At 44.9% G+C, this 72,089-nt stretch overlaps 1 long non-coding RNA gene across 1 annotated transcript; it reads right to left on the bottom strand.

Moving 5' to 3' along the window:
* Positions 1-47,069: 47,069 nt before the first annotated feature.
* LOC142813925 (uncharacterized) lies at positions 47,070-65,897 on the bottom strand. The gene is made up of 3 exons (XR_012894737.1): positions 65,613-65,897; positions 49,369-49,484; positions 47,070-48,591 (listed from the first exon to the last, which is right to left on the bottom strand). It is a non-coding gene; the product is annotated as an uncharacterized LOC142813925 (long non-coding RNA).
* Positions 65,898-72,089: the final 6,192 nt, after the last annotated feature.

Here is a 72,089-nt window from a genome sequence, read left to right as displayed (position 1 = left end):
GTCTCTATATAGTCCCAGCACGCTGAAACCACGACTTCCCAATAGCTTGTCGACAAAACTGTAGACGATGGTTAAGTTAATATGGCTGTACCCTTTAGATTGGGCGGTGGCTAACGCCACCTAGCCGTAATACTTATAGAACAAAAAGTAGATTTACCTTTTTTTTTTCCTTTAACTAGTGAAGTTGAAGACTGGTACTTTGCAGTGAAGGGTTTAATTTTTACTCGTGCCTTGACTTTAGCCACTAATCAGATAACCTCCTTCTAGTTAATTCTACCCGCTTAAAGTCTATTTTGCCCTTCCTGTCCCTAAACCACACTGCTTTGAAAAGTTCTGTGCCATCATCCTAAACTATAGGGTGAAACCTTTTACAGAACATTATCAAGTGTTCGGCAGTTTCTTCCTCCTCTCCACACGCACAGCATACCTGACGACCCGTGTCTACCACGTAGTATGTGGCCCGATATGTCTTGGTTCGCAATACTCCCGCCCTGGCCTAAAAAAGTAGAGAACTACTCCGAGTAGTATCACAGATCCTTTCCTTGGCAATTTCCTCCTTAAAAGTTCGATAGATATTTGGTGCGGACTTCTTAATTATACCAATGCTCCACGTATCCGTCTAAGCTTCCTTCACTTTATTCCTAACCGATAATTCTTTTTGGTTTGGCCCCCTGTTGTTTTCTAAGTATTTACCAGTCAATTTTCTGGTTCGCTTCCTCTATTTTGTATCGACATTCTTCATATACAAGTAGCTGAATACCTTCCTAGCCCAACGCTCCACCCCATTTCTCTCAATCGCTTCTCAAATTTTATCTTGCTGCTAGCTTCCCTGCCTTCAAATGATGTCCATCCCATATCACCTTGTACTCCCTGATTTGGTGTGTTCCCGTGAGCTCCTATAAGGCAAGCCTACCTATTCCACGTTGCGTAATTTCTAATCTTGCTGGAACTTCTGATCTCATGCACAAGACCACATTGCAGAACGTCAGACCAGGAACCATGACCTCTTTCCATATTCCTCTCACATCATACCTATTGTGATTCCACAGTGCGCTGTTTTTCATAACTGCTGCATTCCTGTTACCTTTAGTCATCACGTATATTTCGTGTTCCCTTAGGTACTCGGTCCCATTGCTTATCCATACGCCTAAATATTGGTATTTATTTGTTATCTCTGGCGTGACCTCCTGTACCACATGCTCACTACCTTCATTATCATTAAAAGTCATGACTGCTGATTTTTCTTTACTGAATATGAAATCTAACAAATCTCCATATTACCGCAGATGTCCATCACTCTCTGCAAATCTCTGCAGACCCTTTTAAAAAAGGGCGCCCCAAGTACCGTGGGCGCGAACCACTGTCTGCCGCCATTGTGCAGGCACCGCAGCAGACGACGCAGGCTGTGTGTCCCAGTAACGTTGGTGCGTGTTTCTTGCAGCGCACAGAGACACCTCATGCGTTCCTGCAGGACACGGGCCGCGTCGGGAGGGCATGCTGATGACTGTCCCTTTTAGGACAGATCCATGCATTTCCAGTCATAACAAGCCAAACTGCTCGTCCAATCCGTTGAAGGGTACAAAATATTGCTCATTGTTCAGCGAAACAGCTCATCAAGCTCATCGGACAGTACTAGGAGCTCGTTCAAGATAGAATGTGGTGCGATCGCAGTGGATGATACGGAGAACTAGCCGCAAACACAAACATCACAGCACTCACGCATTTAATGGCTCCCTTTTCATGCCCTCATGATGGCGCTAGCTATCCCACGCTCCTTTGCTAAGCGAAGCTCACAAAAAGCTCCCCGTCAGGTGGCGTAGTTATGAAAAGGGTCTATGGGCAACAACAACACTTATTAAAAGCCTAAAGGGTTTAACAATGAATGAGACTGCGCTTTTAACATTCGTAATCATGTTTATACTATTATTTTACTTCACATTCGCTTACGCATGCGCAATACTGGAATTGTGAAAGTTTGGCCTGGTGCCGTTCGCAAATGCTCATCGCTGAACATCGATACATGTGCGCAGCTGTCTTAAGAGACTAATAAGATAGACAGACACTAATCGAATCCAGGTACCAAGTGCAGGTGCCTGGGAAAACAATTTATAGGCCGTTCCTCTCAGCTCTTTCGGATCAATATGCTGCGACATGGATTCGGTAAACTAGCACATGAATGAGAGGTGGAGATTCTCTAAATATTTAAAACCAACAACAAATCACAGAAACTCTGAAGCAGCAGAACCTTTGAAACTGAAAGTAGCTCTAAACGTAGGAAAAAAAAACACGCCCCTATGCCAAATACTGCAAAATATAGCCGTTTAGAGATTCTCCTCATAACATGCTACTAAGTTGAATCAGTATACTGTGTTATTTGTGGCTTAACTGCATGGTCGCAGAACAATGGGCATTTATGTACATGAAGATAACACAAAACGTTTCAGACATTAAGTTGCCAGCATGACGCACGCAAATAATATTCAACCTCTATTGACACAGAAATTTTGCGTTCTATAGTGCGTAACTGGTACCCGCAGGATCCTTGTTTACAGAGTGTCACTACTGCGGAATCAAGTAGATTCGGAGTGTTCGAAAGAGCTTTCATGGCAGTGGCACGTGAAACAATGGTGCATTCAATTGTGAAGAAATAACAGAAGATGCCCGCATATTTAACTACACAGTCTGCCCTTAGCAAATTATGAAGGTTTTATAAAGGTATGTTGTACTTTACCTGTCCTGTGCAGAGAATGGCTTAATTATGCTATGCAAAAGTAGCTTATGACATTTTTTCAAAACAAAACTTATTAATCGCACTGATGGCGTCTTCTACGCGAAAAGCAGTGTACTTGTGTCTGTACGGGAAAAAGGCCCTCGAATTTCTACCGGTTCCTTGCGTCGTTTTCTAGTTATATATTTTACTATGATCGCGGCCTTGTCGGTGATCATCAGTTTCCAACACAGCAATCAAGCCTTTTATAGAAATGATTGAAAATTTTACAATGCCACATTTCATTGTCTCCTGGGCATGAAGGCAGGGCCGCAGTCGTGGCCCGCAGCAAATGATGTTTCGAGCTGCTATACATACGAGTGAAAGCCCTTTTGCCGGCATGAAAGAAGGAGCAGTTAGGAAGGAGCATTGCGGAACGCAAGAAAACGAAAGAAAGAAAGAAAGAAAGAAAGAAAGAAGAAAAGAAAGAAAAAAAAGAAAGAAAGAAAGAAAGAAAGAAAGAAGGAAAGAAAGGAAGAAATGAAGAAAGGAAAATTAGGAGGCACACTTACTTCATGCTAATTATCTTAGCCTCACTTTCCCTACACGACAAATAAACCCGAGTTTCTTTCATTTTTTTATCATGACCAAGGGTTGCCAATCGTAAGGTAATTACCCTACTTGTAGGGTATTTTGGAAATTTCTCGATCATCATAGTCTAGTAGATAGGTGATGTCGGGTGATTTCAACCTTTCACACGTTATTGATCAGTGAAAAATGTAGAAGGTCCTCGCGACATATTCAAAGTTTACAGTTTTGGAGGAATTCGAATTGTCATTGTCTTAATTCGAATGCTACTAGCACAAAAGACGAAAGATATTACGTCAACCATCCTTGTGCTAGGCTTGTTGTTGTGTTTCCCGGGGACGTTTTCTTTTTTTCTTTCCTCTCTGTCGTCTCCCATCTGTTCCCTGCCACGAAGGGCCCTTTGCGATGGTGCGATGGCTCCAGTTAATAAGCAGAAAGCTTTCGATGAATCATCGTACACAAAAAAAAAGATGATCGGCGTCAACGCGATTGTTGCAAAGCGTTTTCATGATATAACGACTGACGCTAACTCACCAAGTCCTTGTAACGTCCCTATGGCATCACAATGTGGAGCCAAATGATGATGACGTCATCAGATGTCGTCACATGGTCCAGGGTGGGTGGATCCCGGAGGCTCCCCATAGGTCTGAACGTCGTTGAGTGTAGGTTATGCGTACGCTATCATAGTAACATGGCGCTATTTCGAAGTGTAGGGTAAAAAGCAAAGTAATAAAAACTGGCAGATCCCACGTACAGTGGGAATCGATGATATGCGAAGCATGAATGACAAATGTTGATATGTCACAATAAAATCAGCACAACGTTACAAGATGGAGGTAAATGATGCCGTACATGGCTTCCATGTCATAATTATCATGTTTGGATGTGTCGTTTACCTTCGTCATCTATTCACGTTACGTGATACCAAATTTAGTATATGTGGAGCTAGCGAAACGGCCGCGAGCACGTTATGAACGTGGTATGTTGTCATATTCTTACATGGCACGCGTGTGAGGATCATTACGTTTGCGCCACTCATAGATTTCGTCATCGATTGATGTCACGTAACACCAAATTTGTTATATGTGGAGCTAGCAAAACAGCCGCCAGTGCATCATGAAGGGCCCATTATACTCCAATGTAGCGATGACGCGCGCGAACGCTGGGCACAGTGACACTACGTTATCAAAACGCGAGCAGTCTATAGGCTAACGCCAGGCGCGACCAGCGTTCGTCGGCGCGGCCTGACGGCAAACGGCGTGAGACGCGACATGCTGCATTTCACACCGATGCCATAGAGTAACATTACTCTATGCCGATGCGTTACCCAGACAACACCGCGTTTCCATTTTTTCGTGACGGAGGGAAACCGGACGCGCTGAAACACGCACGCATCAAAGCGAAGCAGCGCGGCGCGCGCCTGCGACTATATGGCAGGACCGACGCCTGGCGTGGCAACGCCGGCGTGACTCGAAGAAATGAACGCCGGCGAGCACGCGCACCGCGTTACATCGAAATGTACTGGCGCCTTGACTGTGGCATATGGTCGTGTTCTCTCATGACACGCATCTCATGATTATCATGTTTGCACCAGTCACATACCTTCGGTATCCACTGGCGTCACGTATTACCAAATTTCGCATATATAAAGCTATCGAAACGGCCACGAGCGCATCATGAGTGTGGCATGTATTCATGTAGTCACATGACACGCGTGTCGTGATTATCATCTTTGGATGTGTAATTTACCTATGTCGCCCATTGGCGTTACGTACAACCGAGTTTGGTACATGTGAAGCTAGCGAAATGGCCGCGAGTGCATCATGAGCATAGCATGTAATCAAGTTGTTGCATGACACGCATATAATGTTTATCATGTTTACAGCAGTATTATACCTTCGTCATCCATTCACGTCCCGTAATACGAAATTTGGTATAAGTGAAGCAAGCGAAACGGCCGCCAGAACATCACGAGCGTGGCATGTAGTCATGTTGTTACATGACACGAATCTCATAATTATCATGTTTGCACCAGTCACATACTTTTGTCATTCATTCAAGTACTGTAATACCAAATTTGGTATATATGATGCAAGCGAAACGGCCGCGAGCGCATCATGAGCGTGGCATGTTGTCATGTTGTTACATGACACGCATGTCACAATTTTCATGTTAGAGTCTATCGTTTGTGTTCGCTATGCAATTAAGTCACACCATACCAGTTTTGCAACATGCCATGTGAACGAAACCACCGCCAGAACTGCAGGACTTTGAAATGTAATCATGACAATCATGACTTATAAGTCTTGATTTTCATGTTATGACTAGTCAATTATGTTTTTCATACAGTCATGTTATGCCATACCAAGTTTGGTATTGATACCATTATCGAAATGGCCAGGAGAGCTAAAAGTCGTAGGCGGCTGGATGGATGGATGGATGGATGGATGGATGGATGGATGGATGGATGGATGGATGGATGGATGGATGGATGGATGGATGGATGGATGGATGGATGGATGGATGGATGGATGGATGGATGGATGGATGGTTGGGTGGGTGGGTGGGTCGATGGATGGATGGATGGATGGATGGATGGATGGATGGATGGATGGATGGATGGATGGATGGAGGGACGGACGGACCGACGGACACAGATACGCTCAAAGTCGCCGAAGTTCGCTAAGAAATGCTTCGCATTTAAAAAACGTTGAGTAGGGTAAAGAAGGCTAATTTTGATCTTGGCAAAGGGTATTTTCCGAAAATTGGTTAGCCGCATTGACACCCACTCAAGGGTACGCCTGCCAGGATAAGGTGCAATTCAAAATGTCATTTATATGTTACAGTCTTAAGACGCCAGTGATAGTGAGGTCCCGATTGCGTTGTATGAGTGATGAGTATAAATTAAATAGTGAAAGCCAACTTTCTGCGCAATAAGTGGAGTTTTTAATATGAACGAACTGGTTTACACCGAAATATTGCTGCTATAAATAATACGTCGCACAATTTGAAATTGGAACATTTTCTCACTTTACCGGAGAGGTGCTAAAGAAGCAGCTCTCGTGTATCTGCCATAATCTACGCGAGTTCTTAGACGCATTGTTAAGTATTTAGAGAGTTGCCTGCTTTTCACCATAACACAAAACTTTTAATGCCACAAGGTTCCGAACAGCGTTGAAGAACCACCATAACCACCACTGATTTTGAGTTCTGCAAGCGTTTTGGACATTTCTCTTTTTGCTATATTATTCTGAAAAAACGCTGCTAATGTTAACGTTAAAACTTGTAATGTCGATTTTACTTTCAGCTTGTAAAATTAGACTCATAATACTCGAAATATTTTTCTATCAAGCATAGATTATTTCTATGTTTCTTCCGCGTAAAGAAACGCATAGCAACAGTGCTGCACATGCAGTTAAAAAGCTGAGCTCTTCGCTTGGAATTTCGACAGCCTGCATAAATTTGACCTCAAGTGTGCAAGCAATAGCGTCCTGCTTTTACTCAACCTCCTGCATCTGAATCAGTCTGCATATCTCGGAGTGGTTAAACTAAAGGCCGCGATGCGCAAACAATGCTTCATGCCACTCAGCTCGACGTCACGGCAGTAACTGCTCTTCCGCGAAAGTATCTTGTTTCATGAATATAAACTGACGTGGGATGAGCGAAGCTATGCATGATTTAGACAGAATCTTTACTTATACTCCCAGTTCAGGTTAAGAAGTTTGAAAGAGCTAGAGACGGCATTTGCAAAAAAAAAATGCCGGATTAGCTCAGGCCCATTACATTTACGCTGTGTCGAAAACAGGCACTTCTCGTCGGTTCGTGTGATGGTCATCAGTGCGTTTTTCACTAGCTAAAGTTCTGTTGCCCATGACAATAAGCAATATTGTATTGCAAAATAATGAAATAAACTATGTGATGCTTTAAAGGCATTTGTTTCGCAACAGCACGAGTATGCGTCTTTCTCTCGCGTGTAAATTTGTAGCCTCCAGGTGTCAGTAGACTGGGTTGCAACGCATCATAACACTGAAATCAGCTGCCAGAACTAAGAGTGAACTAGTACGATGCGGAGGCAGTTTTCCGCAGCCTAACTTCACAGGCAACCTCATGGCACATTTTCGCAACACAAGCGCTTCCCCTTATATTGCCTTTATTGAAAATTGTATTATCTTATTGGTTTTTTTTTGATAAATTCTGAATGGCTGCGTCACGGTGGTCAAATGGCTGAGGTACTCGGCTGCTGACCTTCAGGTCACGAGATCGAATCCCGGCTACGGTGACTGCATTTCCGATGGAGGCGGAAAGGCTGTAGGTCCATGTGCCTGGATTTGAGTGGACGTCAAAGAACCCCGGGTGCCAAAATTTACGGAGCCATTCACTACGGCGTCGCTCATAACCATATGGTGTTTTTGGGACGTTAAACCCCACATGTCCATCAGTAAATCTTGACTGTCTTATTGTAAGAAGCTATTGTAAGTAGCTCCCGCAAGGTGGAGGAAACGTTTTTCGGTAGCTATAAGAAGTGTTTTTTTTGTTGTTTTCACAGGCATTTCCTAGGGGCTTCATGTTTTCAAAGAGGGTTGTCGATTTCATTTAATAAATTTTACAAGTCATTCCATGGTAAAAGACGCCTACAATATATATATATATATATATATATATATATATATATATATATATATATATATATATAAGAAACAATAGTGCCAAGGAAAGTATAGGGGAAGTTATTAGACCGATTTTTATTATAAATGTGAAGCAACAAAAGGGGGAGGGGGAGGATAACTTGCCGTGGGCAAGAACCAAACCCCACTTTTACCCCCTTTTCTTTCTTCACATTTACAATAAAATTCGGCCTAATAACTTCCCCTATACTTTCCTTCACATTATTGTATGTTAGATCTCACTAACATTCTGTAAAAACACAGAAAAACGAGCCCAAAGGTTTAGACCTCTTTCCCTTTATATATATATAGTCTAGTAGATCCTCCGTGAGCGGTTCGGCCTAGAGTCAGGCCTTCAACAGGATGAAGGCCAGACTCTAGGCCGAAACGTCGAAATAAACCACGTTTGTGACCGCTCACGGAGGATCCACTAGACTATATGCAACTGGTTGTATATATATATATATATATATATATATATATATATATATATATATATACTACACTACAATATATACACTACAATATATATATATATATATATATATATATATATATATATATATATATATATATATATATATATATTGTAGTGGCAAAAATACGGGCTTGCTAGAGACGACGAAGAAGACGTTTGTTGCGGCAGAGGCTCGTGCTGCTGCAGCTGCTGCTAAAACCGCTGGCTGCTGTCTCGCTGCTGTTCGGCCTATTAAACGGTCGCATCACCCCGGCGTGGCGTCTAACAGTATTCTTACATTTGGTGGAGAGTGCTGGTTGTCTCAAACTGGAACTCCATTCCCGGACTCTACCTCAACCCCCCGCTTCACCAATGCCTGACGACATGGCTCAGCCACCTGCAGTCATAATCCCATTCATCACCTGTTCCGGAATGCCACGACAGCGAGATCCAGTAATTTTCAACGCAACCGACGACCAAGACGCCGAAGACTGGCTGTCCCAGTATGAAGCGGTAAGCACCCACAATAAGTGGGATGACACCGACAAGCTCGCTTACCTTCATTTCTATCTGGCGGGTGTGGCAGAACTGTGGTTTAACAACCACAAAATGGAAATACGCTCTTGGTAAACCTTCAAGACGCGCTTTGCAGAAGTTTTTGGCCGACCCGCTGTTCGCAAGCTCCGCGCCGAACAGCGCTTGCATGGCCGCGCACAGCGCTCTGGCGAGACCTTTACCTCGTATATTGAGGATATTCTGGACCTCTGCCATCGTATCGATTCCCACATGTCTGAAACTGACAAAATACGGCACATCATGAAAGGTATCGAGGACGATGCCTTCCACATGCTTGTTGCAAAAAACCCGCAGACCGTCACCCAGCTTATTCAACACTGTCAGAGTTTCGACGAGCTGCGGAGAGAGTGCATGTCTACTCGACGTCCAAACCTCGACACGAGCTCTACATCTGCGTTAACCATTGGCGCTGTTTCATCAGAACAAAGCACCTTAATGCAGCAAATTCAGCAGTTCGTCCGAGAAGAAGTGGCGCGCCAACTGTCTCTTGTGCCGCACGTTCCGGCCACGCTGACCCGAACGCTCCGCAAGACAATAGAAGAGCAAATTTCTGATGCCCTGTCTCCTACATACCATCCTTCGCCTGTCTCCGCCCCTCTCACTTACGCTGAGGCCACCAGACGATCGCCGCCGTCGCTACCAAACGCCACGGATCTTGCTAGACAGCCCCGTCCCATCTACGCTGCAAGTCCCCCTGTCCGTCCCCACCCACCTCCTGTTCGCCACCCCGCGCTACCATCAACTAACCCTTGGCGCACTCCGGACAACAGGCCGATTTGCTACTTCTGCCATCTTCCCGGTCATGTAGCACGCTACTGCCGCCGTCGGGATTATAACCCAACTGCTGGTGAGGCGACTTACGGCTATCGTCCAGAGCCACCACCGTCGTCTTCGTTCCCCCTCACGTCGGAACAGTCACCGCTACGTCGCCGCGGCTTCGACAGGGATCGGTCATCCTCACCACGGCGCCATTCGATTTCTCCTATGCTTCCTCGAGCAGCACTCACCAAAACGAAAAACTGATCATCGCAGTTCCCGAGACAACAGCTGCGCACATATCGAAACTTTCAAGGCCTCCGTTTCTACCTGCTAATGAAATAACTGTGCATATTGAAGGTGTACCGGTGCAAGCGCTCGTTGATACTGGTGCTGCCGTGTCTGTGCTAAGTGGTGAACTGTGCCGCAAGTTGAAGAAGCTTACACTGCCACTTTCCGATGTCTCTCTCTGCATGGCGACTGCGCATCACATCCAACCTTCCGCGGCGTGCACAGCTCGACTGGTCATCCAAAATATTTTGTATGTAGTCGAATTCGTTGTGTTTTCCCCATGTTCGCATGATATCATCTTAGGCTGGGACTTCCTCTGCGCTCATCATGCCGTCGTTCACTGTGCGCGTGCTGAACTAGAGTTGTCGACGATGTCTGAATTGCCCCTGTGTGAAGTGCCGACGTCTGAAAGACCTTTTAAGCCGCTATCTTCCCGATTCACCGTGGCCGCGTACACTCACATCCCTCCTCTATCCTGTGTTCTTATGCCACTCTTCTGCGACGACGCGCGCTCATTCACCGCCCTCTTTTACCCCTCCGACGCCTTTGGCTCTCGCAAAAGCTTCCTTCTCCCGTTCGCAGTTGTCGCCGTAGAAAACTCACGTGGCTCCATTTATATAACGAACTCGCTTCCTTCCCCAGCCATATTATTGCGTGGCGAAGTTCTTGGTCACCTTGAGGAAATTAATTCTGTTTCGTCTAGTCACCTACCTGACGACTTGCCATTATCTCACTTAAGCACCATTGCCTCTGATACCACTCCCACTTCATCTCCGGAGGTTTCCTTCCCATCGATTGACCCTAAACTTCCCGCTGCTCAGCGCACCGAACTCCTGCCTCTGCTAGATCGCTTCAAGATGTCATTTGACCATAGCCAACCTTCTTTGGGTCGCACATCTGCAATCGTTCACCAAATCGACACCGGTAGCCATGCACCTTTGCACCAGCGCCCATATCGAGTTTCTCACGCTGAACGCCCTGCCATTGATGATCAGGTGAACGATATGCTTCGACGTGGCGTAAAGAGCAAACCTCATAACCGCGAAAATGCACGCGACAGCGACGAGCGACGCTATGAGCGACGAAACAGGGCGTCCGCCCGACGTGTTGCGTGCTCGTTTTCGCGCCATCACTCGGTTCTCCAGATTTGGAAACCGTCGCTCATCACCCGGAAGTGCTGGGCTCTCGCAGCCAATAGCGAAAAACCGGAAAAGACAAAGGCTACATAAATGCACGTGACCCTGCCCGAGTCACGTGTGCGCAACAAGAAATAACGCAATGTTTATTACGCATGTGCATATTGAAAAGTGCTGCAAGGCAATAATAAACACTTTCCGTTCCATTACACAACAGTATATCTTATTTTTAAATTGCATACCCCTCGCTACGCGGTTTTCTTGGTGCGAGTAGACGGCCTCATGCCAGCAACAGTGGAATTCGCTCGCCGAAGCCTTCGCGTGAATGAGGTTTGCCTGCGCTAGCGACTGATCGCACGAAGACGATCTACGTCACAGCGCTCGTCGCTGTCGCGTGCATTTTCGCGCTTTTGAGGTTTGGCCCTAATACAACCTTCAAACAGCCCTTGGGCCTCTCCGGTTGTACTGGTAAAAAATAAAGATGGTAGCATCAGAGTTTGCGTTGATTACAGGCGTCTTAATAAGATCACGAGAAAACATGTTTATCCGCTCCCAAGAATCGATGATGCCCTCGATTGCCTACAAGGAGCAGAGTTCTTTTCTTCTTTAGACCTTCGATCGAGCTACTGGCAGGTTCCTATGAATGAAGCAGACCACCCCAAGACTGTGTTTGTAACGCCTGACGGATTGTATGAATTTAACGTGATGCCATTCGGCCTCTGTAATGCACCTGCCACCTTCGAGCGTGTCATGGACAACATCCTTAGAGGCTTTAAATGGAACACATGCCTGTGCTATTTGGATGACGTCGTCGTTTTTTCGAAGGACTACGACTCCCACCTCAGCCGCCTCGCAAGCGTCCTGACTTGTCTTTCGGACGCTGGACTGCAGCTGAATTTGAAGAAATGCCACTTCGCTGCCCGCCAGCTTACCACATTAGGGCATGTTGTTAGCAAGCATGGTGTTTGTCCTGATCTAGCCAAGCTTAGCGCTGTCACAGACTTTCCCAGGGCAGCTACACTAAAAGAACTCCGCAGCTTCATCGGCCTCTGCTCATACTTTCGCCGTTTCGTGCGCAATTTCGCCACCATAATCGAACCCCTGACGCAGTTACTTGCCGACAACCAAGACATCTCGGCGTGGTCCCCAGCATGCGATGAAGCATTGGCCTCGTTACGGCATCTTCTGACATCCCCACCTTGAAACTGTGCACGTCGACCGTATAAAACTTCACTACGACCCAGCAGTCGTGTCTGTGCCATAGGTCGCCAAGATGGCTCCTTTTGCACCGGGGAGTCAATGTAGTGACAAAAATACGGGCTTGCTAGAGACGACGAAAAAGACGTTTGTTGTGGCAGAGGCTCGTGCTGCTGCAGCTGCTGCTGAAACCGCTGGCTGCTGTCTCGCTGCTGTTCAGCCTATTAAATGGTCGCATCACCCCAGCGTGGCGTCTAACAGTATTCTTACAATACATATATATATATATATATATATATATATATATATATATATATATATATATATATATATATATATATATATATTATTTATATATGTATAAGGGAAAGAAGTGTATACCTAAGGGCTCGTTTTCCGTGATTTAACACAATAATAATGAGATCTAACAGACAGTAATGCCAAGGAATGTACAGGGGAAGTTATTAGAACCAATGGAATGTAAATATGAAGAAAGAAGAAAGAAAAGGGAATGAGATAATAACCAGCCGTTCCCGCTCATAATAACCGCTCATAATAACCCGCTCATAATAAGTTCACGTGCTACGTGACGCCAAACATGCAAATGAGAGTGTTTTCACACTCGTCGCTCGGCTTATAGATGGCGCTGACTGTCACTCCTACTTCTAAATTCACATATAAACCCCAAAAAAGTGGATGGAGGGAAGGCCGCTGTGATAGCTCAGTGGTTAGAACATCGAACGCGTTATTCGAAGGTCATAGGTTCGATTCCTGCTCACGGCTGGTTATTTTTTCATCCACTTTTCTTTCTTCTTTCTTCATATTCACATTCACATTCATATTCACATTCACATTCATATTCACATTCCTATATATATATATATATATATATATATATATATATATATATATATATATATATATATATATATATATATATATATATAGGGAGAGAGAGAGCGTTATCTGGCAGCCTAGGCGCGCGAAAAATTGTAAAGAAACGTGTGCAACCCCTCTCATTACCCAATTCACAAAGAAAGGAGCTGTGCCAGCGGCGTACATGGCGACTGCCAACTGTGCTAATGTGGGACTCGCAATGAAGACAGTGCGGAAGAAATGACCAGAAATTATTTCTTTGTCTCCGGTGCTCTTTCTTTTCTCCCCACTTTCACGGGCAGCTGCGTGTACGGCACAATTTAGTCAGCAGAGAAAGGGTCAATGCCATTCAGGAAGCGGAGGAGATCCCTTTGGAAAATGCCTAGGCCGAGGCAGCCACCACTTGATGTGCGCAACTCGTCTTTCCGCCGCAGCGCCGACGGCTTCAGTTTTATCTGCGTGGAACGACCGGGGCACGATGCAAAGGTCTCCAGGGAGCAAAGGCTCGTGGAACTCTGAGGCCTTCAAAAAACACAGGGCTGGCGCAGAAGGCAAGGATATAAAGATAGGGCGAAGCAAAGTGAGTGAAGGGAATTAGATGGATGAAGACAGGAACGACTACTGCACCTTCTCACCTCCAATTAAAGTAGCCTCCCTCTAACTACATCCCCATGGTTTCTCACCGTCAGTCGCAAATCCTTGTTTCCCAGTGGTTCTCGCATCACGAAGATTAAACGCGTGAACCTACCAAGTAGTGCGCCATTGAGATGAAACCAAATAGCGACTGACAGCACGCATGTGTGAGTGGACAGAGAACAGAGCACCACGCGCAACTGAGAAATTCCAAACGAAAAAAGACGCAGTGAGTTCCTGTTTTCAAGGCAGGAGCAATGACCGCGCAAATCGTTTATCCACAGCACGTAGGATCACAGGAAGATCTATAACTTTGTTTCAAATATAGTGTGGGTAAGGGCTTACCAGGCAGTTTATTTTTATTGATATGTAGTGACGTCGACAACAGAACAAGCAACCGGCTACAATTGAACTTCTGAAGGAATCGAGAAAACAACACACGCGCTTTCCCAATAATACAAAAGAAGAACAAAACATGACGAGTAATAAAGCTGTGTCGTTGACAAATGGGGACAATTTCTTTTGCAGGTTGAGGGAAAATACTGGGTGGGGTAGGTAAGGATATTCGGTATGACAAGTGTTTATTGTACGCTGCCTGCTGCGTGCCTACTCTTTTCGATCTATATTGCTCTGTCTTCTAATTCCCACCGTCTACGGAAGCCTGCACTCACATTTAAAAACTTCTCATTATTACAGCTGCGTGAATAGCAGGATTTTAAGTGGGAAGCGAATTAAAATATTCAACTGTGAGTGCAAAACATATAAAATATCTTACGAGTGTTTCTCGAATATACTTGTCGTACATTTATAGAATACTTTGAAGCACAAATGCTAGACAGAAATGTTGAAGACAAATTCTAAGCATTTTCTTATGGGATAGCAACAGGATAGTGTTTCTTTTCGCTAGGTTGATGAGTCATTGGCGGGGTCACGTTTCATAGCTGTCTTATGAAGAATGAGGTAATGCAAATGTCGAATTTTCTTCATGTGCGTAAATTAGTGCGAATAAAGTTCTATCGACAACACTTTGCACATAAAAGGCAGACGTGCTATTTCCTAAACCTCACCTCCTCTTTCCACCTCTGAGCAAGCACAACTGATGTGGCGAAAAAGGGTGTGCTCCCTTCCAGTCCGGAGTTCCAATGGTGACTTGTACACACCCATATACTTTAACATTTGAAATGTTTGATGCTAGCTTTGCCTTTCAGAGTAGATCGCGATAGCTCAATCAGCCCTCTTGCGCATCACCTTCTGAACTGCTAGCCTGCTTGCAGGCCTCAACAACATCTTAACTAAACGAACGACTGTGCACGTAACATTTGCCGTTTCGAAGTAGCGTTGAATGTCTATTGCAAACACACTGGTTAAATTTCCACAACGCCTTAATCATTCCTTTTGCGAATCAGCGAAGGGTCCACCACGCATCTACAGGGCAGCACGCGAACCTACGCGGCTGTTCACATTGTTGGTGGTTCGGCTGCTGATGATTATTAAGTATTCGAAATCTCGAATATTGGCACACCCCTAGAAATAATCCTTCCGCATTTATTTATGGCCAAATGAACACGCTGTCTGTAAATGGGGCAACGCTCGTTAATTCTCACGAGACAAGAATATGGCGCCATCACATCAGCCACCACCATGCATGACGCAAACACCTATCCCTCTGCTTGGCTAAATCCCTCTGCTTGGCTAAATCCCTCTGCTTGGCTTTCTTTTTAATATATTTGTGCTTGACTTGCGACCTCCTGCCAATACGTCCATGTGTACAGCTCTTGATGAAATGCAATCGCTCTAAGTAACAACATTTAGAATTCACACATATATATTAGAGGAAATGTTGGCAGTTTCACCAATTTGCATCAGCTACTGCATGCTGTTCACGCTACAAGACAAATAAAAGCATAATTAAGATACAAAAGGATCTGACTGTCCTGATCAACTCACTCCTGTAAGATCCAATCATCTGTTCTTCACAAACCACGGCGTAACGTAATACAGTCACTCCAGCGAGCGAAGACGTTTTCATGCTGTGTGCCCGTCAACACTTACAAAGGAAGGAGCCGTCTGCTGACCACTGAGTACAGCTAGCTTGCTCGAAGGTGCCCTTTTGATCGAAGTTCGCCATTGTTACCCTGTAAGTCTCCTTACGAAATTTGACGATAAATATAAGGCCAGCTATTTCACAAATGTTGATATGAAAACCAACCGCCATCGCAAGAAATACCGCATATTTAAACTAAACCTTTAAGTACCATGACTTTCTGTTGCAACGTAATGATGTACAAACAAATTTAAGTATTTTAATAAATAATTTACTCATTCTTGGTCAAGTAATTTCCTAAACGTATTGAAATAAGCTTGCTGGTGGTTCAATGAAACCGTACGGGTAGGGCTGTTATTTGGTTGTGCTCAGAGGAGATACAGTTTTCGCAGAGTATTTTGTTTTTGTTTCACCAGATATAATCACAAATTCATGAAGGTTGGCAACACAATAATCTGGGAAGGATAAATTAATACAGCTTGCTAATGCTACATGGCACTCTAAATTTAAACACAATATATGTCTTATTTTCTTAAGACAAGTTACGTCACTGGTAGAACACTGCATAGACATTCGCTTTCTGAGATATTTACCTCATTATTCCAGCTTAATACGGTTATGCAATCATTCTGACTCTGTGTTAGCATTATCAAAAAATAACACATTGAAAGAATATAAACAATCATAAAATGTGCGCGTGAGCCTGTACAAATATTTATAACTATAGAATGCTAGGTTAGTTGAGTCTTTTCTATATGAAATAGCCAGCCATTTACCTTTTTCAAATAGGCTAATTTCTCACAGGTTTTAATCCTCGCCCCAATCACTGTACAGACTGGCATGCCAGTAGTTGTGCAGACACCAGTATGGTGCCTGACGTCAATGATCGGGTCTAAATTACATCAATATAAAGTGAACTGTAGACGCCGGAAAGTACGAGCATTTCGTGGCCCTAAGTTTTCTCGATTCAATCCGCCTGTACAGTACGACTTGTCGCGTTTGTCCGAACGCAGGTAAAGGTGTGGATCAGTGTTGAGGAGCGTAAACTCTTCAGTTCCTCGAAACGTTGAAGGTTTTGCGTGACACTTACATATGAAAGCTCATACATTAGTTTTCGAAAGCCTCCAGATCTCACTGCCAAAAACAAAAATAAATAATTGTGCAGCGTGGTAGAAGTCGTTACTGCTTTGCTGAACTTTTCATACTTTTAAAAGACATGCGTATTTACTAATATTTTAGCATAGCATCGCTTTTAATATTTTCAAACTAAACACAAGTGGTGCAGATAGCAACCAAATAGATATAATAAATAAAATGAGCTCGCAGTTTAATGTCGTGTACAGAAACTCACAACGTTATTGCCCGCAACGTTCCAATAGCGTTCCACATCTTTCGAGAACCCCATCATCGCAAACCACGTTATAGCAAAATTTGCACGCTGAATAGTGCCACCCACGTTTCTTATTTTCCCTTTTCTCTCATTCGGGTTTCGCTCACAAAGCCTGTCAGGAATGCTCAGAGCAAACTGCGCCTGATTGTTTGAGAATTATCGCGGTTATTGAAGATCGTTCTTTTGAGATTGCGTGCAAGACGCGACCACACGAAATTATCCCAGAGCTTGCGCGACGACCACTGATGAGGCTGAAATATTTCACGGCACATGCATAAATGCTCATGCTCTGTTCGCTGCTACCAATGCCACTGCGTATCACTTTCTGACTTCCCGTTTACCGACCACAAGTTTGGCCAAATAAACAGTTTCACTTTTATACAAGCCATTTTTGCCTTCGTTGCCGTCACAAAGAACCCCTGACAACATGGAATACGATACAATTTAACAGCCCGCTAAGCGAAATAAGGTAACTTTGAACAGAGAACAAATACGTACCTTGCATTGAAAAATCTTAAGGAAAAATACAAGTACTCTAACTCATGCATGATGACCATTATAAATAAGAGCATCATTAGCACAGTATACAACTGTAAGCTTTAGAGGAATGATTCTTTCATGGTAATGGTCCGACGTGTCTGAGGCTTGCAAATATGCTGTTTTTTTTATTCGAATAGTTAAAGTGATTGATCGCAGACGGAATTGACTGCCGCACGTATTTCACACCAGCACTACTTCCCTTCCTATACTTTCTTCGTTGTCATTTATGCATATCGTTCCTCTGCGTAGGGCAGTAAACAATACGTGCATATGACCAACCATCCTTGCTTATTCTTTCTTTCCTCCATTTTACCTTCCTTTTTTGACAAAAACGAAGCCATCTTTTCAATATTGAGCCACAACACGTATCAGTTGTATTGAAAGGAAAGTAGGCATCAAAAAGAAAGAAACAAAGGTACCGAAAAAACAGAGATCTCTAGCCATGACGTGTGATTGATTCGGTCACGTCAATGCCAACTTCGCCATAAAAATGACCGCAAATCAACCTTGCGAGTCATCTCAAACCCACGGACTACAACGAGCATTTTCATCGTCCCGATGTGGCTGTCACATCGCATCACCTCATATAGATTGAAAACTGGAAGACCCACGTGCCACCCTCATGATTTGCGAGTCATATTTGTGCTATTTACATTTTCACTGCTTTGATACATATTGGGTAAGGGAGGTGAGATTATGTGACAGGAATTTCTGGGGGATGCTGTACAATGGCGTGCTTTCGTGTGAAATCCGAATTGATGGTTCTCAGGGCAATGGCGAAAGAAGTATTAAAGCAATGATCCCAGATCATAAATCAAACTGGTTGATACGATGGACGTGACGCACGCATCCACAAGGTCTAGTATTGCTCAAACTCTGTTGTTCCCGTTACTTTCGAGTTTAGAAAACCTTATGTTAAAGGTTGCAACAGAGGTTGCATGAACGAAGATAGGACAACCCAAGGCTTTCCGAAGTTTTGATGAGTGGACCTTTTTTCGCCAAAATCCCTGGGCCTAACAAATGTCGTCCTAGCTAAACTTCCACACGTGGAACAGGCAAATTTTTTCTGGTTGGTCATTTTCTAGCCCGCTCTATTCTCTGGAGCTCTGTTCAAGCCATCGCTTGCCTTACTGTGTGCCAGTATGTATCAAAACGATCCTGTCAGCACGGCTACTATCTCTGCTACACTAACTTATCTTCACAAGCCATGCCTTCTCTTATAGTAAACACGCGTACTAATATCTGTCAGACAATAACTGAATGTTTTCCGAGTTTCCCACAACTCTCCATTTGAAGAACACTACAATCAAGCTGAACTCGGCACGATTATGCAACATAATTTTAGCACAAATATTCACTTAAAAACAAACGCAGGGAATTCAAGGAGACAAACAAGAATACTGAAGGCAGCAGAAATACAAGAACCGTGCAACCTTAATACTTCAGAATTGTTATATACGCTCCATTACTTGTGAAATGCTTGACCGTGAAGATGAACATAGAAAAGTGCGTGTCCTTTCTGGCGCAAAATACTGCAGTTCACCTCCTGCAAGAACAGCGCAAAGTCAGTGAAAGTTTGGCCTCATCTATCATCGAAGCACAACAGCCAAACTCGAAATGCTTTCCCAGCGTTTCCCGAGTATCTGCTTCGATGACGCTGCCCCGTCATAAAATATCCCAAAGGAAATTTCAGTCTTCGAAGCGGAAAACAGAAAAAATTGAAAGTGGCACACGACCCATCTTTCCGGTTGGCACAAACCAGTATCATTGCAAGTGCCCTAAAGACACATTGTGACGGCGGAGAGGAATATGGCTCAAATAGAAAAAAAGTTAGGCTGACACCACGTTACGCACACCTGCAGCTTGCGTATAGCCAAATAAGAGTTTGCCAGGCATAACACATGAAATTCTCTGCGTGATATTGTCACAGGGTCATGACGTGAACAAAAGGAGCCGACTTCGGTTTGAAGAAGAAACTGTTTGTTCGGGCCGAACTTGTGGCCACGAAAAAGGAAAGTGAGACACTGGCACTGATAACGGCGAACAGAGCATCGGCCGTCGATCAACTGGCAAGCAGCGAATCGTGTCGGCATTTATACCCTCGCTATCTAATATTCTAGCGTTATCGCTAGCGGCGACGTAGGTTCCCGAATAATCTGTGACGTTCCCGAAGTGGGCGTAATCTTAACAAAACAATCTACTAAAGCCTCGAAGCTTCTCGAACATCGTAGGCGTGGTTTGCGCTGAACGTAGTGTAACGGAGTGATAACAAAACTTGAAGAAATGAACGTGGATTTGCCCCCATCTGAAAAAGGCATCGTCCTGATTCTTCAACAAAAGAAGAAGGTACAATAAGAAAGACAATAAACAATGAATACAGCAACAACAAAGCGCAGTACTCAGGTTCGTGGATGAAATGGCTTGAGGCGTATGACATGGATGATTTCAGGTCGAGCACGGCGCCATTGAGAGTTCGTAATGCCGTCGGGAACGACGTCGTAGTCAAGTAGACGAGACGTCCAACTACTCTGTATGGTCCGAAGTACCATCACAAAAGTTTCTCACTGAGCCCACGTCGGCGTATCGGCATCCATACCTAGACACGGTCCCCAGGCTAGTACTCAACGAAGCTTCGTCGAAGATTGTAACGGCGGCTGTCAGTCGCCTGCTGATTCTTGATGCGCAGGCGGGCGAGTTGACGAGCTTCTTCCGCGCGCTGAAATTAAGTGGTGACGTTGAGGTTCTCGTCGTCAGCGACGCTTGGAAGCATAGCGTCAAGGGTCGTTGCCAGGCTCCTGCCATAGACCAACTTGTACGGCGTCATCCACGTCGCTTCTTGGACGGCTGTATTGTACACGTAGGTCACGTACGGAAGCATGGCGTCCCACGTCTAGTGTTCGACGTCGACGTACATGGCCATCATGTCGGCGATTGTCTTCTTTAGCCGCTCGGTAAGACCATTTGTCTGTGAGTGGTAGGCGGTGGCACGGTGGTGGCTCGTCTGACTGTGTCTCAAGATCGCCTGAGTCAACTCAGCAGTAAAAGTAGTACCTCTGGGGTGCCATGGCGATGTTCTCAATGAAGTGTTTGGCTACCTCTTCGGCGCTACCTTTGTGTAGGGCCTTTGTTGCGGCGTAGCGGGTGAGGTAGTCAATAGCTACGATGATCTATTTGTTTCCCGAATTTGACGCTGGAAATGGCTTTGGTAGGTACATCCCGATTTGTTGGAATGATTTGATTGATTTATATGTGGGGTTTAACGTCCCGAAACCACCATATGATTGTGAGAGACGCCGTAGCGGAGGGCTCCGGAAATGTCGACCACCTGGGGTTCTTTAACGTGCACCCAAATCTGAGTACACGGGCCTACAACATTTCCGCCTCCATCGGAAATGCAGCCGCCGCAGCCGGGATTCAAACCCGCGACGTGCGGGCCAGCAGCCGAGTACCTTAGCCACTAGACCACCACGGCGGGGCTTTGTTTGAATGGTCGGCGAGGTGGTTTGATCGGCTGAAAAAAGCCTGCTGGCCTTGTCGGCAGTGTTTTGCGTCGCTCACATATCGGCATGTCCTCACGTAACGAGCGACGTCAGCGGTAAGGCGCGGCCAGTAGTACCTTTCTTGTATTCTTGTGAGCGTGCGTGAAATACCAAGGTGTACTGCCGTTGGATCATCCTGCAGGGCCTTGAGGAGATCTGGTTGCAGAGCTGAAGCACCACAAGAAGGTACTTGGCTCGAAGCGGTGAGAAGTTCTTTTGCAGAAGGCCGCTTCGCAGTGAAAATGACGTGCCCGTTTGAATACATTCGGAACAACGGAGGTACTGCCTTCAAGTTATCGATTAGGCCCCTAAGTTCCGGGTCAGCCCACTGGCGTTCAGCGAAGTCGTCGGCAGTGATCGTTCCCAAGAAGCAGTCGTCATTCAGATCTTCGGGCGACGGTGGGTCAACGGGGGCTCACGACAGGCAGTCGGCGTCAGAATGTTTTCTGCCAGACTTGTAAATAACGGTGATGTCGTATTATTGAAGACTTAAGCTCCATCGTGCAAGGTGACCTGAAGGGTCCTTCAAGTTAGCTAGCCAACACAAGGCGTGGTGGTCGCTCACAACTTTGAAGGGCCTGCCATAGAGGTAAAGACGAAACTGTGACGTCGCCCAGATGATGGCAAGGCACTCCTTTTCTGTTGTGGAATAATTGCTTTCAGCCTTGGATAGTGACCGGCTAGCGTAACCAATAAACCTTTCCAGTCCGTCAGTTTTCTTTACAAGAACGGCGCCGAGTCCTACGCTGCTTGCATCAGTGTGCACTTCTGTTTCGGCATTTTCGTCGAAATGCGCGAGTAACGAAGGCGTCTGTAAGCGTCGTTTCAGTACCCCAATGCTTCCTCCTGTGGGGTTTCCCACTTGAACTCGACGTCAGTCCTCGCAAGGTTAGTGAGTGGCTCAGCGATGCGGGCCACGTTTTTGATGAAGCGCCTGTAATAGGCGCACAGGCCGAGAAATCGACGCACGGCCTTTCTGTCGGCGGGCGGTGGAACTGCAGTGATGGCGACTGTCTTGTTAGATTGGGTCTTACCCCGGACTTGCGTATCACGTAGCCCAAGAACAAAAGTTCTTCGTAAGCAAAGCGGCATTTTTCTGGCTTCAGGGTGAGTGCAGAAGTCTTGGTGACTTGAAGTACAGTTTCAAGGCGCCGAATATGCTGGTCAAAGCTCGAGGAAAACACTACAACGTCGTCTAAGTGAACGAGACAAGTCTGCCACTTCAATCTTGCCAGCACTGTGTCCATGATGCGTTGAAAAGTTGCAGCTGCCGAGCAAAGACCGAAGGGCATAACCTTGAACTCGAAAAGACCGTATGGTGTTATAAACACCGTTTTTTCTCGGTCTCTCTTCTCAAATTTGATTTGCCAGTAGCCAGTCTTGAGCTCCTTCGACAAACGTGCTTCGTGTTGTGGAGTCGATCCACGGCGTCGTCTATCCGTGGGAAAGGATAAACTTTTTTGTGTGTGTGATTTCAATGAGGCGGTGATAATCGACGCAGAAACATAGGTTGCCGTCCTTCTATTTTCATTAACACCACGGGCGACGCCCACCGACTCTTGCGTGGTTGGATGATGTCGCTGCGTAGCATTTCGTCGACTTGTCTTTCAACGGCCTCACGTTCTCGCGTCGAAACTATGTAGGTACTCTGCCGTAGTGGTCTGGCGTTTTTGTCTGGTATAATGCGAAGTTTGGCGACTGCAGTCTGGCGAATTTCCGATGAAATGAAAAGCAGTCTTTGTATTGCAGGAGCAAGGCCTTGCGCTGTTCTTGCTTATGCTTCGGTAGGCTTGGATTGACGTCGAAAGCTGGGTGCGAAGCTTCGTTCTACGGAGTAGGTTCTTTAGAATAGGCGAGGGCGAAAGCATTGGTGACTTCTATATTGTGGTTGAAAAATGTGTTGATTGCCTTCAACGACGCCTTCGAAGGCTGGTTTTGGGGTGCCGACAGAATTGATGACGCTTGAGTGAGGAGGGACGGTGACTTCTTCTAGCACATTCAGGGCACGGCTTCTTGATGGCGTGCGTGGCGGTAGTGCTTTTTCTGTGGATAGTGTTATCGACTTTGCTCTCAGGTTGATGACCGCACCATGAAAGTTCAGGATATCCATTCTAAGAATAAGATCCCTCGAACAATGCTGCAGAACGACGAAGCTTGCAGGATGAATGCGACTGGTAATGGTCACTGGCTGCGCAGATTCCCGCTCTTGTTGCTATGTGACCTCCAGCTGTGCGGATTTCCGGGCCTTCCCAATCAGTGCTAACTTTCTTCAACTCCGCTGCGAAAGTCCCACTGGTGACGGAATAGTCGGCTCCAGTGTCGAAGAGAGCTGTAACGCTGTGCCCGGCGATGAGAATGTCGAGGTCGCCAGTTCGTCGCCTGGCGTTGCTGTTGGGTCGCGGCATCGGATCACGTCTACGACGGTATGCTCCGCTACTTCAACGTTCAGTCCTGACGTCTTCTGCAGGCTGTGTGTTTAACTTCAAGACCCTTTTTGTCTTGCGGCGGGTACTTTCGAATTTGTGGAGGCGTCGACGTCGTCGGCAGTGGAGGATCTTCGGTAGTCCATGGTAGAGCAACCGCACATCCATCGGTTGCTGCTCTTAATTTTCCGAGTAAGGGCTCGGAGATCAGCCCCGAACAGAGATAGTATTCTGCCCGCGGTGCGGTGAAGCGTAGCCGCCTGGAGACGGCGAGCAATAAGGTCGTTGGGGTGTCGACTGTGCTCCCGCTAGATAGTCGGCGATGTCATGTGAACGTTCACCCTTTTGTGGGCACGGCACGTTGTTGTCGAAGCCCCGTAGGCCCACCTGTCGGTACTGGCAATGGCGGCCCGGCCTTTCCGCCTTGGTAGCAGAGCGGGCGGTTGTCAGGTGCCCGCCGAACGTCGGTTTTCCTCGGTGCGCTGCGCTGGCCCGCTAGCGAATGGTAGGACGTCTGTAGTGGTGGTGGCGTCTGGTGACGGAAGTGCAACGGGGCGGTGTTTTGGCTTGGGCATGGAGGAGGAGCGTGACGGCGGGCTGCAGCCGCATAGTTCACGGCTTGTGGCTTAGGCTGCGCTGGTTCGAGTGTTCGGAAAGATAGCTGAACTACCTGGCGGACAATGTCGGTGATCGAGTCGACGGGATCCCGTGAGGCCGGCAACAAATTAGGCAGCTCTTCCCGTGTGATCGCTCGGATCGTTTCCCGTATGTCGTCGGAGCCGAGGGCGTAAATAGCTGTGCTGGCTTGAATCGATCAGCAATTGCACTGGCGGGTACACATTTCTAAAGTCTTATCAATTGTCGGGGCCCCTGAAACGAACTCTTCAACGGTTTTTGGTGGGTACCGCACCAGCCCACAGAAGAGGCCTTGCTTTACCCCTCACATGAGCAAACGTACTTTCTTCTCCTCGGACATGTCGGGGTCAGAGTGGCGGAAGAGGCGGGTCATTTCTTTCGTGAGAATGGTGATATTTTCATTATCAGCGGCCTTCTCTTTGCGAGTGCGGGAACATTTGCTGGAATACACCACAGAAAAGATCCCACGTTTGAAGGGCAGACTCCCAATTCTCGAACCAGGCCCTTGCCGCGTCTTCCACATAAAAGTGGACGCGTCGGAGCTCCTCTTCCGCGTCCCAGTGGTTGAGGGCAGCCATTTGGTTGTAGGTCTCCAGCCAGGTCTCCGGGACTTCAAACGATGACCCATGGAAAATAGGTGGTTTCCTTGGCTGCTGCATCACGATCGCAGGCTGTGTCGCAGCAGTTATCATCGTTGCCGTGCTCGAGGTCATGGCCTTCGTCTTTCGAGCTTTGTCTTGCAGAGGCCCGTACTCCGGAAATAAACCCTGCGGCTTGCTCGGTGCTCGTGGCTACCGTTGGTGTATTCTTCGCGACGTGCGCTAGGTTCACGGCATAACAGGGGTGTTCGGTACATGAACGAAGCCGCACCTCCACCAGATGTCATGGGGTCGTGATGTGAACGAAGGGAGCAGACACTAGGTCGAAGACGAAACTGTTTATTCGGGCCGAACTTGTGGCCACGCCAAACAAAAGTAAGACACTGGCACGGATAGCGGCGATTGCAGCATCGATTGCAGCGTCGACTGCAATCAACTGACAAGCAGTGCATCGTGTCGGCATTTATACCCTTCCCTTCGAATATTCTAGCGTTATCGCTTGCAGTGACGAAGGTTTCCGAATAATCTGTAACATTCCCTAAGTGGGCGTAATCTTAACAAAACGATCTACTAAAGCATCGAAGCTTCTCGCACATCGTAGGCGCGGTTTGCGCTGAACGTAGTGCAACGGGGTGATTGTAAATTTTAAACTGATTGTTTGAGTATTTTGTATAGAAAATGCCCTTGCTTTACAATAGGTCGGAGGACATACCAAAACAAGCACTTTTCTACCGAGTCACACAAGCTTTTACGCTCAAAAAGGCGTCAAAACTTTATTAGGGAGTTTTAGTATACCGTTTGCAAGTGCTGCGGGCGTTGCGGGCGTAGCGGGCGACATATGACTTTTAGGATAGCGTTTTCTCAGCTAATAACCGGCCCCGCCGCGGTGGTCTAGTGGCTAAGGTACTCGGCTGCTGACCCGCAGGGCGCGGGTTCGAATCCCGGCTGCGGCGGCTGCATTTCCGATGGAGGCGGAAATGTTGTAGGCCCGTGTGCTCAGATTTGGGTGCACGTTAAAGAACCCCAGGTGGTCGAAATTTCCGGAGCCCTCCACTACGGCGTCTCTCATAATCATATGGTGGTTTTGGGACGTTAAGCCCCACATATCAATCAGCTGCTAACCGACACGCACGATCGCAGCGACACCGTAGTCTCGAAACCAGCGCTTGCGGGCCACATGCGGGCTGCCATCACCGCACGCAATTTCTGATTTTCTGCACGTGGTCCGCGAACGCGAATGCCGACTCACGTTACGACGCATGCGCAGTTGCAGCGACCGCACCGCAAGGGCTCGCGGTGCGCTATTATAAAACCCCCTATCGTCCCTGTAAACTTTTTCTTGCAATTATTTACCAGACGAGCGACCTTCCTTGGCTATACTTCGATTTTCAGTGACATCCCTTTTTTCCGTGATTTCCGGATTGATCCTTTCTTTCTTTTACTACGGAGGAGCTCAAGCCAGCTCAAGTCGTACGAAGGCATTCGAAAGTTCTGGGATCAGACAGAATATCATATAGCAGCTTGTGGCATTTACGCACAAACCAATGCAGAACTACAGCGTTCTGATAAACAGCGAAAGGATACTTTGCCTCCGATTGTACAAGTTCCTAGGTGTTATAATCAACAGTGACCTCTTTCGGAGCCCACATGTATTTTACATGAAGAACAGCTTACAGGCATTTAGCATTTGTTCAAGTTCTTCGTTGGGAAGAACTGGAAAATGTCAACAGCCGCTATGTTGCGACTCTACAGGGTTCTTTTCCTTAGATTCATTCGGTACAGCCTACCTGCTTTAAAACCAATGCAAGTAAAACAAGTATACGAATGCTTCAAAGTGTCCTGGTTAACACACTCCGGATTTTTCTAAACTTGCCCCAGATTGCATCAACAGGGGCAACAATCGCCATCACAAGGGACCACCTCATCAAGACCCACATTAATGTTGAAGTGCTGAGGACACATTTACGACACCTTGCTCGAACTCCTTGCTATCACCTAGCCTCTCTACCAGTGGACCGACCACACACATCTTACTGCAAAAAAGTGACCGCGCATGGCGAGTCGATCCAAACTTTGTTCTCTCCTGCCGTTAGACCTGTGATTCCGCCATGGTGCCTCGCTGAACCAATGCATATTACAATACCTGGCGTTTAGAAAAAGCAGCCAATATGTTGTCACCGGCTCTTAAGCAGCTCACACTACTTCTTTTGTATGAAAAATACCAAGACTCCATGCATATACACATTGACGGATTGGTTGGGCAGAACAGCTCAACCGGAGCAGTCGGATACCAAGGTTGGTCACGACGATTAAATTCCACACATCCCATACAACAACATCAATGGCAGCTGAATTGGCAGCACTTCGTATCGCGTAGCAATTTGTTATTGATCACGCTGTGCAAAATACGGTTGGGCATCGCACTTACCAATGCGTACGCGTTCCGCATAGGAATGGCTGACACTGCTGCATGCGACCATTGCGGCAGTGACGAAACAGCTTGGCACATTCTGTGTGAATGCCCACAATACTCCTCGCAGAGACAGCCACTCTGCAATGCACTATATGAACTGGACAACCAGACTCAGAAGAAAGAATCCTGCGCTACCGATAGGACTTTAAGTCGCAGAAGAAGGCTGTGAAGGCGCTTCTTTCGTTCAACCGGCCTGTCCAAACGACTGTGATGGGAACTCCCTGATTGTGTGCGCATGTGATTTTTTTCTGATTTATTTTATATCTCTTCATCGCTATGCTCTTTGTGACCCTTTCCTCCACCTCTGTACAGGGTAGCAAACCAGTTCTTCTAGGTTAACCTCCCTGTACCTTCCTTCTAATTATTTTTCTCTCTCTCTACGGCTAGTTGGTACTTGCTCACTTAAATAGAAAAAGACGCGCACCATCGGGGAACAAAACTTAAGACGACCTTTCTGTTCTTTCCCAATGTTTTTTTCTTCATTGGTACGTGTCTTTTTTATGTCAGTACCACACGCTTGCGCGCACGGCTCGCAGAAGCAAGAAAAACACCAACAATGTCCCTCGGGCATGATACAAGGTTTCTGCAAAATAAGAAATTCACTATCAAGCAGATTGAGAGAAGGATGGCTTCTATACGCCTCACCTTTCTTTTTGATTAGAAAGGCAATAACACGCCGTGAGTAGGCGACTTTAGCACAAGTTTGGAGTTCTATCAGTGACACTCTTTTGGTTGCCACACCACTTACTCTGGTTCCGCTCTTACCGTACAGCTACCACAAGCATCTATGAACACAAGTGCTTGTGTAATCATTGTTCACGTACGCTAGTCACTGGGATACAGATGTCCATCTAAGCGTAAAGCGTGGATGTATACACCTCAAACGGTGCCATAACTCTTAAACACCAGTAAACTTGGCGCAAGTTTTCTTACATCGATATTCAGTAAGAGTTCGGCTGCTACTTAAGGGCACGTTTCAATTTCGTGTTTACAGATTCGTATGCCAAATGGAGCAACAATGTTGTTGTTGTCGTTGTTGTGATTGTGATTTTTGTCGTGATTGTGATTGTGATTGTTGTTGTGATTGTGAGTGTTGTTATCGTCGTCGTCGTCGAGATTAGGCTGATAGAACAGTATCAGACATGTTTTTTTATATCTTGTCTGATAGACTTCGTCTTTTGCACCTTCTGTGTAGAGAAAACGCGTATCTGCGTTTTCTTGTTTCTCGAAGAATGCACGCGGCAGCATGCCACCTCCATTTCAGTGTCTGTTGCCTGCTCGTGCATAGTACATGACAAAAGTGAGAAGCTCTAGTTCCTTAAACCTGTCTTGGAATTTACACCTCTGATGCACCCTACACCTCATAATTCATCAGCTTTGTCAAACACAAAACACTAAATTTCGAACGAGGGGGGGGGGGGGGCACAGGAGAACTTCGTAGCATTTTGAAAAAGTGACACAGAGAAAAACAGCAGGAGAAAAAAACATTATGTGCAACAGCAGTGCATGCTTACTTTACGTAGGATGGACTGTAAAATGCGCGACAGGCGGGAATAACAGATAGCTTCCCTCGGGTTACCGCGGTTTTCCTCCCCCGCTGGGTGCATAAACGAGGTTATTTTTTCTGCGTGCGTGGCGGCTAGGCAGCGCAATCTGCTGTGCGGTGCCCGTGGCCACGACGCCGGAAAAGCACGACACAGCCATTAATATTACCGATGCAAACGACATCCGCACCGGCGGCAGCTCGAAACTTACTCCGTGAACGCAACGATGCGAATCCAAAGACGACGGACAAACTCTGCGAAGGAAGAAAGGCTGCAAATTGCATCGATACGAGAACAAACGAATAAAAATTACACCCTCTCCCGCTGAAAAAAAGAAAAACATGCGCGGATGCAAAGCAGCATTGGCGGCGTCGTTGACGCTGGCCCTCATCGCGGGGCGTCGCGGGAGAGAAACTTGAGGTGGCGCAAAGCATGCAGTGATGAACCGGTGTTTTCCCTGGAACATATTATTCACTGAGAATGGACAATGGGAAACAGAAGACTCCGACTGGACATAGGGACCCGCAGTCCGATTTTAGTTAACGCGCATGCTGCGAATTTCAGTTCTTCAACAACGCACAGGAGAATTCTCTATTGGTACTACCTCGGAGGTCAAAGTGCAGAGCCTATATAAACGGTGCACTGTGAATGGTTGTGCATTGTGAGCACTCGGTTTAGAGGAGAGGAGAGAAAAATGGAGGGGACGTGCATGTGCAATGGAAGTGTACACATCACGGGCAGATTGCCTAGAGGAGAGAGAGGAGAGGGAACGTAGGCTAGCAAACGCTGCCTGCATCAGCGTTGTGAGGCGAGAAAGAAGGACGCATAGGAAAGGAAAGAGAGGGCACACACCTGCGCAGTTGGAGACAACGCAGGACAAAGGACACAAGGGTGCGTGCGCTCCTAATATCAGCGTTGTGAGAGTACTTCATTTCGAAAAAAAAAGCCTAATATTATGAGGTGATTTTCACTGACTCGCAAGCCACTTGCCGGGATTATGTGAACGGCCGCGTTTCAGCCGACGCAATTAACATCCTGCAGCGTCTCAGCCGACGCAATTAACATTCCGCAGCGGCGAAGCTCTCCACTTCCATATACCTCCGTGATTGGGTTCCTGGACACGAGGGTCTACAGGGAAATGAAGCGGCTCATGCCACTGCCCGCGAGCACATCAGCCGGGCAGTCCTGGGACCAAAAGATACCCGATTTGTGGCTAAAGAGATGGAGGTAGTAGAAAACGCCTACTCGTCGCTACTTCAACACTAGCAACTGGAGCGACGGGTGCATCCTCCACCCCATCCGAGACTAAACAAAGAAGAGAGCGTGATTTTCAGACGCCGACAAAACAATACTTACATACATGCCATATTAATGCACCGCCTCTATCCAACGACACATGGCTACATGTGCCCACTCTGCAGCGTACCAGACACCCTGGCACACTTGCTCCCGGAATGCCAGTGCCATGCTAACCACGACGTGCAACTGGAGAGGGACCAATCCCCAAGAATAAACGACGACCACCTAATAGAAACGTGGGAGGCCAAGCTCGTCCTCGAGGACCTGGAAGATCAATGACAATTCGTCGCCAGGGCCAAGAGGGTAGTCGAAGCCACAGGGTTCCTAGACTAGGGAACCCTCCCACCTTAGGGTGACACCAGGCCTCGCTCGGAACACTGTTTTGTAAATAAACGTTTATTTCTCTCTCTCTATGAGGAAATTGCGCGAAAGAGACCAAGAAAAGAAGAAAGAGCACTCCTTTTTATACACTTTTTTACTATTTTGACCAATAATTGTTGTTATTTAGATTGATGTGAACAGACTGAATATAACTTCATTCGACTAACGCTCCGCTGTCTACTTAGGGTTTGATAGTCAAAAGTGGCACCATTTTATTCCAGATACATTTTACTAAAAATCTCTAGCGCGAAACCTTTCTATATTTATTAACGTTATCGTATATTTAATAACGTGCATACTTAATAACGTTATTACACTAATTCTACTCTGCACATTTTAAAACAGCTTTGAAAGGGTAAGAAAACGTCTATTTCCGAACGTAGGAATTAAAATATCTTATGTAAGAGAACGCAAGACGCCCTGTGTACTTAGGCTTCAGGGACGCCGGAGTTTGGATGTAAAGTTCTAAGCAACACATAGAGTGGTGTCACAAATCCTGGAAGGTTTGGCTTTTTTTGTACTTGTCATTTGATTGTAGCTCACCTTTGCACCAACCCCAATGTAAACAGCTTTTAGTTCCATATATTTTATACTCTGCAGGATTACCATTCTGTTGTAAACAAATGGAAAAATATGTTCCAGTTTTTATCCATACAATACAATGTGACATTTATATTCTCCATTCACTTCGGTTTTCAAAAAAGTGAACCTAAGTAGTTATAAGACTTCTACCTATTTTAAATTTGTCAGAGAAAAGGAATATCTATCATTGTGACGGTAAATTTGGTATAGGAATACGAAGGCGATGCGATGTTTTTTTTTTCACTTAATTGTCCTGGGAGCACTAGATTACAATCTAGAAGCATGTAAATCTCTGTGCTTTCATCGATTTCCAGGTGAGCTACTAAAACAATTTGGCGAAATAGCCTTGGCAATATATTTGTATGAAACCACTTAGATGCCCCGCCGCGGTGGTCTAGTGGCTAAGGTACTCGGCTGCTGATCCGCAGGTCGCGGGTTCGAATCCCGGCTGCGGCGGCTGCATTTCCGATGGAGGCGGAAATGTTGTAGGCCCGTGTGCTCAGATTTGGGTGCACGGTAAAGAACCCCGGGCGGTCGAAATTTCCGGAGCCCTCCACTACGGCGTCTCGAATAATCATAAGGTGGTTTTGGGACGTTAAACCCCACATATCAATCAATCAACCACTTAGATGCCATAGTTGCCCCTACCCACACCGCAACAAAATTACTTCTGGGGTAACGACAGGAAACGCTAAATGTTAAAAAAAGAAAAAAAAATCAATTGCAGGTTTTATTTTATTTAGTAAATAGTAGTGCTTCACAATAAAAGCGAAAAGAAACTGAGTCTGAAACAGAATAATCAGGCGGCTCACAACACAAGTTTCGAGTATATATCGTCGTACTTTATTTGCACCACCACTGTTTCCAGCTTGACGTAAAGATTTACCTGCATGTATATATAGCAAAGTATCAGTCGTTACAGAGACACATACCAAGCAGCTAACTAGTTAGCATACACAGTGACACAGCAGTTACCATTTGCCTTCGTCACGTTTATTCTATTTGCTCTTGTCGAAATTTATTCTAGCCAAAGGTCTTTTGCCCAAAGTATAAAAATTTAATTTCTTTGAATGCGGTCATGTACAAAACTGCGACGTGATGGTCAAAGCATACAAAGCCCGGCGTGGGACACCATCATATTGCATAGTATATATGTATCGACAAACTTCGTTCTTTATTGGTCGCATCGTTTGCTGGATGTTCCGGCGCCCCTGTATGACTTAAGCAAAATGAAGCAGTGGAAGGTGGCCGGGAGCGTTATTTCGCACCCGCGGAGTGGTCAACGGTAAACCTCTTGTCTTATTAGGTGGGCTACTTGAAAGCTCACCTTACATAGAATGCTACCGATATCTTAGGGCGAAAGAAACAAGAGAATGTTGTTTTGGCATCTATGCGATCTGTCTTGGTTCCTGTAACACATGCATTATAGACGCCTGTAAATAATCCCTTTACATTGTCGGAGGTACCAGTACTTCTTATGACATCGTGAGTTACTAAACACTTAAAAGCTCCCGAAAGATGGTGAGCCGTCAGCGACATACTGCTTCAATCACGCAAAACTGGCGCTTTGTATCACATAGCGAGTCGTTGATTCAGCTAATGCCACCTGAGAAACTTCAGGACAGGAAGGTATTACAGACCATATATCATTCGAACTAAGTTGCAATATAACGAGACGAAAATATGGTACGTACTAAAACTACTGAAGGAATATTTAAGCTCGGCTGGCCCATGTAAAGGCAAGCTTCATAGATGTCGGTCCTATCTGTTAACAATTTTTCAGCCGTTCTAAAGCAGCCACTCTACGCAAAACGTGGCAAGAAACAGGAAGTCTGCGTCCTCAATTTTATGTTTCTTCCAAAAATTGAGATAAGAACAAGAAAAGCACAAGGCAAATTATTCGAAACAAAAAAATATACGCTCAATGCCAACAGGGAAGAACAGGTAAGCATGGGACAAAAGCTTACGCGCAACCCAAAAGTTTTTTTTAGGTTGTTGCTCTTCGATTCCAAAAAATGCAAAAGGCATGCTTTAAGCCTGTGTTTTTTGTGGAAGCACAACAAAAAAAAACGACACTTATTCTTTTGGTTTTTGGCAGACGTTTCCAGGCTTAGAACAATGCATGTGAGTTGCTACGCAGGCATGAGAAATTTGTAGTCGTTCTACTGAAAGTCTACGAACTAAAGTGTATGCACGAAGTTTCATTACAGCAGTAAAATAATGTAGTATTATTGAGAAGATAAACCGAGGCACCTGACAACAAACCCGCTCGAATGCCTTATTAGCGACCTTGTTTTCACGTCGTGGGGTTTAAGAAAGTTGGTGCAACTCCAAGTGATTCATTTTTTTTATCTTTTACAACGAACTTGAGGGGCCCCTAATGAGAAGGATTAGGCAACCTTCCCTGGCTGGACACTTTGTTAGCATATCGGAGGGCTACCAGGATACAAGTAATTTGAAAGAGTATTACGTCTATCAGTGTAACCGAGCGTCATACGAAATGCAAAAGACAAAGTGGGAAAAAAATACAGCCTTGCCCCTTTTGATTGGCTATGTTTTGATTCGCCTTTCTTGTTATAGCCGGGTATGCCTGATCCCTCGGCTCCGAAGGCTCAGCTCGATGGTGAGAGGATCACACGGTTTCTCTTAGAATGCGTGGGTAATCCTTTCCAAGACTCACAGAAGAACCCGCCCAGACTCGTCTAAAGTTGTGGTCTGCCTGCTGAGTTCAATTAAAAGCCGCGTTCATTAGCTTTCAAAAACAGTTTCTCACCGCGAAAGATTACGCATACCATAAGTAAGAATGTTTGAACGGAGTTCGTGCCTAACAGCTCGATGCTCAGCTGTGCTCGTAATTTAATTTTTTTCAGACAGTTCCAAACCAAATAACATACAGTTAGTTGGATGGGAAGGCTATCTATTTCAAAAATATTTTTTAAAGATGAAGCATTTTTTGACGTTCTTTGAGCGTCATCCATTCATCTATCCATACATCCATCCATCCATCCAACTATCTTTCTTTCTATCCATCTATCTATCTATCTATCTATCTATCTATCTATCTATCTATCTATCTATCTATTTATCTATCTATCTATCTATCTATCTATCTATCTATCTATCTATCTATCTATCTATCTGTATATCTATATATCTATATAGACATGCACGTCTCGATGCTGTCATCTCACACCCTTAACTTGGAATGAGCAAAGATTAGCAAGGCTTGACGAATACGACTTACTGGTCATATGACATGAATGATGTCACAATCCGTCGCGTACGTCGTCAAACACTTACCGCAAGACAGTGGCGCATACATGAGGGCTGGTATATGTCACTGGTATGCAGTCATGTGCCTCAGGAGATTTACACTTCAAATTTGCACAGGAACGGCGAGAAGGGACAAGGGTAATTCTAACGCGTGAGCATTAAACAAAAAAGCCCATATCGGCTGCGTCGACCCATTGAATGCAAATAATAAATGTCAGGGTCCCAGCAGGAATCAAACCCCAGGATTCCGCGTGCAATCAGGTATTCTACCACAGAGTCACGCCGGGTCTCAAAGGTACTTTTCAAATAGACCGTAATGTTCGTGAAACGTCAGTTCTGGTTAGAGTACTGGCTATCCACTTTTATAAACGTTACATATGTACTCGTATGATACAGCCGTCATGTAGGTTTGACGGTAATTGTAGTTAGGTGCCATTCGCTGAAGATTATTTGTGTCCTAGACTACCATACTCGCGAGCACCAGCATTGTCTATCAGCTTACCGCTTCTAGTGATGCTAATATCCATGTTGATGTTGGCATCATTGCGCAACTATAAAAAACTTGTTATATAAAACTAACGTGGCTGTTTAACGTATGTCTGCACGTGCACTTTGACATGTTTTTAGCGCTACTTTGGGGCGTTTTGTTCAATAAAAAATCACAGCATATCCACGGAGTGAATGATGATTAGAGGGGCGAAGCGCCCGTCAGCCCGTCTGTGCTTCTATCCGTCCGTTCGTTCTTGCTTCCGTCAGTCCGTGCGACCATCCGCGCGTCCATCCATGCGTCCGTCCGTCTGTCCATGCGTCCGTCCGTGAGTCCGTCCGTCTGTCCGTGCGTCCATCCGCCCACACGTCTTAGCGTCGGTCCATCCGTCCATCTCTCTGCTAGTCTGTCTGTCCGTCCGTCTATGCGTCCATTCGAGCGTTCATCTTGTGCACACTCCAAGTACCGCCATCTCGCATCTCGCATCCCCTGTGGAACATACCCGCTCTAGAGTGTGTATGTGTCACCGGTGGCTACCTACCATAACTACATACATCGGAGGTAGTACAGACCCACGCCTCAAGGAGCTTCGCTTCTAAAATTACAAATTACATGCGCATGCTCCACATGACATCGAATCGCAAGGTACGTGGTGGGATGTGCCGTATTTTGTCCACATCTTTGCCGTCTAGCAACTGTGTTCTAATAGCATCCTAAAAATACACGGAGAATGAAGGCGAAAAACGCATTGATAAATATTTAGGCTCAAGGACTCGCGGGACCGTCTGCATGACTCTCTGTAGACTACCGAAAGACTTGTTGACTGACAGTTAAACTGCATACCGCAATAGAGTGATGTACTGTGACGTTCTGTACGTGTTCTCTCTCTCCCACTTTTCTACATTCGATTCTTCCTCATCTCTTTTCTTCTGTGCGACAACATACCGGTGATACTTAGCATCCCTGTTTTTCCTATTTTCCCGTTTTCCCTTCCATGGACCTGGCTGCTTTAAACCAGAACAACCACCGTGCGCCGTGCAGCGGAAACTGCGGAGCACAAACCGGAGGTTCACTCACGAACACCATATAAACCTAGCTGACCACGAACTAAGTTTAGCTTAGCTTGCAGGACCTACCGTTAACTGTGCTAACTTCTAGTTGATCTAAGAAGTTTTTTTAGTGAGAACAGCGATTACGATTTCTGTTCTGATGTCAACTCTCTTGTCCACCATTCGAGACAATGGCCAATAAATCATTTGTGTTTTTACGTAGTGTCCATCGCCTTTCATCCGCTTTGTCGATGTGGCAGTGATTTTCCTGTCAGTATGAAGCGTAACAGCTCCTGCGCCTACGCACTATCCTGGTACGAAAGGAGGATACGTGACTGCATGAGTGGTCGTGTTTGCAGGAGTTTGAGGAAGACCACCTCTGAGGTGGTCTTCCTCAAACTCCTACTACATATAGGTGCTAATATGATTGCGAGAGTTGGAAAATATTTTGCATAGAACGCCTACGTATTACGTAGCAAGAAAAAAAACGTGCTGCAAAATTATTTAGAAATTCAAGCGCAAAGAGCATCCTCTGCCAAGCGCAGTGACCGAATTCAATTTTTCCGCAATCTTCAATAAAGAAGCAGTTTTTGTGTTCTTTCCTTTTCTTATATTTATCGCCTATTTATCTTCCACGTGTGTAGGGTAGCAAAGCGAACGTACGGTTCATATACACCTTGCCTCTCCAGTTCCTCGCTTCTATGTATATCTCTCTTCATAGTGACACCAAAGTAAATCCTGTATACATATAATTCAAAATGTGTTCCCTCGCTGTTTCTCTCACTCACATTAACGGTTAATTGATGTTGCTTTCACTATATGTCTGAACTTCCGGTTTCTCTTCCCTATCAGCGTGTTTTATTACTCCTTAAATGAAAAGTAACATTAACGTTGACATGAAAAATATATTTTGCATTCACTAATTGGAAGATACTATAGCACGAACTTTGTGTTAATAATGACATCATTAAAGCCTGGGCATTATGGTATTTTGAATTGGCTGGTTCGTTGTCCATGCCAGGACGCTGAAGAATGAAATCTAATGCAGAAGATGGCATGATATCTGGGCCCTGGGTAAAAATAAAAACAAAGACACACTGTGAACCCTGCCCCCGTCTCCTATGTTTTCACAGATGTACGGTCTTATCTGCAAGAAAGGTTTCTTGGAAAGAGATGAGAAAGAGAAGTCCACGCTTCACGAGCGCTGACAAATTACTCCCCAAGTGTGTTAAAGCTATCCTTCCACGAAGTGGTGTGATGGCATGCACCAGGGCCTGTTTTACGACTAGGCTAATTAAGGTTTCCTAATTACACCAACTTGTATGGGACATACCATGCACATCACGACCACCACGTTCGGGCTGCAAGGGAATGCAGGAACGGTCTGATTCTCGTCCCACAAGCATGACTTACTTCATTTTGGCTGAGGCGTATAGCGCTGAAAATCTACGTGATTTGACGGGCTCTGATGCAACAATTTTTCTTTTGAATCATGAACATGCGTGCTGCTAGAGCTTTTTAAGTAAACACGTAACAACAATATGCAAATAAATGAAAGTAGATTGAGCGTGAACTTTACTTTTTCGCATCTGTGCAAGGCATAGATAGGAGCAACAGAGACTAAAACCAGCATAGCGAGTTAGCACGCGTCTTTTCTTTTCTTTCTTTCTCTCACCCACTTGTTATACGCCGGACAAATCGGTGCTCGTGTTCAGGGAGCGAAGTGCTTCCCTCTCAGGATCGTAAACAGGCATAAGAGAGTGCGTGTCTATTTATGATGATGGCAGTTTAGGTCTACGATATACATTTTAAACAGAATGAGAACTAATTCACTGTCAAAAAATTACCCACTGCGCTCACTGAAAGGACACAGGTCGTTGTTCATTTTTAAGTAGATCCAATTACATAAAGTGCTTGTGTACAGGCGTTTGACGCAAAACGTAATTTCGTGGTATAACCAAAGCTACGCATTAAAATAGGCAACGCAAGATTCCGGCTTCACGGACTTCGCGAGCTTTATTCTCAACTTGGATTTTCGGTAGACTTGTACAGTAAGAAAAAAAGAACTCCCATGAAAGAAGATGCTATACGAAGAAAAAAGGAACGATTTAATTCAAAGAAATTCGGAAGTGCGGAACAAAAACTTATTCTAGTTTGATTGCAATTCTTGGGAGCCATCAACTTTCTTAGCAGTCCCGAGAAACGGTTACGGTGAATCAATAAAATATGTGCATTAGAAATGCGCCAGGTGTGTGGGATTGTTCGCAAATTGTTTGAAGAATAAAGAAATGGTCGCAGGAGCGCACCTTCGTAATTGGAAATGCTTGTGATTACATTTTTCTGTTTATAGCTCGGCCATCTTGAATGTGTATGCGCACAATAATATTGCACCAGGGACGACCACTTTAGAATATGGCATTTCAAAAGTTTGTCGATTGCGATGCCTTCAAGATAATGGTTATGGCGGTCACTAACCAAAGCACTTTCCGATTTCACGCTGGCTATAAATAATGTGAAGGGCTTTCACAGAATTTCGCCAGTTTCAATGCGCATCCCAATTAAACAAGCCCAGCTTCCTGTCACAATTAACTGAGACCAATCTAGTTTATGGCAGTTCCAAATAGCGAGAATAATTGTATTTCAAAGTGGGCCTCATACGTTCACTAGGCCTTGAAGGTAGTATTGTTGTCGCTAGTACTAGTGAATTTTTTTGCGTATATGTACAGAACAAAAGTTTCCCTGTAGAACTTTGGTTGGCGCGGAATTCCTCGGCTTTCATAAAAAGTTTTATGCCACTATTATTCAAAATGGTATAGTCAAGATCACAGTTATCGTGAAGGTATGTGAACTATCACGAACAGGAGCGATGTAGTTGTTTGCTACTTCTCGGCGACTGTTATGCGAAATGCGGTCATCAGAAATAAGGTTCAGCAGACCGAGCAATGCATTCTAAGACTTTGCAGTGCACCCTGATATAGCAGTTCACAATGTCTGAGTTACAAAATTTTACAGCGAAAGCTATTATGAGATCGCAACTCGGGTCACTCGCAGTTGTCCGCCGCCACCACCGCCGCTAACTGTGTCCGTAACCACTTCGCGCAAAATTAGAAAAAAGAACTAGCACAAATGACACAGTAGGGCTAAAATTATGGACCGCTGGGTGGCAGCCAGTATTCTACCACTGAGCCACACAGGTGCTTGAAACTTGTTGGCAAACTTGCCTTTGGCAGGCTTGATATTCGGAAAACAATCGCGTTAACATGATTTATAAAGCCTTTTAAAACAGTGAAAGAACAACCAGTCATCGCACAATACAAATAGCGTAACGAGTGGGTCGTTCAATGCCCCAACTCATTACAAAAGCTTGTTCTTGTTACCCTATTGACGGCCGCACGCCCTCTTCAGCCACAATTCCTCATCGACTTCAGCCACTGCACGAACAATTGGCACAAAATTTCTTCCAAGTGTTTAGCGAATACCACGCTTCTCAGAAAAATGACGAAAAATAGCATATCGAATCCTACTACCCAAAATATTTATTATTAATGTTCTAGTAGGTATCAAGCAAGTTTGATTGCAGTAGTTACCCAATGAGTGTTTTGAAAGGCTCTGAAAGGCCGCTCTTCTAACTTTCGCTGTGACTTTGCTGCGCCTTCTGCGCAGTGCTGGCGTCTTTCTTATCAAAATATTTATCCTCAAGCTTTATATCTCTTTTCTAGTGACGACTTCACCACAGTATCAACTTGTTACAATATGTGGATATTGTGGTTAACGCCTCCAGTTTTACGTTTTATTGCATTCCCATCCATTCTCACGTTCCATCTGAGCCACTTCTTCAAAATAGTGTGAAGAAGAACTACCAGTTATCGAATTATGCAACGCTGAAACAAAACAGGACTTGTAGATGAACCGATAATTTCAGGGGCCATTCAAAATTATTTGTGCTGAAAGAAATTTCGCAGGTTTTCGCAAATATCCTGGAGTTCAGGTAAACCTCCTGTTTCCTTTCATGGTATAGGCAGGGTTGTGCAAGAGAGAGACTTACGAACCCACCTCTTTCCTCCATGCCACATCAGCACCTGCCCTTCTACTACACTAGCTCTAGAAACAGTAGCATGTCGCCAATAAAATGTTATCTTTAGTTGTCATCAATAGGGCTGCATGTCCGAAAGATGTGGCAAATGTTGACAAAGGGATTGCTTATAGCCATTTATAGTAGTGTTTGTAGCCTGTGATTGTTTATAGCCAAGGAGTAGCTTATAGCACCGTTTATTTGAATTTGAATTTATTCTTTGTTTATTTCAGACAACCCGTATACACGGTTTGCTTAGAGGATTGGCGTAAAGGCAAAAAATGCCTGACAAATCTTTTCAAGCGTCACCGAGTTCCAGTATTTTTTATATGAAGACGCACCCATAAATAAAAACTCGCTGCAAAAGGTGCGCTCACAGCCTTTCTACAAAGAACCCCAAAAAAACTATCTATAGATTACAATCATTACCGATTGCACACCCCTATTGATTATACGCCTTACATTAGCAGTGTGTAGTGGCGAATCTCATCAAAAGCTGAGGTGACGTACCAAACGAATTTGTCAAGAAGGGCCAAAAGCGAGATTTCGTTCAATGAAAAGAAACAACAACATACTTGACTACTGAACCACAGATGACTACACACTATCCTGCGTCTTCGATAGCAGCGCGCACGTGATTGCTATTGTTGTTGGCGCGCATGCGATTATGGTCTTCGCAACGCTAGTCTGTAGCTGCACCCCACTTTTTTTCACATGACATTTTTTTTCTGTCTACGTTTGTTCTCGTAGCAGAAGTGTGTACACGAGGAACAGTTATTTTGATTGATTTGATTGATTTGTGGGGTTTAACGTCCCAAAACCACCATATGATTATGAGAGACGCCGTAGTGGAGGGCTCCGGAAATTTCGACCACCTGGGGTTCTTTAACGTGCGCCCAAATCTGAGCACACGGGCCTACAACATTTCCGCCTCCATCGGACACAGTTATTTTAAGATTCCGAGGCTTGCTGTAGAATAAGAATTATCGAAATTCAAAATAAAAAAATAGCTGCTTGTAATCAAAGACACGCTGTAGTGGCAGCTTTGCAATCTAGTTAAATCTTTGCTAGCCTGAGGCCAGACAAAGGGATGTGCGAAGAAAACAGCACGATTTAATGACTAGACACCCAATACAGAGAAGGATATCGAGGGGGGCTTTGGTAATGCGTGCATTAACATCAAAACCGAAAGTATCAAGAAATAAAGAAGAAGTTGTGTTGATTGAAAATTACGGAAGCAGGCTCTGTTAAGGCCTTAGGTTAGAAGGAACAAAACTGATTGATCAGGAACAGGCTCAGAAAGGACGATACAGCTGCTCGGGCTTATATGTAGTCTATCTTTAGAAGCATCAGGCCTAGCAAGTCTTGAATGCATAATTTTAGAGCGAATCTTGTTTCTTCCGAACAAGACAACCTTGCTGCTATGAAAAGTAAAAATGAACTAAAATAAAAACTCATAACTGCGAGTAAGTGCTTCATTTGCATGTCTTCCATACACTATCAGTGGCCCCGGCCTTGTGCCATCATGGTTGTTACATTGTTACGAAGAAGATTGGAGACAATGGTGAGATATTGGGCGATGGGTAACTTGAGCGTTAGAAAATAATGGAACGTCATGTGAATGCCGTAAGTTGTGGGAGAGGGGTAGATATTTCGCTACTCCACTAAGCATGGAGGGACAGAGAGATACGGAATATAAGAAATGCGTTCGAACATTTGCAACACAAAGCGGGCTCCGAAACTAGTAAGGTTGTTTTTATACTCAATACATATTGATTTCAGGCACGTGGGCATAAATATTCATCTTGAAGAGTCGCTTAGGAAGGGTAGTATGCGTGTGGTAACATGAACAGCCCCTGCTCAGAGGTGCCATTTGATAACACGGCATAGCGCAACACAACAGGCAGTGCGAAGAAGCAAGATACATATATGCTCTCACTTGCAAGTTAGCGCAAGTGAGAGAATAATTTGCTTGGCTGAGGTATTTTCTGTTGCAGCTTCAATAGTGTGTGAATGCATACAGAACTGTGCCATCTGTTCAGGCGTTGTGGGATGAATGTGCCTTATTTCAATGCAAACAGAGTACTAGATAGTGTACTTATATAAAAGTTAATGGCGTTGTAATGACTATAGCAAACGGGACGTCATGCTTACTCTGAAAAATTGCCTTAGGACAGGCTGTTCAGTAGAGATTTAACAATTGTTCACACAATGTTGCGATGAGTGCAGCCTGACCATGTACACGGCTGCCGGCCTCCCTCCATCAACTGGCCCCCAAGGCCCCCATTGCGTAGATTTCAGTGACGGTTGAGCCAATTGACGTTTTCTGATCGGTAAGAAGCAACTAAATGCTCTTTAAGATCATGACTGTGGTTATCAGGGATTCTTAGCGCTATCTTTGACTTGAAGTAGTGTCTCGCTATTTTCTTTTTTTTTTGTATAATTCGCTTCAAAACTTTCTCCTTTCTCAAGAGTTATCGGATGGTCGAAAGTGCGGTTGTTTTTCGTACATCATAGCTTCGCAGCTAACCAGTAGCTGTGCTACACTCGATGTTCATTGTTAATATTAACATGAATTGGTGGGGTTCGACATCACAGACCTGTGGTATTATTATGAAAGACGCCGTATGGGAGGGCTTCAGAAATGTAAAGTACCGGGGCCTCAAATGTATGGGTCTCAAGCATTTCCGCCTTCGCTAAAAATACAGCCGCCGCGATCAGGATTAGATCTTGCGACCACCAGTCGAGCAGGTTTGGAGCTCGATTCCTGGTCTTAGTGGCCGCTTTCATAGGGCGGCAAGGACACTCCCATGTGTCTTGATTTAGGTACCCACCAAGGAATATCCCCGTGTCTCTTGATTATCCTTCTTGTTCCTTGTCATGGGTACAACTGATATCATTTGCCGACATTTCGCCCATGAAAGCTTTACCACTCCTCAGGAAGCTGAGACATCCGATAATTTGGAGAGGAGGCAATAAGAAGAAATGGACGGCGACATGCCCAACCACTGCGCACAACTTTCTTTTTTTTCCAGGTATAGTGCTTCGTTAATCGCTACGTTCACTCCAACAGTAAAAACATTTCTTCAAACAATTATTCGCTCTCTTTTCTCTCATTGATGGTGGCGCCATTAGCTTTAACTTGCAGCAACGAAGAGCGTTCAAAAAGTAACAGGCTTTCCTTTTCGCTTAACACTATGCTGGTCATTCCAATCATACTGGTTTTCGTTTCACAGACTGCCATTAGGAAAATATCCATAACACGTGCGCTCATTGAAAGGTGATCAAAACAAATGTTTCTCGCGTCTTCCCTTGATTGCTCACAAGAAGATGGCAAAAGAAGAACCAATGGGAAAAAAAAAAACCTGACGGGTACAACACCACTTTTCGAAAGTCATTAGCCTAGCATTTGGGGTTCTATCGCCTATCCACTTCGAATGCTCTTTAGCTTGGCGAGCGCTGAGCCGTTCCTCCCGAAGAAACATTGCTCCTGACAATAAGCCATTGCGTGCAGGGGGAAGCACCCTCATGAGTGGTCAGAACGACAATTAAATAGCATGGGTCTTGGTTGTGTTCCTTCATTGATAGGTCAGCGTTTCCTTTGTTCTGGTGCATACCTGCCGTGATAATCGGGACTAACAAAAACGTTGGTGTGCCATCTGAAGACAGTTGTGTAGTTCTTTTCTGTCTGGTCTCCTGAGAGTTTACAAGCGCCTTTGAAGTGAGGGCAATAATAGAGCTATGTTTTTTTTTTTCAATTATTTTAAGGTTGGTAGTTCTTCACTTCCAAGAAGAACATGAGGAAACGAATTTTTTTCTTCGAGTATTGCTTTCGCGTGATTCAAAATTATTGATAACTAACAGACAATGTTGCCAAGAGAAGTATGATGGGTGTTATTAGCATTGTGATGTAAATGTGAATATTTTGAGTGCTGTTTTATTTGTTAAATCTATTGTTTCGATTGAAAACTATGTAGTCAAATTATTATGTGTACCTTCCCTATGTAATGCCTCACGGCGATGTAGGTGAAATGTAAATAAATAAATAAAGAAAGAAAAGTGGACAAAAAGATAACGTGCCACCGACAGAATCTGCACCTGCGACCTTCGAATAACAATTGATATGCTCTACCACTGAGCAACGGTGGTGATCATCGTCCCGTTTACTTTCATAGAGTATATAGGTGCATGTAAACGGAGGAGCGCCAGTCAGTGTCACCTGTTGCCGTTACGGAGAGTGCGGAATGCGCTTTTTGCTTTCTTCATATTCACATTACAATTACTTCTTATAGCATCTTCTATAATTTTCTTGTCATCATTGTCTGTTGGTTCTCAGTGGTGTTGTACCCAAAGAAAGAAAAACAAGCCATTAAATTTAACTTCTTTGCTCCCTCCAGTGTGATTTTTATATATATTAGTAAAAAAACTAACTTCTGTGGTTCAGACAGTAGCGATAAATAGGCGAAGCTGTTTCACTAAAATATGAATTGCGTGAAGTGCTTAGCTTACGCATATATTCCATAACCAGCTTAAATTAAGAAAAACAATTATTATGAAGTGGTCTTGTAAAAATTATTCACGATACGCGCAATGCGTTGGAGAGAACAACTTTTTGATAAATATATCAAGCATACTGTTGTTCCTGATTGATTGATTTGTGGGGTTTAACGTCCCAAAACCACCATATGATTATGAGAGACGCCGTAGTGGAGGGCTCCGGAAATTTTGACCACCTGGGGTTCTTTAACGTCCATCCAAATCTGAGCACACGGACCTCGACATTTCCGCCTCCATCGGAAATGCAGCCGCCGCAGCCGGGATTTGAACCCGCGACCTGCGGGTCAGCAGCCGAGTACCTTAGCCACTAGACCACCGCGGCGGGGCTACTGTTGTTCCTTTTGTACCAACTTATTATATTTTATTTATGCCATTACGCAACAATGTTGTTTAATAATGGGACTTTGCCCATTAGAATAAAAGCGGGGTTACAAATGGACAGCTCTGGTCATGACAGTTTTAAACACCTGTCACATGTGAGCGAAATCGCTGAAGCTATCTCAACGTGAAAGTTCTGGTGTGCCTTCACAGAAAACCACCAGCACTGCAAGGAAACCATCAAAATTGCGTTGTCAAAGATTTGTCTAAGCATTGCACAGCATAAACAATACGTTGTGTTGCACACTATTTGTAAGTGATATCCTATTTTTAATTCATTTTCTAAAAGTGCTTGTCACGCTTGAAATTTTACTTCGAAGACCAAACCGGAGCTCGCAAAAACAGGAAAACAACAAAATATATTAAAAGAAAGCAGGCACAAGTTCAATTTTGACTTTGCCTGAACGCTGAAACTGCACTTTCTTCTAAATCCACAGGATTTCTGCACAAGCCTTAGCGTTATACTACTCTGTCATGCAATACAGTAGTGAAGTTTTCGTTACATCTTTGTGTAAAATTCATAATATTGTTTGCCGTTTCACGTGCTTTAGCCACGGTATAACTATTAGGTATCCCGTAGTAAAAGGCTTCGGAAATCTTCACGTTCTGATGACTTTTAACGTGCACAGGCGCTCGTGTAACCTTAACCATGGTTTTAGGAAGATGGTATTAAATATTATACCATCGTATTAAAAACATGTGTATAAAAATATGGGAAAAACACGCTTTCCAAATATTGCATGTCTATTCAGTAACTTGATGGTCGGAATTGCGTGAGCTCTAGAAGCGAAAAAATTCATAAATAGTTAAATTGCCGTAACCACGTAAGGGAATCATAGGCTGCAAGGCCGACAAGATTACTCGTTCTTTGAGTACCGCCGAACTTTACCATTCATTTAACGAACTTCTCGCAAACTCTCCGGCCACAAGCACTGAAGCACATAAATGTCGCACTTTTTTTTTCAATGAAAGTATTGGTTGCTGTCAACTTCCTGCAGCCCAGTTGTCCGTAAAAGAACCCAATGCAAATGAATGCAGCTGGTATTGTACTTCTCCACCGACATGGCTTCGATCTCTGAGAACAAAGCACGTGCAGTAAAAACAGCTCTGTATTTCCGACACACGCCCTTCCAGCCTTGCAATTCGTGTTTCAGGACAACGTGTGAGTACATGCCACAGTCACGCGTTGATAAACTAAGTGCTGGAAGTCGTACAGAAAACCTCTCTACAGAATCGAGCAATCGTCTGTTTCCGATAACGGTTTCACGCACTAACACAACCTCGTTCACAATTGCAGTCAATCGCCAATACTTGTACCGTAGCGTTCCCTCAAACAATGCGCAGCGTCATGGTGATCACTCAGACAGATCGACGAGTCGAGCCACACTAACAGCTGAAACAGCCAGCGAGAAACAGCAAACGTGCATTCAACGTGTGTGGAAATGCAAGCTCATTGATTATCCGAGTTGTGACAAAATCGACCATAAAGGTTTAACAGCGACGGGCTATTTTGGTCATATAAGTTTGACCTCCATCAGTAACAACTTCATCACGGCCGCTTTAGCCACAACTGTGACTTGTGATGTAAAATGGATTGATAGGAAACTGCACCACAAATAAATCTAGGATTGATGTAGCTGCAGCTTACAGGTATTAGAACAACTCTATCCTGCAATAACGAGAAAAAACAGACCAATCGTGTGATTAGCAACGGCACACTGTGAATAAATGAATAGTATTATTTTGAAAGGTTTAGCTTTGGATCAGTTCGTGAAGTGTATTTGCTGAAGCGACTGTGTCATCATCATCATCATCATCAGCCGGACTACGTCCACTGCAGGACAAAGGCCTCTCCCATGTTCCGCCAGTTAACCCGGTCCCGTGCTTGCTGTGTCATAGGCGATACCAAAAAGACCAGACAAACGGTACCAGCGCTAACTGACAGCTGCACTCGTTTATTTGAAAGCATCGAAGCAGGTGAAAAATATGTACATACGCACCAAGAACTTCTCAAAACAGCAGCAAAAAACCATGGCAGACACGCGAAACCCTTGTGACAACATAATTCCATGCCAAAATATTTTCAAAAAGCCATGGGTATGTTGAGCATAGGTACGCCGTTAACTGCGCAGTACCGCTGAACAATGGTACTCATAGGCCATGCAGACTTAAGGAGAACGTTGTATTTCAGAAGACGTTTTAATTGAAAATTTGGGAGCTTACATTTGCGCTTGCGCTGATTCGGTTTTTCCTTAAAACAAAGAACCACGATTTATGAGTATGGGAAGTTGGGCTATTATTCTTTTCACTTCTGTTTTTCTTTTCTCTATTTTAATGAATCATTTCTTTTTTTCATAGTTCTGCGCAGTTGAATGTGTACTCGTGCTTCTCATTTGCATTGATTTTTTACGAATGCATTTGCCATGTGTGGCTAAGCTGTCAAAAGGGATTATCACGCCTGCCTTCGTATTTTTAGAGTTTTCTAATGGTTTAGTTCCTGTTTCATAGGGTAGCTGCATTTATGTTTCTCAATAAACATTCGCACTTGTCGTTTGGAGCTTGTCCCGCCTGTCTCGCATTTTTTGTATTACCTACTTTCCTTCACCAAGTACAACAGTACTATACATGCTACGTAAGACCTTGCAGGTTCTTATTGTACTCCCGCCAAGCAACTTTTGGAAATAAATTATATTGTGAAAATTTCATACCTACTGACAAGGCCCGCTGAAACGTGCTTAATAAGTAGACCATACCAGGTAAAGAAACAGAGCTTAGAGGTGAGGAACATGGCTTCTGGGGAAGTACATTGCCCAAACAGTGGCGGGAACTCTACAAGCAAACCTACCGCAGTGTGCAGAAGAAAACAACTCTTACGACCCTCACGTGCCACGAACATCAATATAAAAGAAAAAACATGACCGCGCAACCATAAGCGCAGAAAAGCCGTTTGCAACAGCGAAGAACCAAACCATTCTTCGGATAGTGAGGGTGTAGTATTCAAGTTTTAAGAGGACAATCAGGAATAAATGCAAAAAAGTACTTGCCGAAGAACAACTCAGGAACGACATGATATATCCTGAACTCGGGAGTTGCTTTTCTGCTTGAATCATACAGGCTCTTTTACCTGAACACATTGAGCCTTCAAAAGTTTATTTTTATTATTCAGATTATAGAGAAAAGCAAAGTGTGTAGTTCATAGCAAAAAAAAAGTGAGAGGGCTTCGTGAACCGCTGAACAACATGACAAAGTATGGCAGATCTTGAGAAAGTATAAAACAAGTTATTAAACACATGTAGCTACAAAAGCTTGTCAATCATCACGCCATTCATGTCAGCCGCAGAACCTTTACTAAGCCTAGGTGGAGCCAGTCTGAAAGGCGTCAAACTTTGTTCGCGGCTATTGTCTTCTTCAAATAGAGCAGTCATCCACAGCTGGGTCAGTTCACTAGAAAGAGTAAGGAGGTTGTAATAGTCAGTTACTAACAGCGATGATTAATATCACTATTAGTGTTAGTCCTCAAATTGTTCTTTTTGTTCATAACAAAATGTGATAATATCACTAGGTCCACGCTGCCCTATATTCTTTTACATTTTGTTTCTGGAGCAACCTACGATTAAGAATTAATGGGTAAGGGCGTGTTTTGCACACACTTTGAACTCTACCAAAAAGAATCAAGTAGAAAAAGAAATCTTTTTTGCGGACTACTTTGGCCGTTGAAAAGAAAATAAGACGTCAAAATTAACTCGCAGTCCACCACAATGGCATGCCCCACAAGCAATCATGGCTATGGCAATAAACCCCGTGTTGCTAACTGAAATTTTAAGAAATCATTACACTTCTTTGCGCTTTAGTAATCGTAATCTCGCCACCTGCGTGATTTTTTTTTCTTTGAGCTGCAACTGAAAAATTTAAATGTATCTCTACACTGCTGCCGCATAGGTAAAATTACAAAGAGGATTGGCCAGCATGGATACCAATACAATAGCAGACGCGCTTTCATCACACTATTCGGTTTACTACCCTATATTGCGGCAAGATACAAGAGAAGACAAAATATAAGGAAATGCCGGTACTATTAAATGGCCAGCAAGTAGCCTGCAAGTACGACAGTGGGCAAAGTAAAGCCGCTGGTTCTGTTCACTAAATCAAGGTGTCAGCGCCAAAGTATCGTCACTTCCTTTGTCAAAAAAAAAGAACACGCAAATCAAGTTTCATACGCACCAATCTATGATGTCCCATCCTAACCGTATTGGTTGAAGGTCGACCACAATGAGGCTTGCTGCATGAAGCTTCACTCCATCATCTCACCGCAACCTAAATCTTCAGAAGCGCATAATCTGCCAAAGAACGGTTGAGTGATATTAACCGCACAAAGTGCACAGGAAGAACATGAGTTATTATGTCACTATGGAGGAAGCAGCAAGTTCTGCCAGCACATCCAGGCCAAAAGCCAAGGCAGGAGCAATATTTGGCCGCGACAACAACAAAAAATTGGCAAGCCAGAAATCTTCCAGCGGGACACAGTCGAGATAAGCTACTGCGTTACAAAACAGCCGCCATAAAATAACTGACGCGTGAAACAGGGAGAAAAACAAAGATGCCTGCACATTACAGAGTATAAAACTCCGACCGATCCAGTACCGATGTTGATGGAAATCACTCGCCGTGACGCTAGACACGGGATAAAGAGTCGAGTGATTAGTGCTGGCAAAAGTAACTGGAAGCGACGGGCAGGGTTTGTGATAAGTGTATCATCTGTGAGGACACACCCTCTTCCCCAGGGTGTGTCTGGCTCTGACACAGCGGTAGTCTTGAAAGGCTCTAAGTCATTGCGGACCTTCGGTCGCAGCCCACTTATACGGAACGAGCCATTAGCTATAGCCTGACCTGGTTTTCGTTTGCACGCTTCTTGATGCCTGTCTCTTATGAGAGCGAGCCGCATTTCGAGTACTTCGCACCATTGGTTGGTCGCTTGTTGTTTCGCACGAAATTCGCACTTTCTGAGGAGAACAGGAGGAAGGAAAGAATGTGAAATAGGATGGGCAAGGATCCTAGCCAGTTAGGAATAACCCGTTGGCTACTCCACACTGAAAAAATAATGGAAAGTTCGAAAATTACAAAACTAGAAAAGTATTAAAGAGCAAGAGGGAGGAACACAGACAACGTCACAGTCCGTCTGTCCTTTACGGTATGCAGCACAAAACTTACCACAGAGTGTACCTACCTGAAGAGTCATCGTGGATGAAGGCAATAAAGACAGACAGACACAGAACTTTATTGTTTCTGTCTGTCGTTATAGACTAAAATTTCAAAGATGCAATGCAACACTTTTCAGCATGGTCAGAAAACTATGCCCATAGGTAGTAATATAACCGTATCTGGGGTCTCACGCCCAATTTCATGATACCGTTGTGAAAGATGCCATAGCAGAGGGTTCCGGAAATCGCCACCACCTGGTGTTCTTTAACGTGCAGGGACATCGCACAGTACACGCGCCTCTATGATTTTGCATCCACTGAAAAGCGACCGCCGTGGCCGCGGTCGAACCCGCGACCTTCGGTTCAGCAAACGAGCACACTAGTCACTGTTCCACCGAGGCGGTCTGGCGAAAAAATTTCGGAAATTTAGACCGGCTGTAGAGAAGTGAACAAACAGCAAGATACAGTGTGAGACATTTCAGAGTATAGTGCTTGCTCTACATCATCGTCACGTTACTGCGGCTTGCTCCTATTTCATTTCACACTTGAACTCAAGCTTTCCTTGTCATCCACTTCCTATTTCAATTGTTTAGGTACATGACCTCTTTCTATTTTCACTTCGAGGTCACAATCGTTTCACTAGACTAGGCTGTTCACACACTTAGTTTTCTCCTGCCTTATACACGTTTTCGGTCACAGTGCTGTCTCGTGTCCTTAACGAGCACACGCTTGTAAGGCGCGCCAGAGTACGTGGTCGTCCGCCAAAGCACGCCTTCGACTCATGCTGTACATCTGAACGCTGGAGTGATTTCTGCGTATAAAGATCTCTTACTTCGTGCCACGTCTGGTGGAGGGTCATAAGAAAAGCACTATCAAACAGGGTTGAGCCAACACGGGAGTAATTTTGTAGCTCTCGATCACAGCGTCGTGAAACTTGATGATGCTCTATCATGCTTTCGAATAGGAGGATTAAATAGACGCGTCAGAAAGTCTCCTCAAGAGAAGCACCGCACCATATTGAAGGCGCTGCAGAAACGACTAGGGACTTTACGTCACATGCGCATACAGCGTACATCACGGAAACGATGTAGTGAAATCCGAGATATACTTCGGAAGTCCGAGTCATTTTCTCTATACCGGGGAGTAATATGGGAGTTATTAGCCATATATCTGCTGAAAGCCAGAGCGTGAGCGTACTTTTTCTACCCTCGTCATTAATGACAAGTTCAAGATAAGGCCGGGGTTGTTTTTTGAACAAAACTCGTCTGAAGAGCACCGATTAAGAAAACACAGAGACGCGCGAGAAGAGTAAGTGGCTGCCACAAAAGTTGAGAAACAAAGCCTGCTATAAAAGTAACTTATTGAAACGGAGAAATTGAACCTACTTGTAGAGACTATTACCTGCATAACATAAACGCACTCCTTGCGTTTTTCGGGCAATTCTAATAAAACCGGTCGAAATTTATTTTATGCTTCAATTGAAGCAATTGAAGTTGACACTGTCAAATTGTTCGCACACATACCTCCATTTTCTGCTGTCAGTATATGCACTAACACATTTCATATATTTCAATTCATGGCTGTCTATCAAAGGCGCTTATCCAGTCCACTCTTCACTAAGAAGTCTGTCAGGAAGATGTTTGCCTTTTTCTGAAGATGCATCTCAGGCCAAGGTCCAAGTAACTTCTTTAATATGTGGGGCTGTCTGTCCAAACTTGCTAATTGTTCTTTATTTTTTTGTTTCATTCGTGTATTTAACGCAATCCAAAATAATATTGCAAATATTTTCTTCTTCATGACCACAGATGCATTCCGGTGAGTTGGATTGATGAATCTTATGCAAGAAGCTGTTTGTGTATGCTACTTCCAATAGAATCTCTGGATTATTGTCTCTAAGTGTCGTGGGAGATCTGTCGCTATGAAAAAATTTCTGTGTGGATCAACCCTGCACACCGCAGAGCTGTCAAATGTTCTAAGCATCAAGAACAGTGAATTCGAACACAGCACAAAGTAAAGGTAAGGTAACAGGAATGACCGACAAGCCCAGCTGCAAGTTTTGCGAATACATGACTAAATGGTATCCTTGAACTGGTCAGCGACACTGCAAAGCAGCAGCGGAGTTCTCTGCGCCAGTTTCGAGACAGAATGCAAGTGGGAACTACTTGGGGGCAATATGCCTTATAGGCTCGTCGTCGGGTGGCGAGCCTAGAGAAAGCGCTCACCGTGATTGCTGTGAACCGAAGCCTACTCCGTAGAGATAGCAAGCGGCCAAAAGAAGCGGCGGTGACCGCTTGATGCGAGCTGTTCGTATTCTTTTTGTTCTCTTCGTCTCATCTGCTTGCACATAGTGGGAGAAGGAGTTTCTAAATCCTCATGTATCCACCTACACAGCCACGCATACGTGTGAGTTTTCATCGAGTCAAAAGAAACGAAAAGCCAGATAGAGACGAGAAAGAGAGGAGACAGTTACTACTTCCTATAGGCTGTTCATTTCATTTCTTTCAACTCATTAAACAGACACCAAAAAAATGAAAACAGGACACGAAGAGTGGTCGTTGTCCCACCGAAGTTTGGACAGCTTCCACCACACCAGCTCTTCCGCTTTCCTTCATTGTTAACAATGTTTTAGCAGCGCAGGTGTACAAGTAAGAAAATGCCATACAGTTGTGCTCAGCAAGCAGTTGTCTAAGTGCTTTTTGGGCGGGAGAGTTGCTTACGTACGTGTGGGTGTCTGAGGTATGAAATGAGAACTGGTGACGTCACATGGGACGGTGTATTCCTATCCAAAAGCTGTAACGTTAGCCAAGTAAATTCTACTCCCGTTTGAAACGAGACGAACGTGAAAATCTGATTACAAGAAAAGCGGGTCATGTGGAGTGGGATGGGTTGCACTTAAAAGCCGCTTTAATCTCAAGGCCTCCCCAACCTCAGGGCTCGGAAAACGTTAAATGGCAATGTTCTGATGAACGTATGGCAGGAAATTTACTATGCTCTTTTTATTTTATATTTCCTTGTTCATTGGTGGCTTTTTTTTTATTTAACTGTGACTCTATCCGTGTCGAGTGCTCCCTCTTCCAAAGCTTATGCGCCAAGTCATCTTTAGTCGAACGCGGCTGAAATGCCTGCAGAGGGAGAGTGTTTGGGTATCCGTTGAACCATCGATAAAGCAGTTCGCTAGACTGGTTCACATTGGCGTGCATATTGCATATTTATTCCTGCAGACTGAAACCCCTCCGCTTCCCGTGCTGGAATAAATTTCTTTTCAAGCGGTTCAAGCCTCTCGTAAATACGATCATGACACTGTAAACTAACCGAGGGACATTTTGTACTGCGCATATTAGGATTTTCCAAATTACCGGCTGCGCTGGCATTAAGATCGAACGGACTAATGAGGGAAAGAATCGATCTTGCAAGCGAGCAAAATTTACATGCCCCACGCAGCCTTATCTTGCGCACTCTTCATTTGTGGCCCCTATGAACAGAAGAAAACATTTGCTGACTGACAAAAATAAATATATATGGTGTAGTGATCTCTTAACTGCGCTTGGTGTACGCATTTTATGATACTTGAAAGCGGCCCATGTTACGCCCACAGTCCGTTTCCTTGCGGCACGGCTGAGGCATGCACTGAGAACCAAAGCAGGCTATCAGTTCAGAAGGCGACGCGCAGAGGCCTGATTACGTAATCGAGACCTACTCTTGAAGGCCAAGCGCAAGCGTTCGCCCATTTTTCGCCCAATAGTCGTTACTGCACTCCGGGGCTAGGCTGCCAGAGATCCACCGCTATCACTAGTGCGGCTGGTTTGGCGTTTCTATGGACTGGCGTGAAGATATCGTGCCCCCTATGCTGGTGGCGGTCTTCACAAGGTAATATCCAGTGTTTCAGATAGGATTAGATAGGATTATGGATCTTGCCGAACTGGAGGCCTTCAAAAGTTTTGACCATAAGATGTTCAATAACGTTCACTGACGTCTTTGCGTTTCACGACATTCTCTACGTAAATATTAACCAAGACAAAAGCAGAACTTTTTATAACACTGTTTCTAAAAATCCCATCAGTTCAGCGCTTGGGGCCACAATGTTGTGTCGCCAGCACCGACAAGGCATCCTCAGTTGGCACCTTTGAAAGTGCACTACCGCTACAGCGTCAGGTGCGGATCCATGTTTTCCTTAATTCACTTAGGACGAAAGCACCTGGCTCGTCCCTAGAAAAGGTACTGATAACGATGCTTTGAAAGCCATGCGCTACACCACGCTTTTATTAAGGGTGTGGCCGTGTCCGCTGCAACCTGCTCTCTGTCTAAGTTAATTATGTGCTTTATAATGGCCTAGGCAGGTGCGGCCCTGTGAGACCGAGAACCCTGCCTCTGCAGAACTAACGTGAGCAGCAACTCCACTAGAGAGCACCTGGCAGCCTGAATTGAAGGTGCTTCAGGTAAAGCAACGAGGAAGTATTTATTAGAAGCCGGAGATTTTCGCCGCTGAGCGAAAATCCGCTCACGCAATGCACTTTATAGGAATTAATGAAGAAAATTACACTGCAAAGGCTAAAAAATAAAGTGTAAATGAAAGTAAATGGAATGAAAAAAGAATTCTAAATACTGCACCAAGCTCACACAATTTATGCAAGCCACATACTTGACAGACAAGTCCCAATCGTACAATTTCGGACTATAAAACTTGGTTATAACCGATCAGCTGCCCTCATTAGTAACACTGTTATGGTGCCAATTGCTTTTATTTCTATGTAATGTGTATACAAAATATCTTGGATTACCCATGTTTTGGCTATCAAGCAAACGAAACATAATACACGATCATAAAGAGGCAAGTCGCAAGCCCGTTTTTGATAAAGGAATGGCATATTTCAGATAGTGGGACTTTACTACCCTGCTAACCAACCTCAGAGAGAAAAATAAAACAGCATCTGACGTGAGCCAGACTGCTATCCATTCTGCGATGATAGTGTACTGTCATCCCAAGTACTCTAGCTGAGAAGCGAGATTTTAGGCCAATCATTAGGCTTGGCAGAAACATGACGAAACTTTGCGTGAGTACTCCGGTGCGTGAGTGGGCATGTATACGGGATATAGTTTGTCGACTCATCGATAATACAGTCTCCTTTTCGACATACTTTATTCCTGCCACTAGAGACGGGACAACTAGCACTAGCGCATCGAATAATATTTGTGAATAACAAAATATGGATCCGACATGTTCAAAATTAGTCCCTCTTCTCAGTGAGCCGCTAAACCTGGGCCGGACTACGCGGAGAATCAAGACATCGAAAGACCACAACATAAGCAGCAACCTCGGCAATGCGGAAATTGAGGCGGAAATTTGGCAAGAGTCTGGAACACCTAGACAAGGGTATTGGTGGTATTGGTGAAGAGAACGTATAAGGCCCACACAAGTTTCAAGCCTTGCGGCTGCTTTTAAAGTCATGTCGATCTCAAAATTCTGAAATATCCGGCCAATTTAGGCCGGGCTAACCCCAACTGTTGCAATAGCAGCAGCACCACCGCCAGGGAAGTGAGATGTCAAACAAGCTCCAAAACGAAGAAACAAATGAGCACACAGAAATTTTTCCAAAAAGCTCTAATGTCAAGATAGCTCTGATATACGAAAGACAGAGGGTAAACAATACGTGACTTTATTGAATGCGTTGTTCGCATATCACGGTTGCGGGATCTCATATGATGACCAAAGCATCCTAATGTGTTTTTAGACAATGACTTATGGAGTTAAGGGTGATCTCGAGGAAATAGGTTGAAAAAGACAAAAAAGGAGAGTAAGTCATGGAAAAAATCAACCTGCACACATAAATGGAATGAGGCAAAGTGCGAAAGAAGTGAAACTGGAATGTTCACACTGGCCAAAAGAAGGAGGAGCCATAAATCGTAGGAAAAGAAAACACGCTGGTCTACGAAGAAGATGGCGATGCCCTTCCGAAATGAAATTCCCAGTGTATCCAGAATAACGGCTGTTCAAACTTGCACCGGATTCCCAGCGATTCCCAGCGTTGGCGCATTTTGTCCTCTTGCTACACATAGGGGCTTGGGGAAAAAAACATAAATGGCTCTTTACCGTATATTAAGCATCCATGCCTGCTGGAGGTCCATGAATTAGAAAAGGAAATGAAACGAATCATAAATCGAGCACGAAGATTGCGTGATTAGGGGTGCACAGAAGATCTTCTATGGCCTATTTATATTCGGTAAGAATCCTAGCTCTCGAAGCTTTGATAAAGAAGGCCTCACTATTCTTCTGCCATCAAAAGTCAACACTTGGAAACACCAAGATTCACAGACTATAGTAGGTACATACTCATTGTTCGAAAATGCTAAATACGACTTCAAAGTCTACGCGTAGTACCGTAAAACAGAAATGTGTTATTGGTTGAGTTAACTGATCACGACAAACGAAAGATGTTTATAGTATTCATCTTTTTTTCATCCAACCGACTGCACTTTTTGATGTTGCACTTCGGGGAAGAAATTCGCAAAGCCTTTCTTTCACGAGTTTTATTTGCCCGTGGCCCATCCCCATCCCAAGGAATGCATTCGTCATCACAGCAGACCAGCCACCACCAATAAGGGATAAGTATTACTAAAACAAATGCGATGACAATATTGTCTGGTACGTTGTCGTTCGGTAGCAGGTGGTAAGCGCGGCACTACATTCTGCAGCCCTATTGTGGGAACATAATTCGGCACAGAGATCTCCAACTTCCTGTTCTTTTCGTTTTATCATGACTTAAAGCGAGAAATCATCATCCCCATTTTCCTTATGTAAAAGTAAACTGACCATTTATTGTCACTTGGTTAAGCTGCTCGCCTTCTCCATTATCTCTATTCCTCTTGTGTATGTCTCCGTTACTTTCGAAAACCGCTGAAGTCTAAAAACTCAGGCAATCTGAGATTGTAAAGAATATCAGGAGAAAAGGCCATATGAGCACACATTAACGGATTCAGCAGACTTCAATATAGTGATAGCTGTTAAATAAAGTTCGGCTTAATAGGGTGCTCATCTTCAAAATGCTTGTTAAGAATAGCTAAAAAAGAGAGAACACTGCTTCGTCGTTCATTTTGTGACGTGTTTATTTATCTACTTTATGGGTAGACTTGCTCTGTAAGCATTTTCAAGAGCGAAGGAGTATTGCAGCAGTCAAAAATAAACGAGTAAAGTAAATCTGCAAAAGAACGAGTAAGAAGCACATGAGTAAAATACGAGAGGCGAAATTTTAGCAGTAAACCTGCATATTAGCTGTAAACACCCCCTTTGTTTTTTTGTTTTTTTCATGACTGCAGGAAGTATTTCTTACACTGCACGCACCTCATGCCAGTAACATTTCGCAAGCTACGAGACTTCCATGCAAATCCAAGACGAGTGAATTTCCTGTTCCTGCTATTACCTACACTGGGCAAACCAAAAGCTACATAGCTGCTGGCATACAGAGTTTCCTTCAGCTAACTAATGCACTGAAATGCTTCCGCTAGGGCGACAATTATGGTAATTGTACGTGGGTCTCTCGCATACTTCTGTCGAATTCAATCTTTCTTGCATCGTTAGCGCTTGATCTTGCTCATCCTCTTCTTCATATTTCCTGCACAGCAGCATGTAGGCTAACATACTCTGACGATTAGCTCAGCTTGCTATGGTCCTTCTCCCGGTGATACCTGCAGTTTCGTAATCATTTTGAGACAATTAGTCTCATATCTGCCGATAGAATATTCCTCAACTAACAACACAATATCGTGTTGTGTATATCCTTAAACTATCTCGTAATGCATGAATTTGTAAAAAGGTCTGCAGCAGGAGCAGTAAACTTAGTGTATTTAAACGCAGTGCCCAAATTTAATGTCTCCAATGTTGTACTACCCGAATATAAATGTTTAGTTGGATTCATGGATAAATAAACAGGGCCGAAAGATCCCACAAGCCCATTCAGCAAACACTGAAAATGAATAGAGTGGTGATGGGTCACTTTGGTATTTCTCTAAAAAAAACAACTTTGGCCCCACGGTTGCGGGACGTTTGACGGTTCATCATCTCTAGCGAGAAAGTTTTGATCACGCACCCCGGTCATCACCCTGAATTGTTGCGTGATACGTACTCTTCCACTGACAGTGTTTGTAAAAACCAAGTGTGGCAGAAAGATAAAATGTATGCGCCCCTAATGGACAGTGTTCGCGCTAATGTTCAGACAAGCATGCTCTTAGCTGTCAAACCTGATTATAGCTGCCTTCTGCAAGGCGCTCTCGCAATAGTTGGAAACACAGGACGCGCAGCCGCTTGCCTGTGGGGCGTGCCCACATAAAAGTAGTGCGATGATTGCGCATGTGCGGTCTCCCTAGAAAGCGAGCATTGCTTCCTAGTGCACGTATAGGTTTGCGATGCGTGGCTACAGAACCTTAGCCCTATATGTGCTCCTTAGCACTTTGATAAGGGCGGCCGGGTAGCTGGCGTTTGTGACAAGCTCTGTGTGCGCGTGCATCGCATGGGATAATAAGCCTTCCTGCGTGCATGCTCGTTCGAGTACTTAGGTGTTTTCGTTTCTTCCTTTGTTACATTGGGCCGTATTTGTCATTTCATCAGAATATTTACGGGTGGTGTCTGTGGCTAGCGCTGGCAAAGGCGGGGTTTTCGCCTGATGGAATCATGAGCATATTGGTGGAACTGTTATGTTTCGATTCTTTGTTTTGTATGAAATAATACACCGAGTGTTGTTCCTGTTATAAATGTACGTCGACTATGATGCAATTTACTTTGCATTAAGTTTATACTATCGTTAACTAGCACAGTATACTATCTCTGAGCAAAAGAATCAATGTCTGTGGCAAGAAACGGTGACGTACAATTGAAATGAAAAAAATACTCGTTACCGAGTACACAAATTCTGTAATTGATTCACTCACAAATTTATGCGAACCACTAAACTGATGATCTGAGCCAAGTTTGCTTCAACAGACATACCGCCTTATTTCATTTATTAAAATGTATCATTGGTGCTATTGCTGACACACCTGTAAGAGGAGTGGTCATGTGATAGCACAGATTGTCCTCAAATAACCAAGCTTGTTAAAATTCATTGGGAGATACTTAAAGCCAGAACAAATACTTTGCAAAAAAAAACTTAAGCGGTTTAAAGAAGGCAGCGATATTGGTATAGCCCGACCACGTAACTCACACGTAGTCTCACAGCTTAAATGCATATCAGCGCGAGAAATCGGCAAAAATTCGCATTTATGAATTACGGTGCGTGGCTTGCTAGAGGCCCCTATCCGTCCAACCCTCGTCGTCGTATCACCGAAGAGCACCCTCTTGGAACAAAACAACGCCAATATAGGAGTCCCTAGAGAAATAAACATGCTCCCTAAGTAGACCAAGCATGCGCAAACTTAGACTATTTATCTGCCAGAGGGCAGATGCGTGTTCGGAGTTCCAAATTATTTCGAGAACGGCTAGTACCACCGAGCTATGCAATCTGGGTTTCCGTTAGGGGCTGTGACGTCAATACCTTAGAAGCAGGAAAGGCACTCTATGGGCACGTGCCAATAATGCCGCAGTTTTCACCGTAGCATGCATTCTTCGTTTGGCGTATTTTGAGTGCTGGGAACTTGTAACTTTCATCTATGACTACGAAACTTCAGATGATTTGATGTAGCCTTCAGTTACTGGAGGAGGAGGAAGCAACAAAAAGGGAGAAGGCAGGGAGGTTAACCAGAAAGACATCCGGTTGGCTACCCTACACTGGGGGATAAAGGAAGGGGACAAGAAAGACGAGAAAGAGGGAAGAGAGGGAAAAAAGGGGGTGGGGGAGAGACTGACAGTAATTTCACTGCAGCGTGTAGAACTCTACCGCATGTCAGAGGCGTTCACACAAGCCTGTCTTTCTCAGGAAACGCAGCAGGGCTTTCACTGCCTTGTGGGCTGTCGAGGCATGTGTACGTTGCTGTAATAGCACCTGCACAGAAAGAGGCCGATCATCCAGTCGCCGCATTGCGTTGGCAAGTACTTGTCTCTCTGAGGCAAATCGAGGACAATGACACAGCAGGTGTTCGATATTTTCGTCGGTGCCGCAAACATCGCACGCCGCACTGTCAGTAATTCTGATTAACGTAGTATAAGCTTTCGTGAAAGCAACTCCCAGCCAAAGGCGATAGAGAAGCGAAGCTTCACGTCGATGTAGGCCGGGTGGAGGCCGGAGTTGTAGTGAAAGGTCGAGCTCGTGCAGTCGTGTACGTCGTATGCTTGGTGTGTTCCACTGAGTCAGTGTGAGACTGCGGGCCAGTTGACGAATCTGCCTCGCCGCATCCGCTCTTGAAAGCGGTATCGGAACGCTGTTCGCTTCTTTATGTGACGTGCGAGCAGCATGATCTGCAGAATCATTGCCGCCTATACCACTATGCCCATGTAACCACTGAAAGACGATGTCATGGCCTTTTTGTATTAACAGGTGGTGAAGTTTCACGGTTTGGTAGGTCAACTGGTCGTGGCATCCGCGTCGGAGAACTGATATCAGGCACTGTAACGCTGGTTTTGAGTCAGAAAACACAGCCCATTTACCTGGTCTTTCTTCTGAATTGATGTGTTCCAGTGCATTGCGCAGAGCCTCGAGTTCTGCCGTCGTTGAACTTGTCACATGTGAAGTCTTAAAACACCGAGTTATCCCTTGTGATGGTATAACCACTGCTCCACCTGAACTAGACGGCGTAGTAGAGCCATCCGTGTAAATGTGCACGTGGTTACTGTAGTTTTCTTCCAGTAGGAATAGACTCAGTTGTTTCAGGGCATGTGTCGGTAAGTCCGATTTTCTCCTCATTCCTGGAATCATTAAGTGAACTCGCGGCCGGCTCAAGCTCCAAGGAGGAAGCAGTGGCTTTGATGCAGGTGCGTATGTCCCAGCAAACGATGAACGATGCTTGGAGACAATAGTGCCGTATGTCGTGCGGGGCCTTTCGGCAGCTAGGCTCGCCAGGTGGTGAGAAGGGGTCCTGGCATAATGCCTGAGGTGCATGCGCATTGTCTCGGTAATAATATGCGTATTTATCGAGTGATCTTGAGCGATGGCAATGGTTTCAGCCGTTGAAGCACTGCGGGGTATTCCAAGGCATATCTTAAGTGCTTGGGCTTGAATGCTCTGAATTGCGCGCAGGTTGGTCTTGCCGGTGTTAGACATTGCAGGTAAGCTGTACCGTAAGAATTCGATAAACAGCACTCTGCACAGTTGTAGCATGGATGGTATGGGCACTCCCCAATTTTGTCCTGCAAGGAATTTGAGCATGTGGCATGTTGCGATCAGCCACTTCTTCACATAGTTCACGTGTGGAGTCCACGACAGGTTTCTATCTATTATGACTCTCAAGAACCTGTGGCTTCTGCTGAACGATATGTATTCTTCATTAATCGATATACTGTAAGCAGACATTGGTTTCCGCGTGAACGCTACCACTGCACATTTTCCGCAGGACACCTCGAGGCCTTGTTTACGAAGATAGCATGACGTCGTTGTAGCAGCCTTCTGAAGGCGGGCGCGAAGCTGAGGCCTTGTCACACCTGATGTCCAAATGCAGATGTCATCAGCATAGACAGAAAGTTCTACAGTGCTAGGTAGCTGCTCGACTAGACCAATGAGAGTTAGGTTGAAAAGGGTAGGGCTTAGCACTCCTCCCTGAGGAACTCCTCGGCTGCTGTAATAATCAGGTGTTGGGCCATTCGCTGTCATCACGTAAAATGATCTCAGCTGTAAGTAGCTGTACACCCACATATATATCTTGCCACCAAGACCTACTGTTTCCAAAGCACTAAGGATGGCTTCATGGGTGACATTGTCGTAAGCCCCCTTAACGTCTAGAAACAGGGCGGCGCACAGTCTCTTACAGGCTTTCTGGTGTTTAACATATGTCACCAGATCAACAACGTTGTCGATTGACGGATGGCCGTGCCTGAATCCGGTCATGGATACTGGATAGAGTTCGTAGTGCTCTAAATACCACTCCATTCGTGTTAGAATCATTCGTTCCATCGTTTTTCCCACACAACTGGCAAGTGCGATAGGACGGTATGAGGCAATATCCAAAGGAGATTTACCAGCCTTTAGAAGTGGAATGAGGCGACTTGACTTCCATGCCTGGGGAACAGTACCAGTCTGCCAGGAGTCGTTGTATAGGCGTAAGAGTGCCTTCCGAGCTTCGTCTCCAAGATTACAAAGGGCACGATAGGTAATGCCGTCAGGACCAGGTGCTGAAGAACGTCTGCACAGTGCCGGTGCCGCCTCTAGCTCATCCATAGAAAACTGGCATTCCATACGGGGATCACGTGAGGGCGGTGGGTTGTCAAAAGTTCCCGTTCTTGATACTGTGAAATTGGAATCACCGGCAATTCTTCTACAGAAAGATTCTGCGACGTCAATCTCTCTGCATCGAAGGTGAAGTGCCAGAGATGTAAACGGGTGTCGCTGACCCAAGGTTGTGCTAAGACCCCGGACAGTTCGCCATATCAGTGATAGGGGCTTTCGTGGATTCAACGACTCGCAAGAGGATGTCCAACGTCGCCTAGCCAGTTTATCCATGTGCCGCTGCATTTTCTTTTGAATGCGTCTAGCCAGCCTCAAATCATCCATGCACTTTGTCCGTCGGTACCTTCGTTCTGCACGACGGCGTATTGCGCGAAGTTTCTCAAGCTCGATGTCGAAATCGGTGCGCTTGTGACTAGTCAAATGTGTATGCGTGGTATTCTGCAGGACATCCTTTATCGAGTCCTCTAGGTTATATGATGAGCCGTCGGTACAGCAGTCTTCCATTAACATTTTGATTTTCGGCCAATCGGTGTACTTGAGGCCTCTTGAGGACTTGGAGCTGGTGAAACCTTCTATACACAGGTAAGTTGGTATATGGTCGCTGCCCCGCGTTTCCAGATCCGAAAACCAGTGCAATTTCCTGATAAGTGAGCGAGAAACCAATGTAAGGTCCAGGCAGCTGCTATAGGCTGATCCGCGTAAATATGTAGGGCTTCCATCGTTACAAACGCAGAGTTCGTACTCCGAGGCTAAGGACACCAATTTTCTTCCTCTAGAGTTGTCCCTGGAGCTTCCCCATAGGAAATGGTGGGCATTGAAGTCGCCAGTGATCACCCATGGCCTTGGAGTCGATGTCAGAATACCGCGTAAGCGCTCGTAGTCAAGGCGGCTTGATGGAGATAAGTAAGCTCCGATAATTGTGAAAGCAACCTTATCCTTCTTCACAGTAAGGCACACATACTGATTCCCTTCATCAGGCGAGACTCTGTGGTGAACGTAAGTGAGGTCATGGCGCATGAATACAATAACTTTGCTGCAGTCTCTGTGAGTGGAGGACATAAAGCACTCATATCCTGACAGCTTGATTGAAGCACACAGGTTGGGTTCACAAATCACAATAATGGGGAAGCGGTTCACAAATACAAGTTGTCTAAAGTCAGACATGCGCGACTTCAGTCCTCTGGCGTTCCACTGAAAGACAGATGCATTCTTGACTTCCGCTCGAAACGACGGTGCCTCGCTGGCCATGGTTTTACCTTAGAGCTGCAAGCACCGGACTCAGGGTGTCCAGCACATGCAGTGCGGTCTGCGCAGCAGAAGTCTTCATATTACTCAGTAGGACACGCATGGTACTCATCAGCGATTGCAGCAAGCTTATCACTTGATTTTCATTCATCGCATCACTGGTTTGAGGGGTCGTCGAGGGCGGCGGGATTTGATGCAGCTTCGAAGTAGGTTGACGTCGTGGAAGAGAGGGCCACTGTTCGGAAGGCGCGACTGCTGTCCCTTTCTTCTGTTTGGCAGTATCGGTCTTCAGTGAGCTCGGTGTTTGTGGGTCAGCCTCTTTGATAGAGGATGTCATCTCTCTATCGGTAGAGGCGTTTTTCCGTGATGGTCTTCGCCCACGACGCCGTCGTCGGCGTAGTGTAGCGGCAGCTTCCCTGTGCGTTGAATTGTCCCGCACCATACGCCTGAGTACCGCGTGCTCGTTTCGCACCCGCGGGCAATCTTTGGATGAGGCCTCATGAGCGCCGTGGCAGTTTGGACATCGTAGTATGGTGGCACTGCAGGCGTCTTTTGAGTGAGACTCAGCGCACCGCGGACACACAACTTTGTTCTCACAGACACCTTTTACGTGTCCCATCTTGAAGCACTTGTAGCATTGCAGTGGCTTCGGTATGTAAGGACGCACTGAGTGGCGAACATGGCCAATTTTGACATACGAGGGAAGGCTGTCTCTCTCGAACACAAGCCTCAAGCAGCGTGAGTTGCCGAGTCTGGTAATGTGCGTAATGCGGGTGCCTTCAGTCGCTGGCTTTATTAGTAATGGCAGGTCATTAGCTGAGATGGAAAGATCCACATCATAAATGACGCCAACAGTGCCATTACAACCTGTAGCGACCATTGGCCGAACTTTCACGTTGCCGATTTCTGTTATGTGCCGAAGGCTTTGCAGTGCGCTACGGTGCATAACGTCTACAGCAAGGACATTCTTTCGTGCATTGATCCTCACGTCTTTGATCTCATTCGGCGCGGTTTCCTCGAGAAGCACAGAAAGAACTTGCCTGTTGAGGAGTCGCAAGTTAGATGCAGGGTCTTCAGGCATAAACAGCATGGTGTGCGGCCACCGCTGTGTTGCAGTCTTAACGGTGGAAACACTTGCCGACGATGCCGTCCGCAGCAGTCTTCGTTTTGTAGATCGATTCATGACGACCGTGAAGTCATCATCCGATGACTCAAAGCCGTCCGAATACAAATCGGTTGCCTCACTGTCGGTGTCGCTCGACGCGTTGCTACGCTTCCTGGACGACGAAGTCCGGCGCGACGGTTGCACGCCTGGAACATTCTCAGGTGTGTCCTGAGAATTCAGTTACTGAATGTCACTTGAAATTAAGCTCGCCTCTGATTTCCTTACGCGTCTGTATAAACTGCTAGTACTAGTGGTTTTTTACTGTTTTTAATTTGATGGCTGAGGATATCATCGTACTTCTGTGATAATAGCTGGTTTGAGTTGGGTGGCTGGATATACCAAACCTGAGAAGGCAGCCCTGTCAGAACATGAAGCCTCCTAGTTATATCAGCCGAACAAACTGTTAGCAGAATTCATATTATTTTTCTCTCCTCGTTTTGCATTTAATTTGCCCGCAAATGGTACATCGCGATTTACTGCGACTGCCCTCGCATTCAGTATTGAATCTTGACTGCGATCGGCCAGATGAACCACCAAGATGATAAAAGAACTCACATTCGTTGCAGTTAAGGTCGTGTCCGTCACAAGGGAGGGGCTCACCACAGGGCAGGCATGCGCTTGCCGCGATACGTGGTCCATAGATTCACAGCAGCACTCAGTTCCTGACAATTCGGCAGCATCCACTTCGGAAAAGGCACATTTAGCACAGCACTGAGAGGAACAACAACACTCGGTGGCAACGGCGGTAGCGGGAAGCCAGCGCTGTTAATATTAACAAGAAAGTGACTTTACCAACCTGGGTCAGTACAAAAGAGCAGATTACGCGATCGTCCTTTCACCGCGTCGCTGCCACCCGTCTTTTGCGGCACGATATCGGCGCTGCAAACACGACACCAATTTTGTTGGGTTAGTGACGTCATGACGCGGTTGCGCAGCCGCAGAAGCAGTGTACAGGTAGTTGGGGAAGGCAAGAAAGAGCAGATTACGCGAACGTCGATTCACCGCAGCCGCTTCCACTCGTGTGGAGAGAAAACGTGCAAAGAAATCAAGAAAAAACACTTTGAGTGAATGGTACAGAATGTTATCTCTTGAGAAACACAGACGGAATTTTCAGAGCTTCAGTGCAGTAGACTTTCGGAAAGGCAGTTCTCGGCTTATGCAAAAGCACGGCCACAGTTAGTGCGTTTAATTAAAGGAGGTGCAGAACGAACGTGAGGGATGCGAAAGATTGCCCGATCACAATAGTTCTGGGGCTGCCAGCCGCATTTTACTGACATCACAGGTTGGACGTCTTGGTATTTCGCTATGTGGGATATCCGGCCTCTACATCCACATCAATAACGAACTCAACCTCCCTTATGCAGAGAAGCCGTCTGTTTTTCTTCCCAGTAAATGTTATAGTTCTACACTCCCCTCCTCTCCTCTCTGAAGTGTTCTTCACCTCATGCGATTTTCCAGTTTCATGGATCCACTCACCTTCGACGAACGACGATGTCATGGGAAGACTCGATCATGCGATGGCTTCTTACGTAAAAGGTGACGTAATAATGACGTCACTACCTTCATGAGTTTTCAGTATGTGACGTCACGATGACGCCTTATATCACTGGTGACGCAATCTGTTACTACGCATTACTTTTTTCACCCTTCGTGTTGATGCCACCAACACTGATGGACACTTTTCACGATTCAGGACTCATGAGGCAACGAAGATATTCGCCTTAATGTCGTTCCGCTTACATTTCATTAGATCTTACATTCGGGACGTTGCCTAATAAAAAGAAAGTAGCTAGTGCGACCAAGTAAAAAAAGAACAATAATCTTGATAACAAATAGCGAATGTAACAAAGAGGAACACAAGAATGTAACACAGTAAAGTACACTTTTTTGTAATAGTGAAACGTGATTGCATAGAAGCATAATTTCTCCGTCCAATAAACTGAGTTGAAAGCCTGCGCTTGTGTCCATACTATAGTTCTTCGTCCCTTAAGTGTTAGTCATTTAAGCAGTGCGCAATGATGTAACGATGAGGAGCGCAAGAGCAAGAGACCTTATGAATGGCTTCCATTTGCTCAGTACGTAAAACAGGGCGGGAAACACATCGGTCGGTGCCAGAGACCGGCTTTGTGATTAATAGTTCGGTCATGCACAGTCTTTTCCCGCCTTTACACCGATTCTGGCTACCCTCTATATGGCGTCGTCATTGACCTACTTCGTGAACCATTATCGGTGATAAACAGAGGCGAAGACCATTCGCGCAGTTTCTAGACACCTTGTTAGCACTTCCATGTAGTAATAATGCAACCCAGTAGTCACTCTGTAATTCCACTGTAGGCGTAGAGGCACGCCAAATGTGTTGCGTCTCTCATATTCATATGGTAGTTTCGGGACGTTAAACCCCACATATCAATCAATCATGTGCTGCAAAATGTATACATTTTTCTTAATTTCTATTCTGCGTTGTATTTCGGAGAGCTAAAAAAATTCCTTGTATTTGACACGAAAGTTGGGCGATAATACTTGCCTTGCTGCAGCTTTTCACACGGTCAGCGTTCCTCTAGCCAAAATGTACGCACATTTTATTCTTGCCGCAGTATTTAAACTGTAATGCTAAGCGACAGTATAGACACAAAGAGGAGCTGTTGTATTCTTGCCCTTCCTAGTCATTCTCTTCCCCTTGACGCAAGTACACGACACAGTTCTGAGGTTTAGTGTGCGTAAACCACAATATCATAATGAAGCATGCCATAGTGGAGCACTCCACATTAATTGTTACTACCTGTAGTTTTTTTAACTTGCAGCTAGGTCTAAGAACATGTGTTTTTGTGCATATCATCTGCAAAAAAGTTTTTCAATAGATCTATTCGAGGAGAGGTTCGTGCCAATGCGTGGCACCGGCTACTCCTCTTCTGTCGCCCAACAGTCAACATCGCATATTAGATAACAAACACAAGGCTATACATAGGTACACTGCACAGCATTTACACACTAAGCCCAAGTTTTGCAATACAGAAACCTGTCCACACCACACAGACATTGAAAACACACAGGGAGTCACGCAACTAAAGTTTCCGCACAAAACAATAAAGTGCACTAAAATTTCAAAGGTGACCATGTTTCTCGGAAGCTGTGTCTTAAATACTGCACTGGTTTTACAAAGGTATTCGCAATTCACTGCCAAAATGTAAACACAACAATATTGTAGTAAGACATGCCGGTGAACAATAACGCAAATGCATCTTTTTTATTGATTCAGTACTATTGATAAATTGCTGATTCCGCCAGAAAGTGAACTAGTGAACGCACAGCAGTGGCTTCTAGGTTTTCCTTTGACCATGGGCTCAAGATTTCTGTTATTGGTAGAGGTCAAAAAATATAGCTCTTGCAAAAGTTTCATTCGGGGTCTATGATTGATTGATTGATATGTGGGGTTTAACGTCCCAAAACCACCATATGATTATGAGAGACGCCGTAGTGGAGGGCTCCGGAAATTTCGACCACCTGGGGTTCTTTAACGTGCACCCAAATCTGAGCACACGGGCCTACAACACTCCCGCCTCATTCGGGGTCCATCATATTTTACAATGTAGAAGAATGTGCTCAACGTCTTCTTCAGCTTCTCCACATGAGTGTGTTCCCTGTAGTCATAGAAGGGGGACACCCTTGCAGCTGAACTACGCCAACGTCATGTATTAAGAGCAACCTCTGCAAGAGGAGGAGGAGGAAGAAGAAATTTTATTCTGAGAATACGGTGGCCTTGGTGGTGCGGATCCCATGCTTAGGCGAGAGCCAAAAGCCCTTGAGCTCTGCGGGTGTCCTTGGCCTATCGGATAGCCCAGAGCTGCTTCTCTGGTTCTAAGATGAGCTGCGTGGTCTCCCACCACTCATCAGTATTAATTGTGTGACCCTGTTGGACCACCCTTGGACAACTCCACAGGACCTGAGGTAGATCCGCCGTTTCCGTACACAATTCACACCTGTCAGTGTACTGACCTGGGTGATGGTGACTAGAGGGAACCGGGTTCGGGTACGTGTTTGTTTGAAAATGGCGCTAGGCCGCCGCTTGCTACTGGTTACGTGAGGGTTGCGTGGGAGGATACCAGGACCTTTTCGATCTATAATGGCTTGTGCTTTCCTTGTAGGCAACCATGTGATTTTATCTCCATTGGTGAACTTTCGAGATCACAGAAAAGTCCAAATTTTATGGGTGCCTACACACTCCTCTCTTCTTGGCAACGAGAAGACTCACGCCGCGGCTTGAGGACTTACGCATCGAGCGACTGAGCAGCTTATTCAAAAACATATCTTCTTGCCTGTACACGCACGCAACACAATGATCTCACAACGCATAGTTTTCTATAAATTTATCTTAAAAACGCATCTCCTAGCAACCTCTTCATAGGCGGCTTGCAAATCATCTGAAAGTTTGACGAATTTCAATTCGCGAACAAAAATAAGCATATGCGAGAACATTCCTGATTATTTCTTCGACGAGGCAAGTAGCTTAAGTACCGCAGAGAAAGGACCTTACTTTCGGGTTTTTTGATAGCCATAAAGACAAAGAAAACGCGACAAGAACATTGTCTACATAAGCCCTATTTCCTTCATCTCTGCGAAACCATCGCACTCTTTTTAGTTGACAGGTACTCACGATAAAGAAGAAAGCAACACTGAGCTCTGTCGACAAAAAATGCACGCGACCAAAAAAATAAAATAAACAGTAAACATAAGCAGGCACAACTTCCCTCGTAGGCGAAGGAAAGCAGTCAATGCTATTGATTTCTGGTCCCTGCTTTCGGCTGCAGTGCTTGTTACTTCAAGGATGCCAGGCGAGCGGGCTTTTATAAATGCTGGGACAAGCAACTTCATTTCTATGAATCGTCATTTTTCTCAAGCCATCGTTTTATGCATCGCGCGGCTGCCGCCTGTACAGTAAGAGCGTGGCGGTGTCCTAGGCTCAACGTTATGCATACCAACGTTTTTCTTTATTTGCTTCTGGCAATTCAAGCTCGTCGCAAATTTTCTTCTATTTTCACATGGTTTTGCACACCATCTAACATATTTGTCAAATTATTAAGACATGTTTTCACCACTTTTTCTTTTATTTAACGTTTCTGAAAGCTTTGCCTCATTTCGAATTGTTTATTGGTTTTTTGTTATCTATATATATATATATATATATATATATATATATATATATATATATATATATATATATATATATATATATATTCTGACGAAGGCCGGTCCCACGGCCGAAACGTAAAGAAAGCTTTCCGTTTTTCGACGTGTGTCTTCTTTTTATTCATATATATATATATATATATATATATATATATATATATATATATATATATATATATATATATATATATATATATATATATATATATATATATATATATATATATATATATTCGAAGCTCGCAGGTTCAGTTTCTGCCCATGGCTAGTTATCTTTTCACCCACTTTTCTTTATTCTTTATTCATATTTACATTACTATTTAGTCTAATCACTTCTCCTACACTTTCCTTGGAATTCTTGTGTCTGAGATCTCATTAATATTGTGCAAAAACATGGAACAACGAGCCCTTAAGTGACACTTGTTTCCTCAACTCCTTAACGAGGGTCTCGTACTGGCAGACTTGGTGCCGTTAGGTTGTATACGAGGGACTATTGGTCAGCTGTCAGGTCGTAATAATTTCTCGTGCTACGTTGCGCCAAACAATCTTATAAAGAGTGTGACACACTCACCGCCTTGGCTACTGGTGACGCTGACTAACACTCCCACGTTTAATTCAAAATATATACCCAATAAAGTGGCTGGGGAGATAGCCGCCGTGGTAGTTCAGTGGTAAAGCATCGAACGCGTTATTCGAAGGTCGCAGGTTTGGTTCTTGCCAACGGCAAGTTATCTTTTCACCCACTTTTCTTTCTTCACGTTTACATCACATTTCGGTCCAATAACTGCCCTTATACTTTTCTTGGCATTATTGTCTGTTAGAACTCATAAATATTGTCGTAAACACGGAAAAACGAGCCCCCAAGTATACACTTCTTTCTCTCTCTCTTTCTCTCTCTCTGTCTATATATATATATATATATATATATATATATATATATATATATATATATATATATATTGTAAGCACATTCCAAGCATTTGATCGTTCTCACTTGCACATACCCATCATCATCGTCCTCTCTCTTGAAGTGGTTCTGAGCGGAGCCAGACATCGCAGAATAAACGCTTCTGCTCGCCCTGCCTGCTCGCCGTACCTAGTCTGCCTGCGTCTTTCAGAGTGGTGGAGGTGCGGGGTAAGATCCCGACGTCCTCCTACGTTCATTTCCCACCTGGAGCTCCGATCTGGTCGCCGATTGCACCCAGCCACCCACACAGGTATGCAGACATCGGACCTAACGCCTAGCCCTAACGCTACAGCCCCTACGCCGGCGGCTGCCCGCTCTTCATCTACTGTCACCAGCCCTCAGCGCGAACCGCCCGTGTTCGCGGGTCTTCGCGGTGACGACGTCGAGGAATGGCTTGACCTTTACAACCGTGTGGGTTCAGCCAATCGATGGACCGAAGCAGAGAAACTGAGCTACCTTCCTTTCTATTTGACCAGCGTAGCCAAAACCTGGTATTTTAATCACGAAACTGACTTCGTTGATTGGTCGACCTTTGCCAACAAACTGCGACAAATATTCGGATGCTCATCGGGTCGTTCCGAAGCCGCGAAACAGAAGCTGGCTGTGCGTCTACAACTGGCACATGAGTCGTACACTTCGTATATCGAGGATGTTTTGGCCCTCTGTCGCCGTGCGAATAAAGACATGACGGAAGATGAGCGCGTTCGCCACATCCTTAAAGGAATCGGCCCAATCGCATTCAACGCCTTGGCTGTTGGCAATCCCGCTACGGTTAACGACGTCATTTCGACATGCCAACGCCTTGACCAGTTGCAGTCCCTTCGGCTTCAACAAGACAGTGATCCACGCCTGATGCCTCCCTCTGAATTAAAAACCCTTAT

The sequence above is a fragment of the Rhipicephalus microplus genome, chromosome 4 (genome assembly GCF_043290135.1).
Source record: "Rhipicephalus microplus isolate Deutch F79 chromosome 4, USDA_Rmic, whole genome shotgun sequence".
Lineage (NCBI taxonomy): Eukaryota > Metazoa > Arthropoda > Arachnida > Ixodida > Ixodidae > Rhipicephalus > Rhipicephalus microplus.
This window is presented reverse-complemented; position numbering and strand designations above follow the sequence as displayed.